Here is a 69,407-nt window from a genome sequence, read left to right as displayed (position 1 = left end):
CAAGGCCAGCTGGGAGCGGGGCTCTGAGCAACCTATTCTGGGCGAAGATTGCTCCGCTTGGAACAAGATGGTCTTTAGGGTCCCTTCCAAGCCCAAGCACCCAGGGATTCCGTCATTCATTCTACGGTCTCCGTTGTCCTCTTCAGCCTGGGCCTGAACTCCTGGCGGTGATGTCACAGTGCACGCTCCAGCTAGAACTTCCAGCATCCAGCAACGGCCACAACACAACCCTTGGCTCCTTGTGCCAGCACGCTCTTCATTCACCCTGCTCCAAGCCTACCCCTGTCACCTTGTTGCCACCTGCTCCCTGATTCCCCCAGCAGTCCCCAAAGCTCCCCATCGCTTGGATTTTGCTCTCCATCCCTGCAGGATGTCTGCATTTGTTCCAAAAGAGGTATGGTACTATTCCACGGAGGCGGACACCCCGCAGCTGCCTGGCTGGGCTGGAGCTCTGTGGGACAGGCTGGGAAATTTTGCTACCTCTGCAGGCTGGCACAGACGGAGAGGAGGAGACGGACGTCGATACACAGACTGATAGAGAAGAAGCCATGGAAGTGGACGGAGAGGATACTGGAGAGGAAGAGATGGATGTGGATATGTACGAGACAGAGGAACAGATGGAGGTGGAAACGAAAGATTATATTGAAGAGATGGATATTGATCTAAAAGACAAGGAGGAAGACATGGTCTTGGGATGAAGACCGATGCCAGCAGCAGAAAAGGCAGGTGCTCCCCACAGGCAGAGTGGGTCCCCTGCTGCCAGCCTGGGGCCGGGCTGGGCACTTCCTGCTCAGGGACACGCTAGCCCATGCACTGGATTCTGCTGGCCATCCCTGGCCTGGCCTGGGCTTGCTGTGGGCCACACAAGCCCTGTTCCAGTGCCTGGGCCACAGCCCCCAGCCAGGCTCCCTTCTGGCAGCAGAGTCCCACTGGGCCAGTGTCCCAGCCCGGCAGCACATGCAACACCCTTCCGTGCCTGACTGCACTGACCGTGCTACTTGTTTTTCTTCCAGGACTTAGGGACATCACAGACACAGATGCCACCCTGCTGTACATACGTTTTACAGTTGTTGTGTTCAGGATAGAGGTTTTAGAGTTTGTTTAAGTTGTCTGTAAATACGTTTCATAGAGTTTTGTTAGATCTCTTCTCAGGTAAATAGGTTCTATAGTTTGTTGTTGTTGTTGTTGTTGTTGTTGTTGTTGTTGTTGTTACCAATATTCTTACAGTGTAAATATGTGGTGTAGTTCATTCTTGTTCCTTTTCTTCTACAGATAAACAGTCTTTGATTTTCACACCCCAGTTCTCTTTGCATTCTCTTTGCATTTTCTTCGGGCACATTTGCAAAGCTGTGGGTTGTTTCGGGAACAATGTTTGCAGGACTCTAAAAAGAGTATCAAAACCGCTCTGCCACACTCTCAGCTGCTGCTGCTGCCCCAAAAAGCACTGGCTGGCTTTGCTCACACAATCACAGTTGTGGTGGCATTTCTACCACACCACAGGACAGCGATGTTTTCCCTCTTCTCCTGGAAATACCTACAGCACTTGTGGGTAGCAAGGCAAACATGAGCCTCTTTTAGTGGCCCTTGAAATTGGACATGTGAAATGAGGCACACAAAGCCACAGGCCAGCTGAACTTGGCATCTCTGAATGGGTCTTTACATTCTTCCCAGGAAGATGAATGGCAATCACTATTTTGGCAGGGAGGAAAGTGCATCAGCTAGCAATTTGCTGTAGAAAATGTGCTTTCTGCTCCTCTCACAGCCAAAACTCCTACCCATTTCTTGGAAGTCCTTCTTAGATAAGTACCGTGTTCAACTGAGTGACAGTGAAGCCAAATGGCAATGCCGCAATCAATTGTCCTGTACACAATCTCCTTCATCCACGTGGAAGGTTACTCACGGGCACACAAGAGGACGGAAGAAACCCAAATGCATCGTTGGACATAAAGTCAGACGTGTTGAGGGATGAAGAAATCTTGCAGAGATATGGAAAGCTGCCCTGAAAACCCAGTTCGGGGAGAGCCTGAGCTCTTTTGTGCTTCTAGGCCTGAAGATGCTCAGCACCTTTCCCAGATGCTCAGCAGGCAGTAGGATTGTGCCTGAATCTGGCTCTGGAAATGCCAGTGCCTCAACTGAGAGCTGTGGCAAGGATTTCCATTGCATGGAGAGGGGCCACAGTCCTGCAAGAGTCTTTCAGCAGAGCAAACAGCAGCCTGGAGGGTGGGCAATGCTGCATCTGGACCACTGCATGCTCATCCTTCACCACAATGCAGAGCTGCCATGGATCACTTTTTCCATTTGTCCTGTTGGATATGTTTTGGAGAAGTTGTTCTAGGTGGCTTTGGATGGTGATCCAAGTAGGAAGCAGCCATTCGCCTGCTGTGATATCCTTACAACCAGTCCTAACTTCTCATTGCCTTTGGTTTGGTTGGGGGTGTTTTATCTGTTTGTTTGATTGGTTTCTTTGGGTTGGTTTCTTTGTGTTTTTCTCTCTTTTGCTTGGAGTTTCTTTTCCTTTTTTAGAAATGACTGGTGAAGTTGGCACAACCAAACTCCAGAAAACGTAAAGCAGGCTTGACTTTCCAGAAATTGCTTTTGGCTGGCTTTAGCTGCATTCCCCAGGATCACGATCAGCAGTAGATATTTGCAGGTTTTGCTCTGCATCCTCAGCCTGCCCAAGTGTTGTTCAGTGTTTCAGCAGTGGAGAAGACGATGGATATTTTGCTAAACCTCCTTTCAAACAACAAAACTTGGGTTAGCACGACAGAAAAGAAGAAAAGAAAATCTTCGCCAGTTAGAAAAGAGCCAGAGTCCCACCATTTCCCCCTCCACTTCTCTTTTTTTTCTACATTTAGAGGTAAAGCTTCCATCTCCAAAAGCTTCCATCTCTCACTTCCTGATGTAGCCATTTGCTACCCTTTAGCCTTGACTGCCACGCATCGGACTGCTGTCCGTGTGGGGCTGGGGATGCTCAGCCTGGAAAGAGAAGGGGGCTGGCGAGGCCTCCCTGCAGCTCTAGGAAAGATGGGCACAGAGAGGAGAAGCCTTTCAACTGCAGGACTGAGCTTGAAGTTGGATCTAATGAAGCTGCTCTTTTCCACTCAGGCTGCTGGGCCACTGGCCCAGGCTGTGCACAGAGGTTGGGGATGCTCCATCCTTGGCAACATCCAAGGCCAGCTGGGAGCGGGGCTCTGAGCAACCTATTCTGGGCGAAGATTGCTCCGCTTGGAACAAGATGGTCTTTAGGGTCCCTTCCAAGCCCAAGCACCCAGGGATTCCGTCATTCATTCTACGGTCTCCGTTGTCCTCTTCAGCCTGGGCCTGAACTCCTGGCGGTGATGTCACAGTGCACGCTCCAGCTAGAACTTCCAGCATCCAGCAACGGCCACAACACAACCCTTGGCTCCTTGTGCCAGCACGCTCTTCATTCACCCTGCTCCAAGCCTACCCCTGTCACCTTGTTGCCACCTGCTCCCTGATTCCCCCAGCAGTCCCCAAAGCTCCCCATCGCTTGGATTTTGCTCTCCATCCCTGCAGGATGTCTGCATTTGTTCCAAAAGAGGTATGGTACTATTCCACGGAGGCGGACACCCCGCAGCTGCCTGGCTGGGCTGGAGCTCTGTGGGACAGGCTGGGAAATTTTGCTACCTCTGCAGGCTGGCACAGACGGAGAGGAGGAGACGGACGTCGATACACAGACTGATAGAGAAGAAGCCATGGAAGTGGACGGAGAGGATACTGGAGAGGAAGAGATGGATGTGGATATGTAGGAGACAGAGGAACAGATGGAGGTGGAAACGAAAGATTATATTGAAGAGATGGATATTGATCTAAAAGACAAGGAGGAAGACATGGTCTTGGGATGAAGACCGATGCCAGCAGCAGAAAAGGCAGGTGCTCCCCACAGGCAGAGTGGGTCCCCTGCTGCCAGCCTGGGGCCGGGCTGGGCACTTCCTGCTCAGGGACACGCTAGCCCATGCACTGGATTCTGCTGGCCATCCCTGGCCTGGCCTGGGCTTGCTGTGGGCCACACAAGCCCTGTTCCAGTGCCTGGGCCACAGCCCCCAGCCAGGCTCCCTTCTGGCAGCAGAGTCCCACTGGGCCAGTGTCCCAGCCCGGCAGCACATGGAACACCCTTCCGTGCCTGACTGCACTGACCGTGCTACTTGTTTTTCTTCCAGGACTTAGGGACATCACAGACACAGATGCCACCCTGCTGTACATACGTTTTACAGTTGTTGTGTTCAGGATAGAGGTTTTAGAGTTTGTTTAAGTTGCCTGTAAATACGTTTCATAGAGTTTTGTTAGATCTCTTCTCAGGTAAATAGGTTCTATAGTTTGTTGTTGTTGTTGTTGTTGTTGTTGTTGTTGTTGTTACCAATATTCTTACAGTGTAAATATGTGGTGTAGTTCATTCTTGTTCCTTTTCTTCTACAGATAAACAGTCTTTGATTTTCACACCCCAGTTCTCTTTGCATTCTCTTTGCATTTTCTTCGGGCACATTTGCAAAGCTGTGGGTTGTTTCGGGAACAATGTTTGCAGGACTCTAAAAAGAGTATCAAAACCGCTCTGCCACACTCTCAGCTGCTGCTGCTGCCCCAAAAAGCACTGGCTGGCTTTGCTCACACAATCACAGTTGTGCTGGCATTTCTACCACACCACAGGACAGCGATGTTTTCCCTCTTCTCCTGGAAATACCTACAGCACTTGTGGGTAGCAAGGCAAACATGAGCCTCTTTTAGTGGCCCTTGAAATTGGACATGTGAAATGAGGCACACAAAGCCACAGGCCAGCTGAACTTGGCATCTCTGAATGGGTCTTTACATTCTTCCCAGGAAGATGAATGGCAATCACTATTTTGGCAGGGAGGAAAGTGCATCAGCTAGCAATTTGCTGTAGAAAATGTGCTTTCTGCTCCTCTCACAGCCAAAACTCCTACCCATTTCTTGGAAGTCCTTCTTAGATAAGGACCGTGTTCAACTGAGTGACAGTGAAGCCAAATGGCAATGCCGCAATCAATTGTCCTGTACACAACCTCCTTCATCCACGTGGAAGGTTACTCACGGGCACACAAGAGGACGGAAGAAACCCAAATGCATCGTTGGACATCATAAAGTCAGACGTGTTGAGGGATGAAGAAATCTTGCAGAGATATGGAAAGCTGCCCTGAAAACCCAGTTCGGGGAGAGCCTGAGCTCTTTTGTGCTTCTAGGCCTGAAGATGCTCAGCACCTTTCCCAGATGCTCAGCAGGCAGTAGGATTGTGCCTGAATCTGGCTCTGGAAATGCCAGTGCCTCAACTGAGAGCTGTGGCAAGGATTTCCATTGCATGGAGAGGGGCCACAGTCCTGCAAGAGTCTTTCAGCAGAGCAAACAGCAGCCTGGAGGGTGGGCAATGCTGCATCTGGACCACTGCATGCTCATCCTTCACCACAATGCAGAGCTGCCATGGATCACTTTTTCCATTTCTCCTGTTGGATATGTTTTGGAGAAGTTGTTCTAGGTGGCTTTGGATGGTGATCCAAGTAGGAAGCAGCCATTCGCCTGCTGTGATATCCTTACAACTAGTCCTAACTTCTCATTGCCTTTGGTTTGATTGGGGGTGTTTCATCTGTTTGTTTGATTGGTTTCTTTGGGTTGGTTTCTTTGTGTTTTTCTCTCTTTTGCTTGGAGTTTCTTTTCCGTTTTTAGAAATGACTGGTGAAGTTGGCACAACCAAACTCCAGAAAACGTAAAGCAGGCTTGACTTTCCAGAAATTGCTTTTGGCTGGCTTTAGCTGCATTCCCCAGGATCACGATCAGCAGTAGATATTTGCAGGTTTTGCTCTGCATCCTCAGCCTGCCCAAGTGTTGTTCAGTGTTTCAGCAGTGGAGAAGACGATGGATATTTTGCTAAACCTCCTTTCAAACAACAAAACTTGGGTTAGCACGACAGAAAAGAAGAAAAGAAAATCTTCGCCAGTTAGAAAAGAGCCAGAGTCCCACCATTTCCCCCTCCACTTCTCTTTTTTTTCTACATTTAGAGGTAAAGCTTCCATCTCCAAAAGCTTCCATCTCTCACTTCCTGATGTAGCCATTTGCTACCCTTTAGCCTTGACTGCCACGCATCAGACTGCTGTCCGTGTGGGGCTGGGGATGCTCAGCCTGGAAAGAGAAGGGGGCTGGCGAGGCCTCCCTGCAGCTCTAGGAAAGATGGGCACAGAGAGGAGAAGCCTTTCAACTGCAGGACTGAGCTTGAAGTTGGATCTAATGAAGCTGCTCTTTTCCACTCAGGCTGCTGGGCCACTGGCCCAGGCTGTGCACAGAGGCTGGGGATGCTCCATCCTTGGCAACATCCAAGGCCAGCTGGGAGCGGGGCTCTGAGCAACCTATTCTGGGCGAAGATTGCTCCGCTTGGAACAAGATGGTCTTTAGGGTCCCTTCCAAGCCCAAGCACCCAGGGATTCCATCATTCATTCTACGGTCTCCGTTGTCCTCTTCAGCCTGGGCCTGAACTCCTGGCGGTGATGTCACAGTGCACGCTCCAGCTAGAACTTCCAGCATCCAGCAACGGCCACAACACAACCCTTGGCTCCTTGTGCCAGCACGCTCTTCATTCACCCTGCTCCAAGCCTACCCCTGTCACCTTGTTGCCACCTGCTCCCTGATTCCCCCAGCAGTCCCCAAAGCTCCCCATCGCTTGGATTTTGCTCTCCATCCCTGCAGGATGTCTGCATTTGTTCCAAAAGAGGTATGGTACTATTCCACGGAGGCGGACACCCCGCAGCTGCCTGGCTGGGCTGGAGCTCTGTGGGACAGGCTGGGAAATTTTGCTACCTCTGCAGGCTGGCACAGACGGAGAGGAGGAGACGGACGTCGATACACAGACTGATAGAGAAGAAGCCATGGAAGTGGACGGAGAGGATACTGGAGAGGAAGAGATGGATGTGGATATGTACGAGACAGAGGAAGAGATGGAGGTGGAAACGAAAGATTATATTGAAGAGATGGATATTGATCTAAAAGACAAGGAGGAAGACATGGTCTTGGGATGAAGACCGATGCCAGCAGCAGAACAGGCAGGTGCTCCCCACAGGCAGAGTGGGTCCCCTGCTGCCAGCCTGGGGCCGGGCTGGGCACTTCCTGCTCAGGGACACGCTAGCCCATGCACTGGATTCTGCTGGCCATCCCTGGCCTGGCCTGGGCTTGCTGTGGGCCACACAAGCCCTGTTCCAGTGCCTGGGCCACAGCCCCCAGCCAGGCTCCCTTCTGGCAGCAGAGTCCCACTGGGCCAGTGTCCCAGCCCGGCAGCACATGGAACACCCTTCCGTGCCTGACTGCACTGACCGTGCTACTTGTTTTTCTTCCAGGACTTAGGGACATCACAGACACAGATGCCACCCTGCTGTACATACGTTTTACAGTTGTTGTGTTCAGGATAGAGGTTTTAGAGTTTGTTTAAGTTGTCTGTAAATACGTTTCATAGAGTTTTGTTAGATCTCTTCTCAGGTAAATAGGTTCTATAGTTTGTTGTTGTTGTTGTTGTTGTTGTTGTTGTTGTTGTTACCAATATTCTTACAGTGTAAATATGTGGTGTAGTTCATTCTTGTTCCTTTTCTTCTACAGATAAACAGTCTTTGATTTTCACACCCCAGTTCTCTTTGCATTCTCTTTGCATTTTCTTCGGGCACATTTGCAAAGCTGTGGGTTGTTTCGGGAACAATGTTTGCAGGACTCTAAAAAGAGTATCAAAACCGCTCTGCCACACTCTCAGCTGCTGCTGCTGCCCCAAAAAGCACTGGCTGGCTTTGCTCACACAATCACAGTTGTGGTGGCATTTCTACCACACCACAGGACAGCGATGTTTTCCCTCTTCTCCTGGAAATACCTACAGCACTTGTGGGTAGCAAGGCAAACATGAGCCTCTTTTAGTGGCCCTTGAAATTGGACATGTGAAATGAGGCACACAAAGCCACAGGCCAGCTGAACTTGGCATCTCTGAATGGGTCTTTACATTCTTCCCAGGAAGATGAATGGCAATCACTATTTTGGCAGGGAGGAAAGTGCATCAGCTAGCAATTTGCTGTAGAAAATGTGCTTTCTGCTCCTCTCACAGCCAAAACTCCTACCCATTTCTTGGAAGTCCTTCTTAGATAAGGACCGTGTTCAACTGAGTGACAGTGAAGCCAAATGGCAATGCCGCAATCAATTGTCCTGTACACAACCTCCTTCATCCACGTGGAAGGTTACTCACGGGCACACAAGAGGACGGAAGAAACCCAAATGCATCGTTGGACATCATAAAGTCAGACGTGTTGAGGGATGAAGAAATCTTGCAGAGATATGGAAAGCTGCCCTGAAAACCCAGTTCGGGGAGAGCCTGAGCTCTTTTGTGCTTCTAGGCCTGAAGATGCTCAGCACCTTTCCCAGATGCTCAGCAGGCAGTAGGATTGTGCCTGAATCTGGCTCTGGAAATGCCAGTGCCTCAACTGAGAGCTGTGGCAAGGATTTCCATTGCATGGAGAGGGGCCACAGTCCTGCAAGAGTCTTTCAGCAGAGCAAACAGCAGCCTGGAGGGTGGGCAATGCTGCATCTGGACCACTGCATGCTCATCCTTCACCACAATGCAGAGCTGCCATGGATCACTTTTTCCATTTCTCCTGTTGGATATGTTTTGGAGAAGTTGTTCTAGGTGGCTTTGGATGGTGATCCAAGTAGGAAGCAGCCATTCGCCTGCTGTGATATCCTTACAACCAGTCCTAACTTCTCATTGCCTTTGGTTTGGTTGGGGGTGTTTTATCTGTTTGTTTGATTGGTTTCTTTGGGTTGGTTTCTTTGTGTTTTTCTCTCTTTTGCTTGGAGTTTCTTTTCCTTTTTTAGAAATGACTGGTGAAGTTGGCACAACCAAACTCCAGAAAACGTAAAGCAGGCTTGACTTTCCAGAAATTGCTTTTGGCTGGCTTTAGCTGCATTCCCCAGGATCACGATCAGCAGTAGATATTTGCAGGTTTTGCTCTGCATCCTCAGCCTGCCCAAGTGTTGTTCAGTGTTTCAGCAGTGGAGAAGACGATGGATATTTTGCTAAACCTCCTTTCAAACAACAAAACTTGGGTTAGCACGACAGAAAAGAAGAAAAGAAAATCTTCGCCAGTTAGAACAGAGCCAGAGTCCCACCATTTCCCCCTCCACTTCTCTTTCTTTTCTACATTTAGAGGTAAAGCTTCCATCTCCAAAAGCTTCCATCTCTCACTTCCTGATGTAGCCATTTGCTAGCCTTTAGCCTTGACTGCCACGCATCGGACTGCTGTCCGTGTGGGGCTGGGGATGCTCAGCCTGGAAAGAGAAGGGGGCTGGCGAGGCCTCCCTGCAGCTCTAGGAAAGATGGGCACAGAGAGGAGAAGCCTTTCAACTGCAGGAGTGAGCTTGAAGTTGGATCTAATGAAGCTGCTCTTTTCCACTCAGGCTGCTGGGCCACTGGCCCAGGCTGTGCACAGAGGCTGGGGATGCTCCATCCTTGGCAACATCCAAGGCCAGCTGGGAGCGGGGCTCTGAGCAACCTATTCTGGGCGAAGATTGCTCCGCTTGGAACAAGATGGTCTTTAGGGTCCCTTCCAAGCCCAAGCACCCAGGGATTCCGTCATTCATTCTACGGTCTCCGTTGTCCTCTTCAGCCTGGGCCTGAACTCCTGGCGGTGATGTCACAGTGCACGCTCCAGCTAGAACTTCCAGCATCCAGCAACGGCCACAACACAACCCTTGGCTCCTTGTGCCAGCACGCTCTTCATTCACCCTGCTCCAAGCCTACCCCTGTCACCTTGTTGCCACCTGCTCCCTGATTCCCCCAGCAGTCCCCAAAGCTCCCCATCGCTTGGATTTTGCTCTCCATCCCTGCAGGATGTCTGCATTTGTTCCAAAAGAGGTATGGTACTATTCCACGGAGGCGGACACCCCGCAGCTGCCTGGCTGGGCTGGAGCTCTGTGGGACAGGCTGGGAAATTTTGCTACCTCTGCAGGCTGGCACAGACGGAGAGGAGGAGACGGACGTCGATACACAGACTGATAGAGAAGAAGCCATGGAAGTGGACGGAGAGGATACTGGAGAGGAAGAGATGGATGTGGATATGTACGAGACAGAGGAAGAGATGGAGGTGGAAACGAAAGATTATATTGAAGAGATGGATATTGATCTAAAAGACAAGGAGGAAGACATGGTCTTGGGATGAAGACCGATGCCAGCAGCAGAACAGGCAGGTGCTCCCCACAGGCAGAGTGGGTCCCCTGCTGCCAGCCTGGGGCCGGGCTGGGCACTTCCTGCTCAGGGACACGCTAGCCCATGCACTGGATTCTGCTGGCCATCCCTGGCCTGGCCTGGGCTTGCTGTGGGCCACACAAGCCCTGTTCCAGTGCCTGGGCCACAGCCCCCAGCCAGGCTCCCTTCTGGCAGCAGAGTCCCACTGGGCCAGTGTCCCAGCCCGGCAGCACATGGAACACCCTTCCGTGCCTGACTGCACTGACCGTGCTACTTGTTTTTCTTCCAGGACTTAGGGACATCACAGACACAGATGCCACCCTGCTGTACATACGTTTTACAGTTGTTGTGTTCAGGATAGAGGTTTTAGAGTTTGTTTAAGTTGTCTGTAAATACGTTTCATAGAGTTTTGTTAGATCTCTTCTCAGGTAAATAGGTTCTATAGTTTGTTGTTGTTGTTGTTGTTGTTGTTGTTGTTGTTGTTGTTACCAATATTCTTACAGTGTAAATATGTGGTGTAGTTCATTCTTGTTCCTTTTCTTCTACAGATAAACAGTCTTTGATTTTCACACCCCAGTTCTCTTTGCATTCTCTTTGCATTTTCTTCGGGCACATTTGCAAAGCTGTGGGTTGTTTCGGGAACAATGTTTGCAGGACTCTAAAAAGAGTATCAAAACCGCTCTGCCACACTCTCAGCTGCTGCTGCTGCCCCAAAAAGCACTGGCTGGCTTTGCTCACACAATCACAGTTGTGGTGGCATTTCTACCACACCACAGGACAGCGATGTTTTCCCTCTTCTCCTGGAAATACCTACAGCACTTGTGGGTAGCAAGGCAAACATGAGCCTCTTTTAGTGGCCCTTGAAATTGGACATGTGAAATGAGGCACACAAAGCCACAGGCCAGCTGAACTTGGCATCTCTGAATGGGTCTTTACATTCTTCCCAGGAAGATGAATGGCAATCACTATTTTGGCAGGGAGGAAAGTGCATCAGCTAGCAATTTGCTGTAGAAAATGTGCTTTCTGCTCCTCTCACAGCCAAAACTCCTACCCATTTCTTGGAAGTCCTTCTTAGATAAGGACCGTGTTCAACTGAGTGACAGTGAAGCCAAATGGCAATGCCGCAATCAATTGTCCTGTACACAACCTCCTTCATCCACGTGGAAGGTTACTCACGGGCACACAAGAGGACGGAAGAAACCCAAATGCATCGTTGGACATCATAAAGTCAGACGTGTTGAGGGATGAAGAAATCTTGCAGAGATATGGAAAGCTGCCCTGAAAACCCAGTTCGGGGAGAGCCTGAGCTCTTTTGTGCTTCTAGGCCTGAAGATGCTCAGCACCTTTCCCAGATGCTCAGCAGGCAGTAGGATTGTGCCTGAATCTGGCTCTGGAAATGCCAGTGCCTCAACTGAGAGCTGTGGCAAGGATTTCCATTGCATGGAGAGGGGCCACAGTCCTGCAAGAGTCTTTCAGCAGAGCAAACAGCAGCCTGGAGGGTGGGCAATGCTGCATCTGGACCACTGCATGCTCATCCTTCACCACAATGCAGAGCTGCCATGGATCACTTTTTCCATTTCTCCTGTTGGATATGTTTTGGAGAAGTTGTTCTAGGTGGCTTTGGATGGTGATCCAAGTAGGAAGCAGCCATTCGCCTGCTGTGATATCCTTACAACCAGTCCTAACTTCTCATTGCCTTTGGTTTGGTTGGGGGTGTTTTATCTGTTTGTTTGATTGGTTTCTTTGGGTTGGTTTCTTTGTGTTTTTCTCTCTTTTGCTTGGAGTTTCTTTTCCTTTTTTAGAAATGACTGGTGAAGTTGGCACAACCAAACTCCAGAAAACGTAAAGCAGGCTTGACTTTCCAGAAATTGCTTTTGGCTGGCTTTAGCTGCATTCCCCAGGATCACGATCAGCAGTAGATATTTGCAGGTTTTGCTCTGCATCCTCAGCCTGCCCAAGTGTTGTTCAGTGTTTCAGCAGTGGAGAAGACGATGGATATTTTGCTAAACCTCCTTTCAAACAACAAAACTTGGGTTAGCACGACAGAAAAGAAGAAAAGAAAATCTTCGCCAGTTAGAACAGAGCCAGAGTCCCACCATTTCCCCCTCCACTTCTCTTTCTTTTCTACATTTAGAGGTAAAGCTTCCATCTCCAAAAGCTTCCATCTCTCACTTCCTGATGTAGCCATTTGCTAGCCTTTAGCCTTGACTGCCACGCATCGGACTGCTGTCCGTGTGGGGCTGGGGATGCTCAGCCTGGAAAGAGAAGGGGGCTGGCGAGGCCTCCCTGCAGCTCTAGGAAAGATGGGCACAGAGAGGAGAAGCCTTTCAACTGCAGGAGTGAGCTTGAAGTTGGATCTAATGAAGCTGCTCTTTTCCACTCAGGCTGCTGGGCCACTGGCCCAGGCTGTGCACAGAGGCTGGGGATGCTCCATCCTTGGCAACATCCAAGGCCAGCTGGGAGCGGGGCTCTGAGCAACCTATTCTGGGCGAAGATTGCTCCGCTTGGAACAAGATGGTCTTTAGGGTCCCTTCCAAGCCCAAGCACCCAGGGATTCCGTCATTCATTCTACGGTCTCCGTTGTCCTCTTCAGCCTGGGCCTGAACTCCTGGCGGTGATGTCACAGTGCACGCTCCAGCTAGAACTTCCAGCATCCAGCAACGGCCACAACACAACCCTTGGCTCCTTGTGCCAGCACGCTCTTCATTCACCCTGCTCCAAGCCTACCCCTGTCACCTTGTTGCCACCTGCTCCCTGATTCCCCCAGCAGTCCCCAAAGCTCCCCATCGCTTGGATTTTGCTCTCCATCCCTGCAGGATGTCTGCATTTGTTCCAAAAGAGCTATGGTACTATTCCACGGAGGCGGACACCCCGCAGCTGCCTGGCTGGGCTGGAGCTCTGTGGGACAGGCTGGGAAATTTTGCTACCTCTGCAGGCTGGCACAGACCGAGAGGAGGAGACGGACGTCGATACACAGACTGATAGAGAAGAAGCCATGGAAGTGGACGGAGAGGATACTGGAGAGGAAGAGATGGATGTGGATATGTACGAGACAGAGGAAGAGATGGAGGTGGAAACGAAAGATTATATTGAAGAGATGGATATTGATCTAAAAGACAAGGAGGAAGACATGGTCTTGGGATGAAGACCGATGCCAGCAGCAGAACAGGCAGGTGCTCCCCACAGGCAGAGTGGGTCCCCTGCTGCCAGCCTGGGGCCGGGCTGGGCACTTCCTGCTCAGGGACACGCTAGCCCATGCACTGGATTCTGCTGGCCATCCCTGGCCTGGCCTGGGCTTGCTGTGGGCCACACAAGCCCTGTTCCAGTGCCTGGGCCACAGCCCCCAGCCAGGCTCCCTTCTGGCAGCAGAGTCCCACTGGGCCAGTGTCCCAGCCCGGCAGCACATGGAACACCCTTCCGTGCCTGACTGCACTGACCGTGCTACTTGTTTTTCTTCCAGGACTTAGGGACATCACAGACACAGATGCCACCCTGCTGTACATACGTTTTACAGTTGTTGTGTTCAGGATAGAGGTTTTAGAGTTTGTTTAAGTTGTCTGTAAATACGTTTCATAGAGTTTTGTTAGATCTCTTCTCAGGTAAATAGGTTCTATAGTTTGTTGTTGTTGTTGTTGTTGTTGTTGTTGTTGTTGTTACCAATATTCTTACAGTGTAAATATGTGGTGTAGTTCATTCTTGTTCCTTTTCTTCTACAGATAAACAGTCTTTGATTTTCACACCCCAGTTCTCTTTGCATTCTCTTTGCATTTTCTTCGGGCACATTTGCAAAGCTGTGGGTTGTTTCGGGAACAATGTTTGCAGGACTCTAAAAAGAGTATCAAAACCGCTCTGCCACACTCTCAGCTGCTGCTGCTGCCCCAAAAAGCACTGGCTGGCTTTGCTCACACAATCACAGTTGTGGTGGCATTTCTACCACACCACAGGACAGCGATGTTTTCCCTCTTCTCCTGGAAATACCTACAGCACTTGTGGGTAGCAAGGCAAACATGAGCCTCTTTTAGTGGCCCTTGAAATTGGACATGTGAAATGAGGCACACAAAGCCACAGGCCAGCTGAACTTGGCATCTCTGAATGGGTCTTTACATTCTTCCCAGGAAGATGAATGGCAATCACTATTTTGGCAGGGAGGAAAGTGCATCAGCTAGCAATTTGCTGTAGAAAATGTGCTTTCTGCTCCTCTCACAGCCAAAACTCCTACCCATTTCTTGGAAGTCCTTCTTAGATAAGGACCGTGTTCAACTGAGTGACAGTGAAGCCAAATGGCAATGCCGCAATCAATTGTCCTGTACACAACCTCCTTCATCCACGTGGAAGGTTACTCACGGGCACACAAGAGGACGGAAGAAACCCAAATGCATCGTTGGACATCATAAAGTCAGACGTGTTGAGGGATGAAGAAATCTTGCAGAGATATGGAAAGCTGCCCTGAAAACCCAGTTCGGGGAGAGCCTGAGCTCTTTTGTGCTTCTAGGCCTGAAGATGCTCAGCACCTTTCCCAGATGCTCAGCAGGCAGTAGGATTGTGCCTGAATCTGGCTCTGGAAATGCCAGTGCCTCAACTGAGAGCTGTGGCAAGGATTTCCATTGCATGGAGAGGGGCCACAGTCCTGCAAGAGTCTTTCAGCAGAGCAAACAGCAGCCTGGAGGGTGGGCAATGCTGCATCTGGACCACTGCATGCTCATCCTTCACCACAATGCAGAGCTGCCATGGATCACTTTTTCCATTTCTCCTGTTGGATATGTTTTGGAGAAGTTGTTCTAGGTGGCTTTGGATGGTGATCCAAGTAGGAAGCAGCCATTCGCCTGCTGTGATATCCTTACAACCAGTCCTAACTTCTCATTGCCTTTGGTTTGGTTGGGGGTGTTTTATCTGTTTGTTTGATTGGTTTCTTTGGGTTGGTTTCTTTGTGTTTTTCTCTCTTTTGCTTGGAGTTTCTTTTCCTTTTTTAGAAATGACTGGTGAAGTTGGCACAACCAAACTCCAGAAAACGTAAAGCAGGCTTGACTTTCCAGAAATTGCTTTTGGCTGGCTTTAGCTGCATTCCCCAGGATCACGATCAGCAGTAGATATTTGCAGGTTTTGCTCTGCATCCTCAGCCTGCCCAAGTGTTGTTCAGTGTTTCAGCAGTGGAGAAGACGATGGATATTTTGCTAAACCTCCTTTCAAACAACAAAACTTGGGTTAGCACGACAGAAAAGAAGAAAAGAAAATCTTCGCCAGTTAGAACAGAGCCAGAGTCCCACCATTTCCCCCTCCACTTCTCTTTCTTTTCTACATTTAGAGGTAAAGCTTCCATCTCCAAAAGCTTCCATCTCTCACTTCCTGATGTAGCCATTTGCTAGCCTTTAGCCTTGACTGCCACGCATCGGACTGCTGTCCGTGTGGGGCTGGGGATGCTCAGCCTGGAAAGAGAAGGGGGCTGGCGAGGCCTCCCTGCAGCTCTAGGAAAGATGGGCACAGAGAGGAGAAGCCTTTCAACTGCAGGAGTGAGCTTGAAGTTGGATCTAATGAAGCTGCTCTTTTCCACTCAGGCTGCTGGGCCACTGGCCCAGGCTGTGCACAGAGGCTGGGGATGCTCCATCCTTGGCAACATCCAAGGCCAGCTGGGAGCGGGGCTCTGAGCAACCTATTCTGGGCGAAGATTGCTCCGCTTGGAACAAGATGGTCTTTAGGGTCCCTTCCAAGCCCAAGCACCCAGGGATTCCGTCATTCATTCTACGGTCTCCGTTGTCCTCTTCAGCCTGGGCCTGAACTCCTGGCGGTGATGTCACAGTGCACGCTCCAGCTAGAACTTCCAGCATCCAGCAACGGCCACAACACAACCCTTGGCTCCTTGTGCCAGCACGCTCTTCATTCACCCTGCTCCAAGCCTACCCCTGTCACCTTGTTGCCACCTGCTCCCTGATTCCCCCAGCAGTCCCCAAAGCTCCCCATCGCTTGGATTTTGCTCTCCATCCCTGCAGGATGTCTGCATTTGTTCCAAAAGAGGTATGGTACTATTCCACGGAGGCGGACACCCCGCAGCTGCCTGGCTGGGCTGGAGCTCTGTGGGACAGGCTGGGAAATTTTGCTACCTCTGCAGGCTGGCACAGACGGAGAGGAGGAGACGGACGTCGATACACAGACTGATAGAGAAGAAGCCATGGAAGTGGACGGAGAGGATACTGGAGAGGAAGAGATGGATGTGGATATGTACGAGACAGAGGAAGAGATGGAGGTGGAAACGAAAGATTATATTGAAGAGATGGATATTGATCTAAAAGACAAGGAGGAAGACATGGTCTTGGGATGAAGACCGATGCCAGCAGCAGAACAGGCAGGTGCTCCCCACAGGCAGAGTGGGTCCCCTGCTGCCAGCCTGGGGCCGGGCTGGGCACTTCCTGCTCAGGGACACGCTAGCCCATGCACTGGATTCTGCTGGCCATCCCTGGCCTGGCCTGGGCTTGCTGTGGGCCACACAAGCCCTGTTCCAGTGCCTGGGCCACAGCCCCCAGCCAGGCTCCCTTCTGGCAGCAGAGTCCCACTGGGCCAGTGTCCCAGCCCGGCAGCACATGGAACACCCTTCCGTGCCTGACTGCACTGACCGTGCTACTTGTTTTTCTTCCAGGACTTAGGGACATCACAGACACAGATGCCACCCTGCTGTACATACGTTTTACAGTTGTTGTGTTCAGGATAGAGGTTTTAGAGATTGTTTAAGTTGTCTGTAAATACGTTTCATAGAGTTTTGTTAGATCTCTTCTCAGGTAAATAGGTTCTATAGTTTGTTGTTGTTGTTGTTGTTGTTGTTGTTGTTGTTGTTGTTGTTACCAATATTCTTACAGTGTAAATATGTGGTGTAGTTCATTCTTGTTCCTTTTCTTCTACAGATAAACAGTCTTTGATTTTCACACCCCAGTTCTCTTTGCATTCTCTTTGCATTTTCTTCGGGCACATTTGCAAAGCTGTGGGTTGTTTCGGGAACAATGTTTGCAGGACTCTAAAAAGAGTATCAAAACCGCTCTGCCACACTCTCAGCTGCTGCTGCTGCCCCAAAAAGCACTGGCTGGCTTTGCTCACACAATCACAGTTGTGGTGGCATTTCTACCACACCACAGGACAGCGATGTTTTCCCTCTTCTCCTGGAAATACCTACAGCACTTGTGGGTAGCAAGGCAAACATGAGCCTCTTTTAGTGGCCCTTGAAATTGGACATGTGAAATGAGGCACACAAAGCCACAGGCCAGCTGAACTTGGCATCTCTGAATGGGTCTTTACATTCTTCCCAGGAAGATGAATGGCAATCACTATTTTGGCAGGGAGGAAAGTGCATCAGCTAGCAATTTGCTGTAGAAAATGTGCTTTCTGCTCCTCTCACAGCCAAAACTCCTACCCATTTCTTGGAAGTCCTTCTTAGATAAGGACCGTGTTCAACTGAGTGACAGTGAAGCCAAATGGCAATGCCGCAATCAATTGTCCTGTACACAACCTCCTTCATCCACGTGGAAGGTTACTCACGGGCACACAAGAGGACGGAAGAAACCCAAATGCATCGTTGGACATCATAAAGTCAGACGTGTTGAGGGATGAAGAAATCTTGCAGAGATATGGAAAGCTGCCCTGAAAACCCAGTTCGGGGAGAGCCTGAGCTCTTTTGTGCTTCTAGGCCTGAAGATGCTCAGCACCTTTCCCAGATGCTCAGCAGGCAGTAGGATTGTGCCTGAATCTGGCTCTGGAAATGCCAGTGCCTCAACTGAGAGCTGTGGCAAGGATTTCCATTGCATGGAGAGGGGCCACAGTCCTGCAAGAGTCTTTCAGCAGAGCAAACAGCAGCCTGGAGGGTGGGCAATGCTGCATCTGGACCACTGCATGCTCATCCTTCACCACAATGCAGAGCTGCCATGGATCACTTTTTCCATTTCTCCTGTTGGATATGTTTTGGAGAAGTTGTTCTAGGTGGCTTTGGATGGTGATCCAAGTAGGAAGCAGCCATTCGCCTGCTGTGATATCCTTACAACCAGTCCTAACTTCTCATTGCCTTTGGTTTGGTTGGGGGTGTTTTATCTGTTTGTTTGATTGGTTTCTTTGGGTTGGTTTCTTTGTGTTTTTCTCTCTTTTGCTTGGAGTTTCTTTTCCTTTTTTAGAAATGACTGGTGAAGTTGGCACAACCAAACTCCAGAAAACGTAAAGCAGGCTTGACTTTCCAGAAATTGCTTTTGGCTGGCTTTAGCTGCATTCCCCAGGATCACGATCAGCAGTAGATATTTGCAGGTTTTGCTCTGCATCCTCAGCCTGCCCAAGTGTTGTTCAGTGTTTCAGCAGTGGAGAAGACGATGGATATTTTGCTAAACCTCCTTTCAAACAACAAAACTTGGGTTAGCACGACAGAAAAGAAGAAAAGAAAATCTTCGCCAGTTAGAACAGAGCCAGAGTCCCACCATTTCCCCCTCCACTTCTCTTTCTTTTCTACATTTAGAGGTAAAGCTTCCATCTCCAAAAGCTTCCATCTCTCACTTCCTGATGTAGCCATTTGCTAGCCTTTAGCCTTGACTGCCACGCATCGGACTGCTGTCCGTGTGGGGCTGGGGATGCTCAGCCTGGAAAGAGAAGGGGGCTGGCGAGGCCTCCCTGCAGCTCTAGGAAAGATGGGCACAGAGAGGAGAAGCCTTTCAACTGCAGGAGTGAGCTTGAAGTTGGATCTAATGAAGCTGCTCTTTTCCACTCAGGCTGCTGGGCCACTGGCCCAGGCTGTGCACAGAGGCTGGGGATGCTCCATCCTTGGCAACATCCAAGGCCAGCTGGGAGCGGGGCTCTGAGCAACCTATTCTGGGCGAAGATTGCTCCGCTTGGAACAAGATGGTCTTTAGGGTCCCTTCCAAGCCCAAGCACCCAGGGATTCCGTCATTCATTCTACGGTCTCCGTTGTCCTCTTCAGCCTGGGCCTGAACTCCTGGCGGTGATGTCACAGTGCACGCTCCAGCTAGAACTTCCAGCATCCAGCAACGGCCACAACACAACCCTTGGCTCCTTGTGCCAGCACGCTCTTCATTCACCCTGCTCCAAGCCTACCCCTGTCACCTTGTTGCCACCTGCTCCCTGATTCCCCCAGCAGTCCCCAAAGCTCCCCATCGCTTGGATTTTGCTCTCCATCCCTGCAGGATGTCTGCATTTGTTCCAAAAGAGCTATGGTACTATTCCACGGAGGCGGACACCCCGCAGCTGCCTGGCTGGGCTGGAGCTCTGTGGGACAGGCTGGGAAATTTTGCTACCTCTGCAGGCTGGCACAGACCGAGAGGAGGAGACGGACGTCGATACACAGACTGATAGAGAAGAAGCCATGGAAGTGGACGGAGAGGATACTGGAGAGGAAGAGATGGATGTGGATATGTACGAGACAGAGGAAGAGATGGAGGTGGAAACGAAAGATTATATTGAAGAGATGGATATTGATCTAAAAGACAAGGAGGAAGACATGGTCTTGGGATGAAGACCGATGCCAGCAGCAGAACAGGCAGGTGCTCCCCACAGGCAGAGTGGGTCCCCTGCTGCCAGCCTGGGGCCGGGCTGGGCACTTCCTGCTCAGGGACACGCTAGCCCATGCACTGCATTCTGCTGGCCATCCCTGGCCTGGCCTGGGCTTGCTGTGGGCCACACAAGCCCTGTTCCAGTGCCTGGGCCACAGCCCCCAGCCAGGCTCCCTTCTGGCAGCAGAGTCCCACTGGGCCAGTGTCCCAGCCCGGCAGCACATGGAACACCCTTCCGTGCCTGACTGCACTGACCGTGCTACTTGTTTTTCTTCCAGGACTTAGGGACATCACAGACACAGATGCCACCCTGCTGTACATACGTTTTACAGTTGTTGTGTTCAGGATAGAGGTTTTAGAGTTTGTTTAAGTTGTCTGTAAATACGTTTCATAGAGTTTTGTTAGATCTCTTCTCAGGTAAATAGGTTCTATAGTTTGTTGTTGTTGTTGTTGTTGTTGTTGTTGTTGTTGTTGTTACCAATATTCTTACAGTGTAAATATGTGGTGTAGTTCATTCTTGTTCCTTTTCTTCTACAGATAAACAGTCTTTGATTTTCACACCCCAGTTCTCTTTGCATTCTCTTTGCATTTTCTTCGGGCACATTTGCAAAGCTGTGGGTTGTTTCGGGAACAATGTTTGCAGGACTCTAAAAAGAGTATCAAAACCGCTCTGCCACACTCTCAGCTGCTGCTGCTGCCCCAAAAAGCACTGGCTGGCTTTGCTCACACAATCACAGTTGTGGTGGCATTTCTACCACACCACAGGACAGCGATGTTTTCCCTCTTCTCCTGGAAATACCTACAGCACTTGTGGGTAGCAAGGCAAACATGAGCCTCTTTTAGTGGCCCTTGAAATTGGACATGTGAAATGAGGCACACAAAGCCACAGGCCAGCTGAACTTGGCATCTCTGAATGGGTCTTTACATTCTTCCCAGGAAGATGAATGGCAATCACTATTTTGGCAGGGAGGAAAGTGCATCAGCTAGCAATTTGCTGTAGAAAATGTGCTTTCTGCTCCTCTCACAGCCAAAACTCCTACCCATTTCTTGGAAGTCCTTCTTAGATAAGGACCGTGTTCAACTGAGTGACAGTGAAGCCAAATGGCAATGCCGCAATCAATTGTCCTGTACACAACCTCCTTCATCCACGTGGAAGGTTACTCACGGGCACACAAGAGGACGGAAGAAACCCAAATGCATCGTTGGACATCATAAAGTCAGACGTGTTGAGGGATGAAGAAATCTTGCAGAGATATGGAAAGCTGCCCTGAAAACCCAGTTCGGGGAGAGCCTGAGCTCTTTTGTGCTTCTAGGCCTGAAGATGCTCAGCACCTTTCCCAGATGCTCAGCAGGCAGTAGGATTGTGCCTGAATCTGGCTCTGGAAATGCCAGTGCCTCAACTGAGAGCTGTGGCAAGGATTTCCATTGCATGGAGAGGGGCCACAGTCCTGCAAGAGTCTTTCAGCAGAGCAAACAGCAGCCTGGAGGGTGGGCAATGCTGCATCTGGACCACTGCATGCTCATCCTTCACCACAATGCAGAGCTGCCATGGATCACTTTTTCCATTTCTCCTGTTGGATATGTTTTGGAGAAGTTGTTCTAGGTGGCTTTGGATGGTGATCCAAGTAGGAAGCAGCCATTCGCCTGCTGTGATATCCTTACAACCAGTCCTAACTTCTCATTGCCTTTGGTTTGGTTGGGGGTGTTTTATCTGTTTGTTTGATTGGTTTCTTTGGGTTGGTTTCTTTGTGTTTTTCTCTCTTTTGCTTGGAGTTTCTTTTCCTTTTTTAGAAATGACTGGTGAAGTTGGCACAACCAAACTCCAGAAAACGTAAAGCAGGCTTGACTTTCCAGAAATTGCTTTTGGCTGGCTTTAGCTGCATTCCCCAGGATCACGATCAGCAGTAGATATTTGCAGGTTTTGCTCTGCATCCTCAGCCTGCCCAAGTGTTGTTCAGTGTTTCAGCAGTGGAGAAGACGATGGATATTTTGCTAAACCTCCTTTCAAACAACAAAACTTGGGTTAGCACGACAGAAAAGAAGAAAAGAAAATCTTCGCCAGTTAGAACAGAGCCAGAGTCCCACCATTTCCCCCTCCACTTCTCTTTCTTTTCTACATTTAGAGGTAAAGCTTCCATCTCCAAAAGCTTCCATCTCTCACTTCCTGATGTAGCCATTTGCTAGCCTTTAGCCTTGACTGCCACGCATCGGACTGCTGTCCGTGTGGGGCTGGGGATGCTCAGCCTGGAAAGAGAAGGGGGCTGGCGAGGCCTCCCTGCAGCTCTAGGAAAGATGGGCACAGAGAGGAGAAGCCTTTCAACTGCAGGAGTGAGCTTGAAGTTGGATCTAATGAAGCTGCTCTTTTCCACTCAGGCTGCTGGGCCACTGGCCCAGGCTGTGCACAGAGGCTGGGGATGCTCCATCCTTGGCAACATCCAAGGCCAGCTGGGAGCGGGGCTCTGAGCAACCTATTCTGGGCGAAGATTGCTCCGCTTGGAACAAGATGGTCTTTAGGGTCCCTTCCAAGCCCAAGCACCCAGGGATTCCGTCATTCATTCTACGGTCTCCGTTGTCCTCTTCAGCCTGGGCCTGAACTCCTGGCGGTGATGTCACAGTGCACGCTCCAGCTAGAACTTCCAGCATCCAGCAACGGCCACAACACAACCCTTGGCTCCTTGTGCCAGCACGCTCTTCATTCACCCTGCTCCAAGCCTACCCCTGTCACCTTGTTGCCACCTGCTCCCTGATTCCCCCAGCAGTCCCCAAAGCTCCCCATCGCTTGGATTTTGCTCTCCATCCCTGCAGGATGTCTGCATTTGTTCCAAAAGAGCTATGGTACTATTCCACGGAGGCGGACACCCCGCAGCTGCCTGGCTGGGCTGGAGCTCTGTGGGACAGGCTGGGAAATTTTGCTACCTCTGCAGGCTGGCACAGACCGAGAGGAGGAGACGGACGTCGATACACAGACTGATAGAGAAGAAGCCATGGAAGTGGACGGAGAGGATACTGGAGAGGAAGAGATGGATGTGGATATGTACGAGACAGAGGAAGAGATGGAGGTGGAAACGAAAGATTATATTGAAGAGATGGATATTGATCTAAAAGACAAGGAGGAAGACATGGTCTTGGGATGAAGACCGATGCCAGCAGCAGAAAAGGCAGGTGCTCCCCACAGGCAGAGTGGGTCCCCTGCTGCCAGCCTGGGGCCGGGCTGGGCACTTCCTGCTCAGGGACACGCTAGCCCATGCACTGCATTCTGCTGGCCATCCCTGGCCTGGCCTGGGCTTGCTGTGGGCCACACAAGCCCTGTTCCAGTGCCTGGGCCACAGCCCCCAGCCAGGCTCCCTTCTGGCAGCAGAGTCCCACTGGGCCAGTGTCCCAGCCCGGCAGCACATGGAACACCCTTCCGTGCCTGACTGCACTGACCGTGCTACTTGTTTTTCTTCCAGGACTTAGGGACATCACAGACACAGATGCCACCCTGCTGTACATACGTTTTACAGTTGTTGTGTTCAGGATAGAGGTTTTAGAGTTTGTTTAAGTTGCCTGTAAATACGTTTCATAGAGTTTTGTTAGATCTCTTCTCAGGTAAATAGGTTCTATAGTTTGTTGTTGTTGTTGTTGTTGTTGTTGTTGTTGTTGTTACCAATATTCTTACAGTGTAAATATGTGGTGTAGTTCATTCTTGTTCCTTTTCTTCTACAGATAAACAGTCTTTGATTTTCACACCCCAGTTCTCTTTGCATTCTCTTTGCATTTTCTTCGGGCACATTTGCAAAGCTGTGGGTTGTTTCGGGAACAATGTTTGCAGGACTCTAAAAAGAGTATCAAAACCGCTCTGCCACACTCTCAGCTGCTGCTGCTGCCCCAAAAAGCACTGGCTGGCTTTGCTCACACAATCACAGTTGTGCTGGCATTTCTACCACACCACAGGACAGCGATGTTTTCCCTCTTCTCCTGGAAATACCTACAGCACTTGTGGGTAGCAAGGCAAACATGAGCCTCTTTTAGTGGCCCTTGAAATTGGACATGTGAAATGAGGCACACAAAGCCACAGGCCAGCTGAACTTGGCATCTCTGAATGGGTCTTTACATTCTTCCCAGGAAGATGAATGGCAATCACTATTTTGGCAGGGAGGAAAGTGCATCAGCTAGCAATTTGCTGTAGAAAATGTGCTTTCTGCTCCTCTCACAGCCAAAACTCCTACCCATTTCTTGGAAGTCCTTCTTAGATATGGACCGTGTTCAACTGAGTGACAGTGAAGCCAAATGGCAATGCCGCAATCAATTGTCCTGTACACAATCTCCTTCATCCACGTGGAAGGTTACTCACGGGCACACAAGAGGACGGAAGAAACCCAAATGCATCGTTGGACATCATAAAGTCAGACGTGTTGAGGGATGAAGAAATCTTGCAGAGATATGGAAAGCTGCCCTGAAAACCCAGTTCGGGGAGAGCCTGAGCTCTTTTGTGCTTCTAGGCCTGAAGATGCTCAGCAGCTTTCCCAGATGCTCAGCAGGCAGTAGGATTGTGCCTGAATCTGGCTCTGGAAATGCCAGTGCCTCAACTGAGAGCTGTGGCAATGATTTCCATTGCATGGAGAGGGGCCACAGTCCTGCAAGAGTCTTTCAGCAGAGCAAACAGCAGCCTGGAGGGTGGGCAATGCTGCATCTGGACCACTGCATGCTCATCCTTCACCACAATGCAGAGCTGCCATGGATCACTTTTTCCATTTCTCCTGTTGGATATGTTTTGGAGAAGTTGTTCTAGGTGGCTTTGGATGGTGATCCAAGTAGGAAGCAGCCATTCGCCTGCTGTGATATCCTTACAACCAGTCCTAACTTCTCATTGCCTTTGGTTTGGTTGGGGGTGTTTTATCTGTTTGTTTGATTGGTTTCTTTGGGTTGGTTTCTTTGTGTTTTTCTCTCTTTTGCTTGGAGTTTCTTTTCCTTTTTTAGAAATGACTGGTGAAGTTGGCACAACCAAACTCCAGAAAACGTAAAGCAGGCTTGACTTTCCAGAAATTGCTTTTGGCTGGCTTTAGCTGCATTCCCCAGGATCACGATCAGCAGTAGATATTTGCAGGTTTTGCTCTGCATCCTCAGCCTGCCCAAGTGTTGTTCAGTGTTTCAGCAGTGGAGAAGACGATGGATATTTTGCTAAACCTCCTTTCAAACAACAAAACTTGGGTTAGCACGACAGAAAAGAAGAAAAGAAAATCTTCGCCAGTTAGAAAAGAGCCAGAGTCCCACCATTTCCCCCTCCACTTCTCTTTCTTTTCTACATTTAGAGGTAAAGCTTCCATCTCCAAAAGCTTCCATCTCTCACTTCCTGATGTAGCCATTTGCTACCCTTTAGCCTTGACTGCCACGCATCGGACTGCTGTCTGTGTGGGGCTGGGGATGCTCAGCCTGGAAAGAGAAGGGGGCTGGCGAGGCCTCCCTGCAGCTCTAGGAAAGATGGGCACAGAGAGGAGAAGCCTTTCAACTGCAGGAGTGAGCTTGAAGTTGGATCTAATGAAGCTGCTCTTTTCCACTCAGGCTGCTGGGCCACTGGCCCAGGCTGTGCACAGAGGTTGGGGATGCTCCATCCTTGGCAACATCCAAGGCCAGCTGGGAGCGGGGCTCTGAGCAACCTATTCTGGGCGAAGATTGCTCCGCTTGGAACAAGATGGTCTTTAGGGTCCCTTCCAAGCCCAAGCACCCAGGGATTCCGTCATTCATTCTACGGTCTCCGTTGTCCTCTTCAGCCTGGGCCTGAACTCCTGGCGGTGATGTCACAGTGCACGCTCCAGCTAGAACTTCCAGCATCCAGCAACGGCCACAACACAACCCTTGGCTCCTTGTGCCAGCACGCTCTTCATTCACCCTGCTCCAAGCCTACCCCTGTCACCTTGTTGCCACCTGCTCCCTGATTCCCCCAGCAGTCCCCAAAGCTCCCCATCGCTTGGATTTTGCTCTCCATCCCTGCAGGATGTCTGCATTTGTTCCAAAAGAGCTATGGTACTATTCCACGGAGGCGGACACCCCGCAGCTGCCTGGCTGGGCTGGAGCTCTGTGGGACAGGGTGGGAAATTTTGCTACCTCTGCAGGCTGGCACAGACCGAGAGGAGGAGACAGACGTCGATACACAGACTGATAGAGAAGAAGCCATGGAAGTGGACGGAGAGCATACTGGAGAGGAAGAGATGGATGTGGATATGTACGAGACAGAGGAAGAGATGGAGGTGGAAACGAAAGATTATATTGAAGAGATGGATATTGATCTAAAAGACAAGGAGGAAGACATGGTCTTGGGATGAAGACCGATGCCAGCAGCAGAACAGGCAGGTGCTCCCCACAGGCAGAGTGGGGCCCCTGCTGCCAGCCTGGGGCCGGGCTGGGCACTTCCTGCTCAGGGACACGCTAGCCCATGCACTGGATTCTGCTGGCCATCCCTGGCCTGGCCTGGGCTTGCTGTGGGCCACACAAGCCCTGTTCCAGTGCCTGGGCCACAGCCCCCAGCCAGGCTCCCTTCTGGCAGCAGAGTCCCACTGGGCCAGTGTCCCAGCCCGGCAGCACATGGAACACCCTTCCGTGCCTGACTGCACTGACCGTGCTACTTGTTTTTCTTGCAGGACTTAGGGATATCACAGACACAGATGCCACCCTGCTGTACATACGTTTTACAGTTGTTGTGTTCAGGATAGAGGTTTTAGAGTTTGTTTAAGTTGTCTGTAAATACGTTTCATAGAGTTTTGTTAGATCTCTTCTCAGGTAAATAGGTTCTATAGTTTGTTGTTGTTGTTGTGGTTGTTGTTGTTGTTGTTACCAATATTCTTACAGTGTAAATATGTGGTGTAGTTCATTCTTGTTCCTTTTCTTCTACAGATAAACAGTCTTTGATTTTCACACCCCAGTTCTCTTTGCATTCTCTTTGCATTTTCTTCGGGCACATTTGCAAAGCTGTGGGTTGTTTCGGGAACAATGTTTGCAGGACTCTAAAAAGAGTATCAAAACCGCTCTGCCACACTCTCAGCTGCTGCTGCTGCCCCAAAAAGCACTGGCTGGCTTTGCTCACACAATCACAGTTGTGCTGGCATTTCTACCACACCACAGGACAGTGATGTTTTCCCTCTTCTCCTGCAAATACCTACAGCACTTGTGGGTAGCAAGGCAAACATGAGCCTCTTTTAGTGGCCCTTGAAATTGGACATGTGAAATGAGGCACACAAAGCCACAGGCCAGCTGAACTTGGCATCTCTGAATGGGTCTTTACATTCTTCCCAGGAAGATGAATGGCAATCACTATTTTGGCAGGGAGGAAAGTGCATCAGCTAGCAATTTGCTGTAGAAAATGTGCTTTCTGCTCCTCTCACAGCCAAAACTCCTACCCATTTCTTGGAAGTCCTTCTTAGATATGGACCGTGTTCAACTGAGTGACAGTGAAGCCAAATGGCAATGTCGCAATCAATTGTCCTGTACACAATCTCCTTCATCCACGTGGAAGGTTACTCACGGGCACACAAGAGGACGGAAGAAACCCAAATGCATCGTTGGACATCATAAAGTCAGACGTGTTGAGGGATGAAGAAATCTTGCAGAGATATGGAAAGCTGCCCTGAAAACCCAGTTCGGGGAGAGCCTGAGCTCTTTTGTGCTTCTAGGCCTGAAGATGCTCAGCACCTTTCCCAGATGCTCAGCAGGCAGTAGGATTGTGCCTGAATCTGGCTCTGGAAATGCCAGTGCCTCAACTGAGAGCTGTGGCAATGATTTCCATTGCATGGAGAGGGGCCACAGTCCTGCAAGAGTCTTTCAGCAGAGCAAACAGCAGCCTGGAGGGTGGGCAATGCTGCATCTGGACCACTGCATGCTCATCCTTCACCACAATGCAGAGCTGCCATGGATCACTTTTTCCATTTCTCCTGTTGGATATGTTTTGGAGAAGTTGTTCTAGGTGGCTTTGGATGGTGATCCAAGTAGGAAGCAGCCATTCGCCTGCTGTGATATCCTTACAACTAGTCCTAACTTCTCATTGCCTTTGGTTTGATTGGGGGTGTTTTATCTGTTTGTTGGATTGGTTTCTTTGGGTTGGTTTCTTTGTGTTTTTCTCTGTTTTGCTTGGAGTTTCTTTTCCTTTTTTAGAAATGACTGGTGAAGTTGGCACAACCAAACTCCAGAAAACGTAAAGCAGGCTTGACTTTCCAGAAATTGCTTTTGGCTGGCTTTAGCTGCATTCCCCAGGATCACGATCAGCAGTAGATATTTGCAGGTTTTGCTCTGCATCCTCAGCCTGCCCAGATGTTGTTCAGTGTTTCAGCAGTGGAGAAGACAATGGATATTTTGCTAAACCTCCTTTCAAACAACAAAACTTGGGTTAGCACGACAGAAAAGAAGAGAAGAAAATCTTCGCCAGTTAGAACAGAGCCAGAGTCCCACCATTTCCCCCTCCACTTCTCTTTCTTTTCTACATTTAGAGGTAAAGCTTCCATCTGCAAAAGCTTCCATCTCTCACTTCCTGATGTAGCCATTTGCTAGCCTTTAGCCTTGACTGCCACGCATCGGACTGCTGTCCGTGTGGGGCTGGGGATGCTCAGCCTGGAAAGAGAAGGGGGCTGGCGAGGCCTCCCTGCAGCTCTAGGAAAGATGGGCACAGAGAGGAGAAGCCTTTCAACTGCAGGAGTGAGCTTGAAGTTGGATCTAATGAAGCTGCTCTTTTCCACTCCGGCTGCTGGGCCACTGGCCCAGGCTGTGCACAGAGGCTGGGGATGCTCCATCCTTGGCAACATCCAAGGCCAGCTGGGAGCGGGGCTCTGAGCAACCTATTCTGGGCGAAGATTGCTCCGCTTGGAACAAGATGGTCTTTAGGGTCCCTTCCAAGCCCAAGCACCCAGGGATTCCGTCATTCATTCTACGGTCTCCGTTGTCCTCTTCAGCCTGGGCCTGAACTCCTGGCGGTGATGTCACAGTGCACGCTCCAGCTAGAACTTCCAGCATCCAGCAACGGCCACAACACAACCCTTGGCTCCTTGTGCCAGCACGCTCTTCATTCACCCTGCTCCAAGCCTACCCCTGTCACCTTGTTGCCACCTGCTCCCTGATTCCCCCAGCAGTCCCCAAAGCTCCCCATCGCTTGGATTTTGCTCTCCATCCCTGCAGGATGTCTGCATTTGTTCCAAAAGAGCTATGGTACTATTCCACGGAGGCGGACACCCCGCAGCTGCCTGGCTGGGCTGGAGCTCTGTGGGACAGGCTGGGAAATTTTGCTACCTCTGCAGGCTGGCACAGACCGAGAGGAGGAGACGGACGTCGATACACAGACTGATAGAGAAGAAGCCATGGAAGTGGACGGAGAGCATACTGGAGAGGAAGAGATGGATGTGGATATGTACGAGACAGAGGAAGAGATGGAGGTGGAAACGAAAGATTATATTGAAGAGATGGATATTGATCTAAAAGACAAGGAGGAAGACATGGTCTTGGGATGAAGACCGATGCCAGCAGCAGAACAGGCAGGTGCTCCCCACAGGCAGAGTGGGGCCCCTGCTGCCAGCCTGGGGCCGGGCTGGGCACTTCCTGCTCAGGGACACGCTAGCCCATGCACTGGATTCTGCTGGCCATCCCTGGCCTGGCCTGGGCTTGCTGTGGGCCACACAAGCCCTGTTCCAGTGCCTGGGCCACAGCCCCCAGCCAGGCTCCCTTCTGGCAGCAGAGTCCCACTGGGCCAGTGTCCCAGCCCGGCAGCACATGGAACACCCTTCCGTGCCTGACTGCACTGACCGTGCTACTTGTTTTTCTTGCAGGACTTAGGGATATCACAGACACAGATGCCACCCTGCTGTACATACGTTTTACAGTTGTTGTGTTCAGGATAGAGGTTTTAGAGTTTGTTTAAGTTGTCTGTAAATACGTTTCATAGAGTTTTGTTAGATCTCTTCTCAGGTAAATAGGTTCTATAGTTTGTTGTTGTTGTTGTGGTTGTTGTTGTTGTTGTTACCAATATTCTTACAGTGTAAATATGTGGTGTAGTTCATTCTTGTTCCTTTTCTTCTACAGATAAACAGTCTTTGATTTTCACACCCCAGTTCTCTTTGCATTCTCTTTGCATTTTCTTCGGGCACATTTGCAAAGCTGTGGGTTGTTTCGGGAACAATGTTTGCAGGACTCTAAAAAGAGTATCAAAACCGCTCTGCCACACTCTCAGCTGCTGCTGCTGCCCCAAAAAGCACTGGCTGGCTTTGCTCACACAATCACAGTTGTGGTGGCATTTCTACCACACCACAGGACAGTGATGTTTTCCCTCTTCTCCTGCAAATACCTACAGCACTTGTGGGTAGCAAGGCAAACATGAGCCTCTTTTAGTGGCCCTTGAAATTGGACATGTGAAATGAGGCACACAAAGCCACAGGCCAGCTGAACTTGGCATCTCTGAATGGGTCTTTACATTCTTCCCAGGAAGATGAATGGCAATCACTATTTTGGCAGGGAGGAAAGTGCATCAGCTAGCAATTTGCTGTAGAAAATGTGCTTTCTGCTCCTCTCACAGCCAAAACTCCTAGCCATTTCTTGGAAGTCCTTCTTAGATAAGGACCGTGTTCAACTGAGTGACAGTGAAGCCAAATGGCAATGCCGCAATCAATTGTCCTGTACACAACCTCCTTCATCCACGTGGAAGGTTACTCACGGGCACACAAGAGGACGGAAGAAACCCAAATGCATCGTTGGACATAAAGTCAGACGTGTTGAGGGATGAAGAAATCTTGCAGAGATATGGAAAGCTGCCCTGAAAACCCAGTTCGGGGAGAGCCTGAGCTCTTTTGTGCTTCTAGGCCTGAAGATGCTCAGCACCTTTCCCAGATGCTCAGCAGGCAGTAGGATTGTGCCTGAATCTGGCTCTGGAAATGCCAGTGCCTCAACTGAGAGCTGTGGCAAGGATTTCCATTGCATGGAGAGGGGCCACAGTCCTGCAAGAGTCTTTCAGCAGAGCAAACAGCAGCCTGGAGGGTGGGCAATGCTGCATCTGGACCACTGCATGCTCATCCTTCACCACAATGCAGAGCTGCCATGGATCACTTTTTCCATTTCTCCTGTTGGATATGTTTTGGAGAAGTTGTTCTAGGTGGCTTTGGATGGTGATCCAAGTAGGAAGCAGCCATTCGCCTGCTGTGATATCCTTACAACTAGTCCTAACTTCTCATTGCCTTTGGTTTGGTTGGGGGTGTTTTATCTGTTTGTTTGATTGGTTTCTTTGGGTTGGTTTCTTTGTGTTTTTCTCTCTTTTGCTTGGAGTTTCTTTTCCTTTTTTAGAAATGACTGGTGAAGTTGGCACAACCAAACTCCAGAAAACGTAAAGCAGGCTTGACTTTCCAGAAATTGCTTTTGGCTGGCTTTAGCTGCATTCCCCAGGATCACGATCAGCAGTAGATATTTGCAGGTTTTGCTCTGCATCCTCAGCCTGCCCAAGTGTTGTTCAGTGTTTCAGCAGTGGAGAAGACGATGGATATTTTGCTAAACCTCCTTTCAAACAACAAAACTTGGGTTAGCACGACAGAAAAGAAGAAAAGAAAATCTTCGCCAGTTAGAAAAGAGCCAGAGTCCCACCATTTCCCCCTCCACTTCTCTTTCTTTTCTACATTTAGAGGTAAAGCTTCCATCTCCAAAAGCTTCCATCTCTCACTTCCTGATGTAGCCATTTGCTACCCTTTAGCCTTGACTGCCACGCATCGGACTGCTGTCCGTGTGGGGCTGGGGATGCTCAGCCTGGAAAGAGAAGGGGGCTGACGAGGCCTCCCTGCAGCTCTAGGAAAGATGGGCACAGAGAGGAGAAGCCTTTCAACTGCAGGAGTGAGCTTGAAGTTGGATCTAATGAAGCTGCTCTTTTCCACTCAGGCTGCTGGGCCACTGGCCCAGGCTGTGCACAGAGGCTGGGGATGCTCCATCCTTGACAACATCCAAGGCCAGCTGGGAGCGGGGCTCTGAGCAACCTATTCTGGGCGAAGATTGCTCCGCTTGGAACAAGATGGTCTTTAGGGTCCCTTCCAAGCCCAAGCACCCAGGGATTCCGTCATTCATTCTACGGTCTCCGTTGTCCTCTTCAGCCTGGGCCTGAACTCCTGGCGGTGATGTCACAGTGCACGCTCCAGCTAGAACTTCCAGCATCCAGCAACGGCCACAACACAACCCTTGGCTCCTTGTGCCAGCACGCTCTTCATTCACCCTGCTCCAAGCCTACCCCTGTCACCTTGTTGCCACCTGCTCCCTGATTCCCCCAGCAGTCCCCAAAGCTCCCCATCGCTTGGATTTTGCTCTCCATCCCTGCAGGATGTCTGCATTTGTTCCAAAAGAGGTATGGTACTATTCCACGGAGGCGGACACCCCGCAGCTGCCTGGCTGGGCTGGAGCTCTGTGGGACAGGCTGGGAAATTTTGCTACCTCTGCAGGCTGGCACAGACGGAGAGGAGGAGACGGACGTCGATACACAGACTGATAGAGAAGAATCCATGGAAGTGGACGGAGAGCATACTGGAGAGGAAGAGATGGATGTGGATATGTACGAGACAGAGGAAGAGATGGAGGTGGAAACGAAAGATTATATTGAAGAGATGGATATTGATCTAAAAGACAAGTAGGAAGACATGGTCTTGGGATGAAGACCGATGCCAGCAGCAGAACAGGCAGGTGCTCCCCACAGGCAGAGTGGGTCCCCTGCTGCCAGCCTGGGGCCGGGCTGGGCACTTCCTGCTCAGGGACACGCTAGCCCATGCACTGCATTCTGCTGGCCATCCCTGGCCTGGCCTGGGCTTGCTGTGGGCCACACAAGCCCTGTTCCAGTGCCTGGGCCACAGCTCCCAGCCAGGCTCCCTTCTGGCAGCAAAGTCCCACTGGGCCAGTGTCCCAGCCCGGCAGCACATGGAACACCCTTCCGTGCCTGACTGCACTGACCGTGCTACTTGTTTTTCTTCCAGGACTTAGGGACATCACAGACACAGATGCCACCCTGCTGTATATACGTTTTACAGTTGTTGTGTTCAGGATAGAGGTTTTAGAGTTTGTTTAAGTTGTCTGTAAATACGTTTCATAGAGTTTTGTTAGATCTCTTCTCAGGTAAATAGGTTCTATAGTTTGTTGTTGTTGTTGTTGTTGTTGTTGTTGTTGTTACCAATATTCTTACAGTGTAAATATGTGGTGTAGTTCATTCTTGTTCCTTTTCTTCTACAGATAAACAGTCTTTGATTTTCACACCCCAGTTCTCTTTGCATTCTCTTTGCATTTTCTTCGGGCACATTTGCAAAGCTGTGGGTTGTTTCGGGAACAATGTTTGCAGGACTCTAAAAAGAGTATCAAAACCGCTCTGCCACACTCTCAGCTGCTGCTGCTGCCCCAAAAAGCACTGGCTGGCTTTGCTCACACAATCACAGTTGTGCTGGCATTTCTACCACACCACAGGACAGCGATGTTTTCCCTCTTCTCCTGGAAATACCTACAGCACTTGTGGGTAGCAAGGCAAACATGAGCCTCTTTTAGTGGCCCTTGAAATTGGACATGTGAAATGAGGCACACAAAGCCACAGGCCAGCTGAACTTGGCATCTCTGAATGGGTCTTTACATTCTTCCCAGGAAGATGAATGGCAATCACTATTTTGGCAGGGAGGAAAGTGCATCAGCTAGCAATTTGCTGTAGAAAATGTGCTTTCTGCTCCTCTCACAGCCAAAACTCCTACCCATTTCTTGGAAGTCCTTCTTAGATAAGGACCGTGTTCAACTGAGTGACAGTGAAGCCAAATGGCAATGCCGCAATCAATTGTCCTGTACACAATCTCCTTCATCCACGTGGAAGGTTACTCACGGGCACACAAGAGGACGGAAGAAACCCAAATGCATCGTTGGACATCATAAAGTCAGACGTGTTGAGGGATGAAGAAATCTTGCAGAGATATGGAAAGCTGCCCTGAAAACCCAGTTCGGGGAGAGCCTGAGCTCTTTTGTGCTTCTAGGCCTGAAGATGCTCAGCAGCTTTCCCAGATGCTCAGCAGGCAGTAGGATTGTGCCTGAATCTGGCTCTGGAAATGCCAGTGCCTCAACTGAGAGCTGTGGCAATGATTTCCATTGCATGGAGAGGGGCCACAGTCCTGCAAGAGTCTTTCAGCAGAGCAAACAGCAGCCTGGAGGGTGGGCAATGCTGCATCTGGACCACTGCATGCTCATCCTTCACCACAATGCAGAGCTGCCATGGATCACTTTTTCCATTTCTGCTGTTGGATATGTTTTGGAGAAGTTGTTCTAGGTGGCTTTGGATGGTGATCCAAGTAGGAAGCAGCCATTCGCCTGCTGTGATATCCTTACAACTAGTCCTAACTTCTCATTGCCTTTGGTTTGGTTGGGGGTGTTTTATCTGTTTGTTTGATTGGTTTCTTTGGGTTGGTTTCTTTGTGTTTTTCTCTCTTTTGCTTGGAGTTTCTTTTCCTTTTTTAGAAATGACTGGTGAAGTTGGCACAACCAAACTCCAGAAAACGTAAAGCAGGCTTGACTTTCCAGAAATTGCTTTTGGCTGGCTTTAGCTGCATTCCCCAGGATCACGATCAGCAGTAGATATTTGCAGGTTTTGCTCTGCATCCTCAGCCTGCCCAGATGTTGTTCAGTGTTTCAGCAGTGGAGAAGACGATGGATATTTTGCTAAACCTCCTTTCAAACAACAAAACTTGGGTTAGCACGACAGAAAAGAAGAAAAGAAAATCTTCGCCAGTTAGAACAGAGCCAGAGTCCCACCATTTCTCCCTCCACTTTGCTTTCTTTTCTACATTTAGAGGTAAAGCTTCCATCTCCAAAAGCTTCCATCTCTCACTTCCTGATGTAGCCATTTGCTACCCTTTAGCCTTGACTGCCACGCATCGGACTGCTGTCCGTGTGGGGCTGGGGATGCTCAGCCTGGAAAGAGAAGGGGGCTGACGAGGCCTCCCTGCAGCTCTAGGAAAGATGGGCACAGACAGGAGAAGCCTTTCAACTGCAGGAGTGAGCTTGAAGTTGGATCTAATGAAGCTGCTCTTTTCCACTCCGGCTGCTGGGCCACTGGCCCAGGCTGTGCACAGAGGCTGGGGATGCTCCATCCTTGGCAACATCCAAGGCCAGCTGGGAGCGGGGCTCTGAGCAACCTATTCTGGGCGAAGATTGCTCCGCTTGGAACAAGATGGTCTTTAGGGTCCCTTCCAAGCCCAAGCACCCAGGGATTCCGTCATTCATTCTACGGTCTCCGTTGTCCTCTTCAGCCTGGGCCTGAACTCCTGGCGGTGATGTCACAGTGCACGCTCCAGCTAGAACTTCCAGCATCCAGCAACGGCCACAACACAACCCTTGGCTCCTTGTGCCAGCACGCTCTTCATTCACCCTGCTCCAAGCCTACCCCTGTCACCTTGTTGCCACCTGCTCCCTGATTCCCCCAGCAGTCCCCAAAGCTCCCCATCGCTTGGATTTTGCTCTCCATCCCTGCAGGATGTCTGCATTTGTTCCAAAAGAGGTATGGTACTATTCCACGGAGGCGGACACCCCGCAGCTGCCTGGCTGGGCTGGAGCTCTGTGGGACAGGCTGGGAAATTTTGCTACCTCTGCAGGCTGGCACAGACCGAGAGGAGGAGACGGACGTCGATACACAGACTGATAGAGAAGAAGCCATGGAAGTGGACGGAGAGGATACTGGAGAGGAAGAGATGGATGTGGATATGTACGAGACAGAGGAAGAGATGGAGGTGGAAACGAAAGATTATATTGAAGAGATGGATATTGATCTAAAAGACAAGGAGGAAGACATGGTCTTGGGGATGAAGACCGATGCCAGCAGCAGAACAGGCAGGTGCTCCCCACAGGCAGAGTGGGTCCCCTGCTGCCAGCCTGGGGCCGGGCTGGGCACTTCCTGCTCAGGGACACGCTAGCCCATGCACTGGATTCTGCTGGCCATCCCTGGCCTGGCCTGGGCTTGCTGTGGGCCACACAAGCCCTGTTCCAGTGCCTGGGCCACAGCCCGCAGCCAGGCTCCCTTCTGGCAGCAGAGCCCCACTGGGCCAGTGTCCCAGCCCGGCAGCACATGCAACACCCTTCCGTGCCTGACTGCACTGACCGTGCTACTTGTTTTTCTTCCAGGACTTAGGGACATCACAGACACAGATGCCACCCTGCTGTACATACGTTTTACAGTTGTTGTGTTCAGGATAGAGGTTTTAGAGTTTGTTTAAGTTGCCTGTAAATACGTTTCATAGAGTTTTGTTAGATCTCTTCTCAGGTAAATAGGTTCTATAGTTTGTTGTTGTTGTTGTTGTTGTTGTTTTTGTTACCAATATTCTTACAGTGTAAATATGTGGTGTAGTTCATTCTTGTTCCTTTTCTTCTACAGATAAACAGTCTTTGATTTTCACACCCCAGTTCTCTTTGCATTTTCTTCGGGCACATTTGCAAAGCTGCGGGTTGTTTCGGGAACAATGTTTGCAGGACTCTAAAAAGAGTATCAAAACCGCTCTGCCACACTCTCAGCTGCTGCTGCTGCCCCAAAAAGCACTGGCTGGCTTTGCTCACACAATCACAGTTGTGCTGGCATTTCTACCACACCACAGGACAGCGATGTTTTCCCTCTTCTCCTGGAAATACCTACAGCACTTGTGGGTAGCAAGGCAAACATGAGCCTCTTTTAGTGGCCCTTGAAATTGGACATGTGAAATGAGGCACACAAAGCCACAGGCCAGCTGAACCTGGCATCTCTGAATGGGTCTTTACATTCTTCCCAGGAAGATGAATGGCAATCACTATTTTGGCAGGGAGGAAAGTGCATCAGCTAGCAATTTGCTGTAGAAAATGTGCTTTCTGCTCCTCTCACAGCCAAAACTCCTACCCATTTCTTGGAAGTCCTTCTTAGATAAGGACCGTGTTCAACTGAGTGACAGTGAAGCCAAATGGCAATGCCGCAATCAATTGTCCTGTACACAATCTCCTTCATCCACGTGGAAGGTTACTCACGGGCACACAAGAGGACGGAAGAAACCCAAATGCATCGTTGGACATCATAAAGTCAGACGTGTTGAGGGATGAAGAAATCTTGCAGAGATATGGAAAGCTGCCCTGAAAACCCAGTTCGGGGAGAGCCTGAGTTCTTTTGTGCTTCTAGGCCTGAAGATGCTCAGCACCTTTCCCAGATGCTCAGCAGGCAGTAGGATTGTGCCTGAATCTGGCTCTGGAAATGCCAGTGCCTCAACTGAGAGCTGTGGCAATGATTTCCATTGCATGGAGAGGGGCCACAGTCCTGCAAGAGTCTTTCAGCAGAGCAAACAGCAGCCTGGAGGGTGGGCAATGCTGCATCTGGACCACTGCATGCTCATCCTTCACCACAATGCAGAGCTGCCATGGATCACTTTTTCCATTTCTCCTGTTGGATATGTTTTGGAGAAGTTGTTCTAGGTGGCTTTGGATGGTGATCCAAGTAGGAAGCAGCCATTCGCCTGCTGTGATATCCTTACAACTAGTCCTAACTTCTCATTGCCTTTGGTTTGATTGGGGGTGTTTTATCTGTTTGTTTGATTGGTTTCTTTGGGTTGGTTTCTTTGTGTTTTTCTCTCTTTTGCTTGGAGTTTCTTTTCCTTTTTTAGAAATGACTCGTGAAGTTGGCACAACTAAACTCCAGAAAACGTAAAGCAGGCTTGACTTTCCAGAAATTGCTTTTGGCTGGCTTTAGCTGCATTCCCCAGGATCACGATCAGCAGTAGATATTTGCAGGTTTTGCTCTGCATCCTCAGCCTGCCCAGATGTTGTTGAGTGTTTCAGCAGTGGAGAAGACGATGGATATTTTGCTAAACCTCCTTTCAAACAACAAAACTTGGGTTAGCATGACAGAAAAGAAGAGAAGAAAATCTTCGCCAGTTAGAACAGAGCCAGAGTCCCACCATTTCCCCCTCTACTTTTCTTTCTTTTCTACATTTAGAGGTAAAGCTTCCATCTGCAAAAGCTTCCATCTCTCACTTCCTGATGTAGCCATTTGCTACCCTTTAGCCTTGACTGCCACGCATCGGACTGCTGTCCGTGTGGGGCTGGGGATGCTCAGCCTGGAAAGAGAAGGGGGCTGGCGAGGCCTCCCTGCAGCTCTAGGAAAGATGGGCACAGAGAGGAGAAGCCTTTCAACTGCAGGAGTGAGCTTGAAGTTGGATCTAATGAAGCTGCTCTTTTCCACTCCGGCTGCTGGGGCACTGGCCCAGGCTGTGCACAGAGGCTAGGGATGCTCCATCCTTGGCAACATCCAAGGCCAGCTGGGAGCGGGGCTCTGAGCAACCTATTCTGGGCGAAGATTGCTCCGCTTGGAACAAGATGGTCTTTAGGGTCCCTTCCAAGCCCAAGCACCCAGGGATTCCGTCATTCATTCTACGGTCTCCGTTGTCCTCTTCAGCCTGGGCCTGAACTCCTGGCGGTGATGTCACAGTGCACGCTCCAGCTAGAACTTCCAGCATCCAGCAACGGCCACAACACAACCCTTGGCTCTTTGTGCCAGCACGCTCTTCATTCACCCTGCTCCAAGCCTACCCCTGTCACCTTGTTGCCACCTGCTCCCTGATTCCCCCAGCAGTCCCCAAAGCTCCCCATCGCTTGGATTTTGCTCTCCATCCCTGCAGGATGTGTGCATTTGTTCCAAAAGAGGTATGGTACTATTCCATGGAGGCGGACACCCTGCAGCTGCCTGGCTGGGCTGGAGCTCTGTGGGACAGGCTGGGAAAGGGAGCCCACGCTGAAATTTTGCTACCTCTGCAGGCTGGCACAGACGGAGAGGAGGAGACGGACGTCGATACACAGACTGATAGAGAAGAATCCATGGAAGTGGACGGAGAGCATACTGGAGAGGAAGAGATGGATGTGGATATGTACGAGACAGAGGAAGAGATGGAGGTGGAAACGAAAGATTATATTGAAGAGATGGATATTGATCTAAAAGACAAGGAGGAAGACATGGTCTTGGGATGAAGACCGATGCCAGCAGCAGAACAGGCAGGTGCTCCCCACAGGCAGAGTGGGTCCCCTGCTGCCAGCCTGGGGCCGGGCTGGGCACTTCCTGCTCAGGGACACGCTAGCCCATGCACTGCATTCTGCTGGCCATCCCTGGCCTGGCCTGGGCTTGCTGTGGGCCACACAAGCCCTGTTCCAGTGCCTGGGCCACAGCTCCCAGCCAGGCTCCCTTCTGGCAGCAAAGTCCCACTGGGCCAGTGTCCCAGCCCGGCAGCACATGGAACACCCTTCCGTGCCTGACTGCACTGACCGTGCTACTTGTTTTTCTTCCAGGACTTAGGGACATCACAGACACAGATGCCACCCTGCTGTATATACGTTTTACAGTTGTTGTGTTCAGGATAGAGGTTTTAGAGTTTGTTTAAGTTGTCTGTAAATACGTTTCATAGAGTTTTGTTAGATCTGTTCTCAGGTAAATAGGTTCTATAGTTTGTTGTTGTTGTTGTTGTTGTTGTTGTTGTTGTTACCAATATTCTTACAGTGTAAATATGTGGTGTAGTTCATTCTTGTTCCTTTTCTTCTACAGATAAACAGTCTTTGATTTTCACACCCCAGTTCTCTTTGCATTCTCTTTGCATTTTCTTCGGGCACATTTGCAAAGCTGTGGGTTGTTTCGGGAACAATGTTTGCAGGACTCTAAAAAGAGTATCAAAACCGCTCTGCCACACTCTCAGCTGCTGCTGCTGCCCCAAAAAGCACTGGCTGGCTTTGCTCACACAATCACAGTTGTGCTGGCATTTCTACCACACCACAGGACAGCGATGTTTTCCCTCTTCTCCTGGAAATACCTACAGCACTTGTGGGTAGCAAGGCAAACATGAGCCTCTTTTAGTGGCCCTTGAAATTGGACATGTGAAATGAGGCACACAAAGCCACAGGCCAGCTGAACTTGGCATCTCTGAATGGGTCTTTACATTCTTCCCAGGAAGATGAATGGCAATCACTATTTTGGCAGGGAGGAAAGTGCATCAGCTAGCAATTTGCTGTAGAAAATGTGCTTTCTGCTCCTCTCACAGCCAAAACTCCTACCCATTTCTTGGAAGTCCTTCTTAGATAAGGACCGTGTTCAACTGAGTGACAGTGAAGCCAAATGGCAATGCCGCAATCAATTGTCCTGTACACAATCTCCTTCATCCACGTGGAAGGTTACTCACGGGCACACAAGAGGACGGAAGAAACCCAAATGCATCGTTGGACATCATAAAGTCAGACGTGTTGAGGGATGAAGAAATCTTGCAGAGATATGGAAAGCTGCCCTGAAAACCCAGTTCGGGGAGAGCCTGAGCTCTTTTGTGCTTCTAGGCCTGAAGATGCTCAGCAGCTTTCCCAGATGCTCAGCAGGCAGTAGGATTGTGCCTGAATCTGGCTCTGGAAATGCCAGTGCCTCAACTGAGAGCTGTGGCAATGATTTCCATTGCATGGAGAGGGGCCACAGTCCTGCAAGAGTCTTTCAGCAGAGCAAACAGCAGCCTGGAGGGTGGGCAATGCTGCATCTGGACCACTGCATGCTCATCCTTCACCACAATGCAGAGCTGCCATGGATCACTTTTTCCATTTCTCCTGTTGGATATGTTTTGGAGAAGTTGTTCTAGGTGGCTTTGGATGGTGATCCAAGTAGGAAGCAGCCATTCGCCTGTTGTGATATCCTTACAACTAGTCCTAACTTCTCATTGCCTTTGGTTTGATTGGGGGTGTTTCATCTGTTTGTTTGATTGGTTTCTTTGGGTTGGTTTCTTTGTGTTTTTCTCTCTTTTGCTTGGAGTTTCTTTTCCTTTTTTAGAAATGACTGGTGAAGTTGGCACAAGCAAACTCCAGAAAACGTAAAGCAGGCTTGACTTTCCAGAAATTGCTTTTGGCTGGCTTTAGCTGCATTCCCCAGGATCACGATCAGCAGTAGATATTTGCAGGTTTTGCTCTGCATCCTCAGCCTGCCCAGATGTTGTTCAGTGTTTCAGCAGTGGAGAAGACGATGGATATTTTGCTAAACCTCCTTTCAAACAACAAAACTTGGGTTAGCACGACAGAAAAGAAGAAAAGAAAATCTTCGCCAGTTAGAACAGAGCCAGAGTCCCACCATTTCTCCCTCCACTTTGCTTTCTTTTCTACATTTAGAGGTAAAGCTTCCATCTCCAAAAGCTTCCATCTCTCACTTCCTGATGTAGCCATTTGCTACCCTTTAGCCTTGACTGCCACGCATCGGACTGCTGTCCGTGTGGGGCTGGGGATGCTCAGCCTGGAAAGAGAAGGGGGCTGACGAGGCCTCCCTGCAGCTCTAGGAAAGATGGGCACAGACAGGAGAAGCCTTTCAACTGCAGGAGTGAGCTTGAAGTTGGATCTAATGAAGCTGCTCTTTTCCACTCAGGCTGCTGGGCCACTGGCCCAGGCTGTGCACAGAGGCTGGGGATGCTCCATCCTTGGCAACATCCAAGGCCAGCTGGGAGCGGGGCTCTGAGCAACCTATTCTGGGCGAAGATTGCTCCGCTTGGAACAAGATGGTCTTTAGGGTCCCTTCCAAGCCCAAGCACCCAGGGATTCCGTCATTCATTCTACGGTCTCCGTTGTCCTCTTCAGCCTGGGCCTGAACTCCTGGCGGTGATGTCACAGTGCACGCTCCAGCTAGAACTTCCAGCATCCAGCAACGGCCACAACACAACCCTTGGCTCCTTGTGCCAGCACGCTCTTCATTCACCCTGCTCCAAGCCTACCCCTGTCACCTTGTTGCCACCTGCTCCCTGATTCCCCCAGCAGTCCCCAAAGCTCCCCATCGCTTGGATTTTGCTCTCCATCCCTGCAGGATGTCTGCATTTGTTCCAAAAGAGGTATGGTACTATTCCACGGAGGCGGACACCCCGCAGCTGCCTGGCTGGGCTGGAGCTCTGTGGGACAGGCTGGGAAATTTTGCTACCTCTGCAGGCTGGCACAGACCGAGAGGAGGAGACGGACGTCGATACACAGACTGATAGAGAAGAAGCCATGGAAGTGGACGGAGAGGATACTGGAGAGGAAGAGATGGATGTGGATATGTACGAGACAGAGGAAGAGATGGAGGTGGAAACGAAAGATTATATTGAAGAGATGGATATTGATCTAAAAGACAAGGAGGAAGACATGGTCTTGGGGATGAAGACCGATGCCAGCAGCAGAACAGGCAGGTGCTCCCCACAGGCAGAGTGGGTCCCCTGCTGCCAGCCTGGGGCCGGGCTGGGCACTTCCTGCTCAGGGACACGCTAGCCCATGCACTGGATTCTGCTGGCCATCCCTGGCCTGGCCTGGGTTGCTGTGGGCCACACAAGCCCTGTTCCAGTGCCTGGGCCACAGCCCCCAGCCAGGCTCCCTTCTGGCAGCAGAGCCCCACTGGGCCAGTGTCCCAGCCCGGCAGCACATGCAACACCCTTCCGTGCCTGACTGCACTGACCGTGCTACTTGTTTTTCTTCCAGGACTTAGGGACATCACAGACACAGATGCCACCCTGCTGTACATACGTTTTACAGTTGTTGTGTTCAGGATAGAGGTTTTAGAGTTTGTTTAAGTTGCCTGTAAATACGTTTCATAGAGTTTTGTTAGATCTCTTCTCAGGTAAATAGGTTCTATAGTTTGTTGTTGTTGTTGTTGTTGTTGTTTTTGTTACCAATATTCTTACAGTGTAAATATGTGGTGTAGTTCATTCTTGTTCCTTTTCTTCTACAGATAAACAGTCTTTGATTTTCACACCCCAGTTCTCTTTGCATTTTCTTCGGGCACATTTGCAAAGCTGCGGGTTGTTTCGGGAACAATGTTTGCAGGACTCTAAAAAGAGTATCAAAACCGCTCTGCCACACTCTCAGCTGCTGCTGCTGCCCCAAAAAGCACTGGCTGGCTTTGCTCACACAATCACAGTTGTGCTGGCATTTCTACCACACCACAGGACAGCGATGTTTTCCCTCTTCTCCTGGAAATACCTACAGCACTTGTGGGTAGCAAGGCAAACATGAGCCTCTTTTAGTGGCCCTTGAAATTGGACATGTGAAATGAGGCACACAAAGCCACAGGCCAGCTGAACCTGGCATCTCTGAATGGGTCTTTACATTCTTCCCAGGAAGATGAATGGCAATCACTATTTTGGCAGGGAGGAAAGTGCATCAGCTAGCAATTTGCTGTAGAAAATGTGCTTTCTGCTCCTCTCACAGCCAAAACTCCTACCCATTTCTTGGAAGTCCTTCTTAGATAAGGACCGTGTTCAACTGAGTGACAGTGAAGCCAAATGGCAATGCCGCAATCAATTGTCCTGTACACAATCTCCTTCATCCACGTGGAAGGTTACTCACGGGCACACAAGAGGACGGAAGAAACCCAAATGCATCGTTGGACATCATAAAGTCAGACGTGTTGAGGGATGAAGAAATCTTGCAGAGATATGGAAAGCTGCCCTGAAAACCCAGTTCGGGGAGAGCCTGAGTTCTTTTGTGCTTCTAGGCCTGAAGATGCTCAGCACCTTTCCCAGATGCTCAGCAGGCAGTAGGATTGTGCCTGAATCTGGCTCTGGAAATGCCAGTGCCTCAACTGAGAGCTGTGGCAATGATTTCCATTGCATGGAGAGGGGCCACAGTCCTGCAAGAGTCTTTCAGCAGAGCAAACAGCAGCCTGGAGGGTGGGCAATGCTGCATCTGGACCACTGCATGCTCATCCTTCACCACAATGCAGAGCTGCCATGGATCACTTTTTCCATTTCTCCTGTTGGATATGTTTTGGAGAAGTTGTTCTAGGTGGCTTTGGATGGTGATCCAAGTAGGAAGCAGCCATTCGCCTGCTGTGATATCCTTACAACTAGTCCTAACTTCTCATTGCCTTTGGTTTGATTGGGGGTGTTTTATCTGTTTGTTTGATTGGTTTCTTTGGGTTGGTTTCTTTGTGTTTTTCTCTCTTTTGCTTGGAGTTTCTTTTCCTTTTTTAGAAATGACTGGTGAAGTTGGCACAACTAAACTCCAGAAAACGTAAAGCAGGCTTGACTTTCCAGAAATTGCTTTTGGCTGGCTTTAGCTGCATTCCCCAGGATCACGATCAGCAGTAGATATTTGCAGGTTTTGCTCTGCATCCTCAGCCTGCCCAGATGTTGTTCAGTGTTTCAGCAGTGGAGAAGACGATGGATATTTTGCTAAACCTCCTTTCAAACAACAAAACTTGGGTTAGCATGACAGAAAAGAAGAGAAGAAAATCTTCGCCAGTTAGAACAGAGCCAGAGTCCCACCATTTCCCCCTCTACTTTTCTTTCTTTTCTACATTTAGAGGTAAAGCTTCCATCTGCAAAAGCTTCCATCTCTCACTTCCTGATGTAGCCATTTGCTACCCTTTAGCCTTGACTGCCACGCATCGGACTGCTGTCCGTGTGGGGCTGGGGATGCTCAGCCTGGAAAGAGAAGGGGGCTGGCGAGGCCTCCCTGCAGCTCTAGGAAAGATGGGCACAGAGAGGAGAAGCCTTTCAACTGCAGGAGTGAGCTTGAAGTTGGATCTAATGAAGCTGCTCTTTTCCACTCCGGCTGCTGGGGCACTGGCCCAGGCTGTGCACAGAGGCTAGGGATGCTCCATCCTTGGCAACATCCAAGGCCAGCTGGGAGCGGGGCTCTGAGCAACCTATTCTGGGCGAAGATTGCTCCGCTTGGAACAAGATGGTCTTTAGGGTCCCTTCCAAGCCCAAGCACCCAGGGATTCCGTCATTCATTCTACGGTCTCCGTTGTCCTCTTCAGCCTGGGCCTGAACTCCTGGCGGTGATGTCACAGTGCACGCTCCAGCTAGAACTTCCAGCATCCAGCAACGGCCACAACACAACCCTTGGCTCTTTGTGCCAGCACGCTCTTCATTCACCCTGCTCCAAGCCTACCCCTGTCACCTTGTTGCCACCTGCTCCCTGATTCCCCCAGCAGTCCCCAAAGCTCCCCATCGCTTGGATTTTGCTCTCCATCCCTGCAGGATGTGTGCATTTGTTCCAAAAGAGGTATGGTACTATTCCATGGAGGCGGACACCCTGCAGCTGACTGGCTGGGCTGGAGCTCTGTGGGACAGGCTGGGAAAGGGAGCCCACGCTGAAATTTTGCTACCTCTGCAGGCTGGCACAGACGGAGAGGAGGAGACGGACGTCGATACACAGACTGATAGAGAAGAATCCATGGAAGTGGACGGAGAGCATACTGGAGAGGAAGAGATGGATGTGGATATGTACGAGACAGAGGAAGAGATGGAGGTGGAAACGAAAGATTATATTGAAGAGATGGATATTGATCTAAAAGACAAGGAGGAAGACATGGTCTTGGGATGAAGACCGATGCCAGCAGCAGAACAGGCAGGTGCTCCCCACAGGCAGAGTGGGTCCCCTGCTGCCAGCCTGGGGCCGGGCTGGGCACTTCCTGCTCAGGGACACGCTAGCCCATGCACTGCATTCTGCTGGCCATCCCTGGCCTGGCCTGGGCTTGCTGTGGGCCACACAAGCCCTGTTCCAGTGCCTGGGCCACAGCTCCCAGCCAGGCTCCCTTCTGGCAGCAAAGTCCCACTGGGCCAGTGTCCCAGCCCGGCAGCACATGGAACACCCTTCCGTGCCTGACTGCACTGACCGTGCTACTTGTTTTTCTTCCAGGACTTAGGGACATCACAGACACAGATGCCACCCTGCTGTATATACATTTTACAGTTGTTGTGTTCAGGATAGAGGTTTTAGAGTTTGTTTAAGTTGTCTGTAAATACGTTTCATAGAGTTTTGTTAGATCTCTTCTCAGGTAAATAGGTTCTATAGTTTGTTGTTGTTGTTGTTGTTGTTGTTGTTGTTGTTACCAATATTCTTACAGTGTAAATATGTGGTGTAGTTCATTCTTGTTCCTTTTCTTCTACAGATAAACAGTCTTTGATTTTCACACCCCAGTTCTCTTTGCATTCTCTTTGCATTTTCTTCGGGCACATTTGCAAAGCTGTGGGTTGTTTCGGGAACAATGTTTGCAGGACTCTAAAAAGAGTATCAAAACCGCTCTGCCACACTCTCAGCTGCTGCTGCTGCCCCAAAAAGCACTGGCTGGCTTTGCTCACACAATCACAGTTGTGGTGGCATTTCTACCACACCACAGGACAGCGATGTTTTCCCTCTTCTCCTGGAAATACCTACAGCACTTGTGGGTAGCAAGGCAAACATGAGCCTCTTTTAGTGGCCCTTGAAATTGGACATGTGAAATGAGGCACACAAAGCCACAGGCCAGCTGAACTTGGCATCTCTGAATGGGTCTTTACATTCTTCCCAGGAAGATGAATGGCAATCACTATTTTGGCAGGGAGGAAAGTGCATCAGCTAGCAATTTGCTGTAGAAAATGTGCTTTCTGCTCCTCTCACAGCCAAAACTCCTACCCATTTCTTGGAAGTCCTTCTTAGATAAGGACCGTGTTCAACTGAGTGACAGTGAAGCCAAATGGCAATGCCGCAATCAATTGTCCTGTACACAATCTCCTTCATCCACGTGGAAGGTTACTCACGGGCACACAAGAGGACGGAAGAAACCCAAATGCATCGTTGGACATCATAAAGTCAGACGTGTTGAGGGATGAAGAAATCTTGCAGAGATATGGAAAGCTGCCCTGAAAACCCAGTTCGGGGAGAGCCTGAGCTCTTTTGTGCTTCTAGGCCTGAAGATGCTCAGCACCTTTCCCAGATGCTCAGCAGGCAGTAGGATTGTGCCTGAATCTGGCTCTGGAAATGCCAGTGCCTCAACTGAGAGCTGTGGCAATGATTTCCATTGCATGGAGAGGGGCCACAGTCCTGCAAGAGTCTTTCAGCAGAGCAAACAGCAGCCTGGAGGGTGGGCAATGCTGCATCTGGACCACTGCATGCTCATCCTTCACCACAATGCAGAGCTGCCATGGATCACTTTTTCCATTTCTGCTGTTGGATATGTTTTGGAGAAGTTGTTCTAGGTGGCTTTGGATGGTGATCCAAGTAGGAAGCAGCCATTCGCCTGCTGTGATATCCTTACAACTAGTCCTAACTTCTCATTGCCTTTGGTTTGGTTGGGGGTGTTTTATCTGTTTGTTTGATTGGTTTCTTTGGGTTGGTTTCTTTGTGTTTTTCTCTGTTTTGCTTGGAGTTTCTTTTCCTTTTTTAGAAATGACTGGTGAAGTTGGCACAACCAAACTCCAGAAAACGTAAAGCAGGCTTGACTTTCCAGAAATTGCTTTTGGCTGGCTTTAGCTGCATTCCCCAGGATCACGATCAGCAGTAGATATTTGCAGGTTTTGCTCTGCATCCTCAGCCTGCCCAGATGTTGTTCAGTGTTTCAGCAGTGGAGAAGACGATGGATATTTTGCTAAACCTCCTTTCAAACAACAAAACTTGGGTTAGCACGACAGAAAAGAAGAAAAGAAAATCTTCGCCAGTTAGAACAGAGCCAGAGTCCCACCATTTCTCCCTCCACTTTGCTTTCTTTTCTACATTTAGAGGTAAAGCTTCCATCTCCAAAAGCTTCCATCTCTCACTTCCTGATGTAGCCATTTGCTACCCTTTAGCCTTGACTGCCACGCATCGGACTGCTGTCCGTGTGGGGCTGGGGATGCTCAGCCTGGAAAGAGAAGGGGGCTGACGAGGCCTCCCTGCAGCTCTAGGAAAGATGGGCACAGACAGGAGAAGCCTTTCAACTGCAGGAGTGAGCTTGAAGTTGGATCTAATGAAGCTGCTCTTTTCCACTCAGGCTGCTGGGCCACTGGCCCAGGCTGTGCACAGAGGCTGGGGATGCTCCATCCTTGGCAACATCCAAGGCCAGCTGGGAGCGGGGCTCTGAGCAACCTATTCTGGGCGAAGATTGCTCCGCTTGGAACAAGATGGTCTTTAGGGTCCCTTCCAAGCCCAAGCACCCAGGGATTCCGTCATTCATTCTACGGTCTCCGTTGTCCTCTTCAGCCTGGGCCTGAACTCCTGGCGGTGATGTCACAGTGCACGCTCCAGCTAGAACTTCCAGCATCCAGCAACGGCCACAACACAACCCTTGGCTCCTTGTGCCAGCACGCTCTTCATTCACCCTGCTCCAAGCCTACCCCTGTCACCTTGTTGCCACCTGCTCCCTGATTCCCCCAGCAGTCCCCAAAGCTCCCCATCGCTTGGATTTTGCTCTCCATCCCTGCAGGATGTCTGCATTTGTTCCAAAAGAGGTATGGTACTATTCCACGGAGGCGGACACCCCGCAGCTGCCTGGCTGGGCTGGAGCTCTGTGGGACAGGCTGGGAAATTTTGCTACCTCTGCAGGCTGGCACAGACCGAGAGGAGGAGACGGACGTCGATACACAGACTGATAGAGAAGAAGCCATGGAAGTGGACGGAGAGGATACTGGAGAGGAAGAGATGGATGTGGATATGTACGAGACAGAGGAAGAGATGGAGGTGGAAACGAAAGATTATATTGAAGAGATGGATATTGATCTAAAAGACAAGGAGGAAGACATGGTCTTGGGATGAAGACCGATGCCAGCAGCAGAACAGGCAGGTGCTCCCCACAGGCAGAGTGGGTCCCCTGCTGCCAGCCTGGGGCCGGGCTGGGCACTTCCTGCTCAGGGACACGCTAGCCCATGCACTGGATTCTGCTGGCCATCCCTGGCCTGGCCTGGGCTTGCTGTGGGCCACACAAGCCCTGTTCCAGTGCCTGGGCCACAGCCCGCAGCCAGGCTCCCTTCTGGCAGCAGAGCCCCACTGGGCCAGTGTCCCAGCCCGGCAGCACATGCAACACCCTTCCGTGCCTGACTGCACTGACCGTGCTACTTGTTTTTCTTCCAGGACTTAGGGACATCACAGACACAGATGCCACCCTGCTGTACATACGTTTTACAGTTGTTGTGTTCAGGATAGAGGTTTTAGAGTTTGTTTAAGTTGCCTGTAAATACGTTTCATAGAGTTTTGTTAGATCTCTTCTCAGGTAAATAGGTTCTATAGTTTGTTGTTGTTGTTGTTGTTGTTGTTTTTGTTACCAATATTCTTACAGTGTAAATATGTGGTGTAGTTCATTCTTGTTCCTTTTCTTCTACAGATAAACAGTCTTTGATTTTCACACCCCAGTTCTCTTTGCATTTTCTTCGGGCACATTTGCAAAGCTGCGGGTTGTTTCGGGAACAATGTTTGCAGGACTCTAAAAAGAGTATCAAAACCGCTCTGCCACACTCTCAGCTGCTGCTGCTGCCCCAAAAAGCACTGGCTGGCTTTGCTCACACAATCACAGTTGTGCTGGCATTTCTACCACACCACAGGACAGCGATGTTTTCCCTCTTCTCCTGGAAATACCTACAGCACTTGTGGGTAGCAAGGCAAACATGAGCCTCTTTTAGTGGCCCTTGAAATTGGACATGTGAAATGAGGCACACAAAGCCACAGGCCAGCTGAACCTGGCATCTCTGAATGGGTCTTTACATTCTTCCCAGGAAGATGAATGGCAATCACTATTTTGGCAGGGAGGAAAGTGCATCAGCTAGCAATTTGCTGTAGAAAATGTGCTTTCTGCTCCTCTCACAGCCAAAACTCCTACCCATTTCTTGGAAGTCCTTCTTAGATAAGGACCGTGTTCAACTGAGTGACAGTGAAGCCAAATGGCAATGCCGCAATCAATTGTCCTGTACACAATCTCCTTCATCCACGTGGAAGGTTACTCACGGGCACACAAGAGGACGGAAGAAACCCAAATGCATCGTTGGACATCATAAAGTCAGACGTGTTGAGGGATGAAGAAATCTTGCAGAGATATGGAAAGCTGCCCTGAAAACCCAGTTCGGGGAGAGCCTGAGTTCTTTTGTGCTTCTAGGCCTGAAGATGCTCAGCACCTTTCCCAGATGCTCAGCAGGCAGTAGGATTGTGCCTGAATCTGGCTCTGGAAATGCCAGTGCCTCAACTGAGAGCTGTGGCAATGATTTCCATTGCATGGAGAGGGGCCACAGTCCTGCAAGAGTCTTTCAGCAGAGCAAACAGCAGCCTGGAGGGTGGGCAATGCTGCATCTGGACCACTGCATGCTCATCCTTCACCACAATGCAGAGCTGCCATGGATCACTTTTTCCATTTCTCCTGTTGGATATGTTTTGGAGAAGTTGTTCTAGGTGGCTTTGGATGGTGATCCAAGTAGGAAGCAGCCATTCGCCTGCTGTGATATCCTTACAACTAGTCCTAACTTCTCATTGCCTTTGGTTTGATTGGGGGTGTTTTATCTGTTTGTTTGATTGGTTTCTTTGGGTTGGTTTCTTTGTGTTTTTCTCTCTTTTGCTTGGAGTTTCTTTTCCTTTTTTAGAAATGACTGGTGAAGTTGGCACAACTAAACTCCAGAAAACGTAAAGCAGGCTTGACTTTCCAGAAATTGCTTTTGGCTGGCTTTAGCTGCATTCCCCAGGATCACGATCAGCAGTAGATATTTGCAGGTTTTGCTCTGCATCCTCAGCCTGCCCAGATGTTGTTCAGTGTTTCAGCAGTGGAGAAGACGATGGATATTTTGCTAAACCTCCTTTCAAACAACAAAACTTGGGTTAGCATGACAGAAAAGAAGAGAAGAAAATCTTCGCCAGTTAGAACAGAGCCAGAGTCCCACCATTTCCCCCTCTACTTTTCTTTCTTTTCTACATTTAGAGGTAAAGCTTCCATCTGCAAAAGCTTCCATCTCTCACTTCCTGATGTAGCCATTTGCTACCCTTTAGCCTTGACTGCCACGCATCGGACTGCTGTCCGTGTGGGGCTGGGGATGCTCAGCCTGGAAAGAGAAGGGGGCTGGCGAGGCCTCCCTGCAGCTCTAGGAAAGATGGGCACAGAGAGGAGAAGCCTTTCAACTGCAGGAGTGAGCTTGAAGTTGGATCTAATGAAGCTGCTCTTTTCCACTCCGGCTGCTGGGGCACTGGCCCAGGCTGTGCACAGAGGCTAGGGATGCTCCATCCTTGGCAACATCCAAGGCCAGCTGGGAGCGGGGCTCTGAGCAACCTATTCTGGGCGAAGATTGCTCCGCTTGGAACAAGATGGTCTTTAGGGTCCCTTCCAAGCCCAAGCACCCAGGGATTCCGTCATTCATTCTACGGTCTCCGTTGTCCTCTTCAGCCTGGGCCTGAACTCCTGGCGGTGATGTCACAGTGCACGCTCCAGCTAGAACTTCCAGCATCCAGCAACGGCCACAACACAACCCTTGGCTCTTTGTGCCAGCACGCTCTTCATTCACCCTGCTCCAAGCCTACCCCTGTCACCTTGTTGCCACCTGCTCCCTGATTCCCCCAGCAGTCCCCAAAGCTCCCCATCGCTTGGATTTTGCTCTCCATCCCTGCAGGATGTGTGCATTTGTTCCAAAAGAGGTATGGTACTATTCCATGGAGGCGGACACCCTGCAGCTGCCTGGCTGGGCTGGAGCTCTGTGGGACAGGCTGGGAAAGGGAGCCCACGCTGAAATTTTGCTACCTCTGCAGGCTGGCACAGACGGAGAGGAGGAGACGGACGTCGATACACAGACTGATAGAGAAGAAGCCATGGAAGTGGACGGAGAGGATACTGGAGAGCAAGAGATGGATGTGGATATGTACGAGACAGAGGAAGAGATGGAGGTGGAAACGTAAGATTATATTGAAGAGATGGATATTGATCTAAAAGACAAGGAGGAAGACATGGTCTTGGGATGAAGACCGATGCCAGCAGCAGAACAGGCAGGTGCTCCCCACAGGCAGAGTGGGTCCCCTGCTGCCAGCCTGGGGCCGGGCTGGGCACTTCCTGCTCAGGGACACGCTAGCCCATGCACTGGATTCTGCTGGCCATCCCTGGCCTGGCCTGGGCTTGCTGTGGGCCACACAAGCCCTGTTCCAGTGCCTGGGCCACAGCCCCCAGCCAGGCTCCCTTCTGGCAGCAGAGTCCCACTGGGCCAGTGTCCCAGCCCGGCAGCACATGGAACACCCTTCCGTGCCTGACTGCACTGACCGTGCTACTTGTTTTTCTTCCAGGACTTAGGGACATCACAGACACAGATGCCACCCTGCTGTACATACGTTTTACAGTTGTTGTGTTCAGGAGAGAGGTTTTAGAGTTTGTTTAAGTTGCCTGTAAATACGTTTCATAGAGTTTTGTTAGATCTGTTCTCAGGTAAATAGGTTCTATAGTTTGTTGTTGTTGTTACCAATATTCTTACAGTGTAAATATGTGGTGTAGTTCATTCTTGTTCCTTTTCTTCTACAGATAAACAGTCTTTGATTTTCACACCCCAGTTCTCTTTGCATTTTCTTCGGGCACATTTGCAAAGCTGTGGGTTGTTTCGGGAACAATGCTTGCAGGACTCTAAAAAGAGTATCAAAACCGCTCTGCCACACTCTCAGCTGCTGCTGCTGCCCCAAAAAGCGCTGGCTGTCTTTGCTCACACAATCACAGTTGTGGTGGCATTTCTACCACACCACAGGACAGCGATGTTTTCCCTCTTCTCCTGGAAATACCTACAGCACTTGTGGGTAGCAAGGCAAACATGAGCCTCTTTTAGTGGCCCTTGAAACTGGACATGTGAAATGAGGTACACAAAGCCACAGGCCAGCTGAACCTGGCATCTCTGAATGGGTCTTTACATTCTTCCCAGGAAGATGAATGGCAATCACTATTTTGGCAGGGAGGAAAGTGCATCAGCTAGCAATTTGCTGTAGAAAATGTGCTTTCTGCTCCTCTCACAGCCAAAACTCCTACCCATTTCTTGGAAGTCCTTCTTAGATAAGGACCGTGTTCAACTGAGTGACAGTGAAGCCAAATGGCAATGCCGCAATCAATTGTCCTGTACACAATCTCCTTCATCCACGTGGAAGGTTACTCACGGGCACACAAGAGGACGGAAGAAACCCAAATGCATCGTTGGACATCATAAAGTCAGACGTGTTGAGGGATGAAGAAATCTTGCAGAGATATGGAAAGCTGCCCTGAAAACCCAGTTCGGGGAGAGCCTGAGCTCTTTTGTGCTTCTAGGCCTGAAGATGCTCAGCACCTTTCCCAGATGCTCAGCAGGCAGTAGGATTGTGCCTGAATCTGGCTCTGGAAATGCCAGTGCCTCAACTGAGAGCTGTGGCAATGATTTCCATTGCATGGAGAGGGGCCACAGTCCTGCAAGAGTCTTTCAGCAGAGCAAACAGCAGCCTGGAGGGTGGGCAATGCTGCATCTGGACCACTGCATGCTCATCCTTCACCACAATGCAGAGCTGCCATGGATCACTTTTTCCATTTCTGCTGTTGGATATGTTTTGGAGAAGTTGTTCTAGGTGGCTTTGGATGGTGATCCAAGTAGGAAGCAGCCATTCGCCTGCTGTGATATCCTTACAACTAGTCCTAACTTCTCATTGCCTTTGGTTTGATTGGGGGTGTTTTATCTGTTTGTTGGATTGGTTTCTTTGGGTTGGTTTCTTTGTGTTTTTCTCTGTTTTGCTTGGAGTTTCTTTTCCTTTTTTAGAAATGACTGGTGAAGTTGGCACAAGCAAACTCCAGAAAACGTAAAGCAGGCTTGACTTTCCAGAAATTGCTTTTGGCTGGCTTTAGCTGCATTCCCCAGGATCACGATCAGCAGTAGATATTTGCAGGTTTTGCTCTGCATCCTCAGCCTGCCCAGATGTTGTTCAGTGTTTCAGCAGTGGAGAAGACGATGGATATTTTGCTAAACCTCCTTTCAAACAACAAAACTTGGGTTAGCACGACAGAAAAGAAGAAAAGAAAATCTTCGCCAGTTAGAACAGAGCCAGAGTCCCACCATTTCCCCCTCCACTTTTCTTTCTTTTCTACATTTAGAGGTAAAGCTTCCATCTCCAAAAGCTTCCATCTCTCACTTCCTGATGTAGCCATTTGCTACCCTTTAGCCTTGACTGCCACGCATCGGACTGCTGTCCGTGTGGGGCTGGGGATGCTCAGCCTGGAAAGAGAAGGGGGCTGGCGAGGCCTCCCTGCAGCTCTAGGAAAGATGGGCACAGAGAGGAGAAGCCTTTCAACTGCAGGAGTGAGCTTGAAGTTGGATCTAATGAAGCTGCTCTTTTCCACTCCGGCTGCTGGGCCACTGGCCCAGGCTGTGCACAGAGGCTGGGGATGCTCCATCCTTGGCAACATCCAAGGCCAGCTGGGAGCGGGGCTCTGAGCAACCTATTCTGGGCGAAGATTGCTCCGCTTGGAACAAGATGGTCTTTAGGGTCCCTTCCAAGCCCAAGCACCCAGGGATTCCATCATTCATTCTACCGTCTCCGTTGTCCACTTCAGCCTGGGCCTGAACTCCTGGCGGTGATGTCACATTGCACGCTCCAGCTAGAACTTCCAGCATCCAGCAACGGCCACAACACAACCCTTGGCTCCTTGTGCCAGCACGCTCTTCATTCACCCTGCTCCAAGCCTACCCCTGTCACCTTGTTGCCACCTGCTCCCTGATTCCCCCAGCAGTCCCCAAAGCTCCCCATCGCTTGGATTTTGCTCTCCATCCCTGCAGGATGTCTGCATTTGTTCCAAAAGAGGTATGGTACTATTCCACGGAGACGGACACCTAGCAGCTGCCTGGCTGGGCTGGAGCTCTGTGGGACAGGCTGGGAAATTTTGCTACCTCTGCAGGCTGGCACAGACGGAGAGGAGGAGACGGACGTCGATACACAGACTGATAGAGAAGAAGCCATGGAAGTGGATGGAGAGGATACTGGAGAGGAAGAGATGGATGTGGATATGTAGGAGACAGAGGAAGAGATGGAGGTGGAAACGAAAGATTATATTGAAGAGATGGATATTGATCTAAAAGACAAGGAGGAAGACATGGTCTTGGGATGAAGACCGATGCCAGCAGCAGAACAGGCAGGTGCTCCCCACAGGCAGAGTGGGTCCCCTGCTGCCAGCCTGGGGCCGGGCTGGGCACTTCCTGCTCAGGGACACGCTAGCCCATGCACTGGATTCTGCTGGCCATCCCTGGCCTGGCCTGGGCTTGCTGTGGGCCACACAAGCCCTGTTCCAGTGCCTGGGCCACAGCCCCCAGCCAGGCTCCCTTCTGGCAGCAGAGTCCCACTGGGCCAGTGTCCCAGCCCGGCAGCACATGGAACACCCTTCCGTGCCTGACTGCACTGACCGTGCTACTTGTTTTTCTTCCAGGACTTAGGGACATCACAGACACAGATGCCACCCTGCTGTACATACGTTTTACAGTTGTTGTGTTCAGGATAGAGGTTTTAGAGTTTGTTTAAGTTGCCTGTAAATACGTTTCATAGAGTTTTGTTAGATCTGTTCTCAGGTAAATAGGTTCTATAGTTTGTTGTTGTTGTTGTTGTTGTTGTTGTTACCAATATTCTTACAGTGTAAATATGTGGTGTAGTTCATTCTTGTTCCTTTTCTTCTACAGATAAACAGTCTTTGATTTTCACACCCCAGTTCTCTTTGCATTTTCTTCGGGCACATTTGCAAAGCTGTGGGTTGTTTCGGGAACAATGCTTGCAGGACTCTAAAAAGAGTATCAAAACCGCTCTGCCACACTCTCAGCTGCTGCTGCTGCCCCAAAAAGCGCTGGCTGTCTTTGCTCACACAATCACAGTTGTGGTGGCATTTCTACCACACCACAGGACAGCGATGTTTTCCCTCTTCTCCTGGAAATACCTACAGCACTTGTGGGTAGCAAGGCAAACATGAGCCTCTTTTAGTGGCCCTTGAAACTGGACATGTGAAATGAGGTACACAAATCCACAGGCCAGCTGAACCTGGCATCTCTGAATGGGTCTTTACATTCTTCCCAGGAAGATGAATGGCAATCACTATTTTGGCAGGGAGGAAAGTGCATCAGCTAGCAATTTGCTGTAGAAAATGTGCTTTCTGCTCCTCTCACAGCCAAAACTCCTACCCATTTCTTGGAAGTCCTTCTTAGATAAGGACCGTGTTCAACTGAGTGACAGTGAAGCCAAATGGCAATGCCGCAATCAATTGTCCTGTACACAATCTCCTTCATCCACGTGGAAGGTTACTCACGGGCACACAAGAGGACGGAAGAAACCCAAATGCATCGTTGGACATAATAAAGTCAGACGTGTTGAGGGATGAAGAAATCTTGCAGAGATATGGAAAGCTGCCCTGAAAACCCAGTTCGGGGAGAGCCTGAGCTCTTTTGTGCTTCTAGGCCTGAAGATGCTCAGCACCTTTCCCAGATGCTCAGCAGGCAGTAGGATTGTGCCTGAATCTGGCTCTGGAAATGCCAGTGCCTCAACTGAGAGCTGTGGCAATGATTTCCATTGCATGGAGAGGGGCCACAGTCCTGCAAGAGTCTTTCAGCAGAGCAAACAGCAGCCTGGAGGGTGGGCAATGCTGCATCTGGACCACTGCATGCTCATCCTTCACCACAATGCAGAGCTGCCATGGATCACTTTTTCCATTTCTGCTGTTGGATATGTTTTGGAGAAGTTGTTCTAGGTGGCTTTGGATGGTGATCCAAGTAGGAAGCAGCCATTCGCCTGCTGTGATATCCTTACAACTAGTCCTAACTTCTCATTGCCTTTGGTTTGATTGGGGGTGTTTTATCTGTTTGTTGGATTGGTTTCTTTGGGTTGGTTTCTTTGTGTTTTTCTCTCTTTTGCTTGGAGTTTCTTTTCCTTTTTTAGAAATGACTGGTGAAGTTGGCACAACCAAACTCCAGAAAACGTAAAGCAGGCTTGACTTTCCAGAAATTGCTTTTGGCTGGCTTTAGCTGCATTCCCCAGGATCACGATCAGCAGTAGATATTTGCAGGTTTTGCTCTGCATCCTCAGCCTGCCCAGATGTTGTTCAGTGTTTCAGCAGTGGAGAAGACGATGGATATTTTGCTAAACCTCCTTTCAAACAACAAAACTTGGGTTAGCACGACAGAAAAGAAGAAAAGAAAATCTTCGCCAGTTAGAACAGAGCCAGAGTCCCACCATTTCCCCCTCCACTTTTCTTTCTTTTCTACATTTAGAGGTAAAGCTTCCATCTCCAAAAGCTTCCATCTCTCACTTCCTGATGTAGCCATTTGCTACCCTTTAGCCTTGACTGCCACGCATCGGACTGCTGTCCGTGTGGGGCTGGGGATGCTCAGCCTGGAAAGAGAAGGGGGCTGGCGAGGCCTCCCTGCAGCTCTAGGAAAGATGGGCACAGAGAGGAGAAGCCTTTCAACTGCAGGAGTGAGCTTGAAGTTGGATCTAATGAAGCTGCTCTTTTCCACTCCGGCTGCTGGGCCACTGGCCCAGGCTGTGCACAGAGGCTGGGGATGCTCCATCCTTGGCAACATCCAAGGCCAGCTGGGAGCGGGGCTCTGAGCAACCTATTCTGGGCGAAGATTGCTCCGCTTGGAACAAGATGGTCTTTAGGGTCCCTTCCAAGCCCAAGCACCCAGGGATTCCATCATTCATTCTACCGTCTCCGTTGTCCACTTCAGCCTGGGCCTGAACTCCTGGCGGTGATGTCACATTGCACGCTCCAGCTAGAACTTCCAGCATCCAGCAACGGCCACAACACAACCCTTGGCTCCTTGTGCCAGCACGCTCTTCATTCACCCTGCTCCAAGCCTACCCCTGTCACCTTGTTGCCACCTGCTCCCTGATTCCCCCAGCAGTCCCCAAAGCTCCCCATCGCTTGGATTTTGCTCTCCATCCCTGCAGGATGTCTGCATTTGTTCCAAAAGAGGTATGGTACTATTCCACGGAGACGGACACCTAGCAGCTGCCTGGCTGGGCTGGAGCTCTGTGGGACAGGCTGGGAAATTTTGCTACCTCTGCAGGCTGGCACAGACGGAGAGGAGGAGACGGACGTCGATACACAGACTGATAGAGAAGAAGCCATGGAAGTGGATGGAGAGGATACTGGAGAGGAAGAGATGGATGTGGATATGTAGGAGACAGAGGAAGAGATGGAGGTGGAAACGAAAGATTATATTGAAGAGATGGATATTGATCTAAAAGACAAGGAGGAAGACATGGTCTTGGGATGAAGACCGATGCCAGCAGCAGAACAGGCAGGTGCTCCCCACAGGCAGAGTGGGTCCCCTGCTGCCAGCCTGGGGCCGGGCTGGGCACTTCCTGCTCAGGGACACGCTAGCCCATGCACTGGATTCTGCTGGCCATCCCTGGCCTGGCCTGGGCTTGCTGTGGGCCACACAAGCCCTGTTCCAGTGCCTGGGCCACAGCCCCCAGCCAGGCTCCCTTCTGGCAGCAGAGTCCCACTGGGCCAGTGTCCCAGCCCGGCAGCACATGGAACACCCTTCCGTGCCTGACTGCACTGACCGTGCTACTTGTTTTTCTTCCAGGACTTAGGGACATCACAGACACAGATGCCACCCTGCTGTACATACGTTTTACAGTTGTTGTGTTCAGGATAGAGGTTTTAGAGTTTGTTTAAGTTGCCTGTAAATACGTTTCATAGAGTTTTGTTAGATCTGTTCTCAGGTAAATAGGTTCTATAGTTTGTTGTTGTTGTTGTTGTTGTTGTTGTTACCAATATTCTTACAGTGTAAATATGTGGTGTAGTTCATTCTTGTTCCTTTTCTTCTACAGATAAACAGTCTTTGATTTTCACACCCCAGTTCTCTTTGCATTTTCTTCGGGCACATTTGCAAAGCTGTGGGTTGTTTCGGGAACAATGTTTGCAGGACTCTAAAAAGAGTATCAAAACCGCTCTGCCACACTCTCAGCTGCTGCTGCTGCCCCAAAAAGCACTGGCTGGCTTTGCTCACACAATCACAGTTGTGGTGGCATTTCTACCACACCACAGGACAGCGATGTTTTCCCTCTTCTCCTGGAAATACCTACAGCACTTGTGGGTAGCAAGGCAAACATGAGCCTCTTTTAGTGGCCCTTGAAATTGGACATGTGAAATGAGGCACACAAAGCCACAGGCCAGCTGAACCTGGCATCTCTGAATGGGTCTTTACATTCTTCCCAGGAAGATGAATGGCAATCACTATTTTGGCAGGGAGGAAAGTGCATCAGCTAGCAATTTGCTGTAGAAAATGTGCTTTCTGCTCCTCTCACAGCCAAAACTCCTACCCATTTCTTGGAAGTCCTTCTTAGATAAAGACCGTGTTCAACTGAGTGACAGTGAAGCCAAATGGCAATGCCGCAATCAATTGTCCTGTACACAATCTCCTTCATCCACGTGGAAGGTTACTCACGGGCACACAAGAGGACGGAAGAAACCCAAATGCATCGTTGGACATCATAAAGTCAGACGTGTTGAGGGATGAAGAAATCTTGCAGAGATATGGAAAGCTGCCCTGAAAACCCAGTTCGGGGAGAGCCTGAGCTCTTTTGTGCTTCTAGGCCTGAAGATGCTCAGCACCTTTCCCAGATGCTCAGCAGGCAGTAGGATTGTGCCTGAATCTGGCTCTGGAAATGCCAGTGCCTCAACTGAGAGCTGTGGCAATGATTTCCATTGCATGGAGAGGGGCCACAGTCCTGCAAGAGTCTTTCAGCAGAGCAAACAGCAGCCTGGAGGGTGGGCAATGCTGCATCTGGACCACTGCATGCTCATCCTTCACCACAATGCAGAGCTGCCATGGATCACTTTTTCCATTTCTGCTGTTGGATATGTTTTGGAGAAGTTGTTCTAGGTGGCTTTGGATGGTGATCCAAGTAGGAAGCAGCCATTCGCCTGCTGTGATATCCTTACAACTAGTCCTAACTTCTCATTGCCTTTGGTTTGATTGGGGGTGTTTTATCTGTTTGTTGGATTGGTTTCTTTGGGTTGGTTTCTTTGTGTTTTTCTCTCTTTTGCTTGGAGTTTCTTTTCCTTTTTTAGAAATGACTGGTGAAGTTGGCACAAGCAAACTCCAGAAAACGTAAAGCAGGCTTGACTTTCCAGAAATTGCTTTTGGCTGGCTTTAGCTGCATTCCCCAGGATCACGATCAGCAGTAGATATTTGCAGGTTTTGCTCTGCATCCTCAGCCTGCCCAGATGTTGTTCAGTGTTTCAGCAGTGGAGAAGACGATGGATATTTTGCTAAACCTCCTTTCAAACAAGAAAACTTGGGTTAGCACGACAGAAAAGAAGAGAAGAAAATCTTCGCCAGTTAGAACAGAGCCAGAGTCCCACCATTTCCCCCTCCACTTTTCTTTCTTTTCTACATTTAGAGGTAAAGCTTCCATCTGCAAAAGCTTCCATCTCTCACTTCCTGATGTAGCCATTTGCTAGCCTTTAGCCTTGACTGCCACGCATCGGACTGCTGTCCGTGTGGGGCTGGGGATGCTCAGCCTGGAAAGAGAAGGGGGCTGGCGAGGCCTCCCTGCAGCTCTAGGAAAGATGGGCACAGAGAGGAGAAGCCTTTCAACTGCAGGAGTGAGCTTGAAGTTGGATCTAATGAAGCTGCTCTTTTCCACTCCGGCTGCTGGGCCACTGGCCCAGGCTGTGCACAGAGGCTGGGGATGCTCCATCCTTGGCAACATCCAAGGCCAGCTGGGAGCGGGGCTCTGAGCAACCTATTCTGGGCGAAGATTGCTCCGCTTGGAACAAGATGGTCTTTAGGGTCCCTTCCAAGCCCAAGCACCCAGGGATTCCATCATTCATTCTACCGTCTCCGTTGTCCACTTCAGCCTGGGCCTGAACTCCTGGCGGTGATGTCACAGTGCACGCTCCAGCTAGAACTTCCAGCATCCAGCAACGGCCACAACACAACCCTTGGCTCCTTGTGCCAGCACGCTCTTCATTCACCCTGCTCCAAGCCTACCCCTGTCACCTTGTTGCCACCTGCTCCCTGATTCCCCCAGCAGTCCCCAAAGCTCCCCATCGCTTGGATTTTGCTCTCCATCCCTGCAGGATGTCTGCATTTGTTCCAAAAGAGCTATGGTACTATTCCACGGAGGCGGACACCCCGCAGCTGCCTGGCTGGGCTGGAGCTCTGTGGGACAGGCTGGGAAATTTTGCTACCTCTGCAGGCTGGCACAGACGGAGAGGAGGAGACGGACATCGATACACAGACTGATAGAGAAGAAGCCATGGAAGTGGATGGAGAGGATACTGGAGAGGAAGAGATGGATGTGGATATGTAGGAGACAGAGGAAGAGATGGAGGTGGAAACGAAAGATTATATTGAAGAGATGGATATTGATCTAAAAGACAAGGAGGAAGACATGGTCTTGGGATGAAGACCGATGCCAGCAGCAGAACAGGCAGGTGCTCCCCACAGGCAGAGTGGGTCCCCTGCTGCCAGCCTGGGGCCGGGCTGGGCACTTCCTGCTCAGGGACACGCTAGCCCATGCACTGGATTCTGCTGGCCATCCCTGGCCTGGCCTGGGCTTGCTGTGGGCCACACAAGCCCTGTTCCAGTGCCTGGGCCACAGCCCCCAGCCAGGCTCCCTTCTGGCAGCAGAGTCCCACTGGGCCAGTGTCCCAGCCCGGCAGCACATGCAACACCCTTCCGTGCCTGACTGCACTGACCGTGCTACTTGTTTTTCTTCCAGGACTTAGGGACATCACAGACACAGATGCCACCCTGCTGTACATACGTTTTACAGTTGTTGTGTTCAGGAGAGAGGTTTTAGAGTTTGTTTAAGTTGTCTGTAAATACGTTTCATAGAGTTTTGTTAGATCTGTTCTCAGGTAAATAGGTTCTATAGTTTGTTGTTGTTGTTGTTGTTGTTGTTGTTACCAATATTCTTACAGTGTAAATATGTGGTGTAGTTCATTCTTGTTCCTTTTCTTCTACAGATAAACAGTCTTTGATTTTCACACCCCAGTTCTCTTTGCATTTCTTCGGGCACATTTGCAAAGCTGTGGGTTGTTTCGGGAACAATGTTTGCAGGACTCTAAAAAGAGTATCAAAACCGCTCTGCCACACTCTCAGCTGCTGCTGCTGCCCCAAAAAGCACTGGCTGGCTTTGCTCACACAATCACAGTTGTGGTGGCATTTCTACCACACCACAGGACAGCGATGTTTTCCCTCTTCTCCTGGAAATACCTACAGCACTTGTGGGTAGCAAGGCAAACATGAGCCTCTTTTAGTGGCCCTTGAAATTGGACATGTGAAATGAGGCACACAAAGCCACAGGCCAGCTGAACCTGGCATCTCTGAATGGGTCTTTACATTCTTCCCAGGAAGATGAATGGCAATCACTATTTTGGCAGGGAGGAAAGTGCATCAGCTAGCAATTTGCTGTAGAAAATGTGCTTTCTGCTCCTCTCACAGCCAAAACTCCTACCCATTTCTTGGAAGTCCTTCTTAGATAAAGACCGTGTTCAACTGAGTGACAGTGAAGCCAAATGGCAATGCCGCAATCAATTGTCCTGTACACAATCTCCTTCATCCACGTGGAAGGTTACTCACGGGCACACAAGAGGACGGAAGAAACCCAAATGCATCGTTGGCCATAATAAAATCAGACGTGTTGAGGGATGAAGAAATCTTGCAGAGATATGGAAAGCTGCCCTGAAAACCCAGTTCGGGGAGAGCCTGAGCTCTTTTGTGCTTCTAGGCCTGAAGATGCTCAGCAGCTTTCCCAGATGCTCAGCAGGCAGTAGGATTGTGCCTGAATCTGGCTCTGGAAATGCCAGTGCCTCAACTGAGAGCTGTGGCAATGATTTCCATTGCATGGAGAGGGGCCACAGTCCTGCAAGAGTCTTTCAGCAGAGCAAACAGCAGCCTGGAGGGTGGGCAATGCTGCATCTGGACCACTGCATGCTCATCCTTCACCACAATGCAGAGCTGCCATGGATCACTTTTTCCATTTCTGCTGTTGGATATGTTTTGGAGAAGTTGTTCTAGGTGGCTTTGGATGGTGATCCAAGTAGGAAGCAGCCATTCGCCTGCTGTGATATCCTTACAACTAGTCCTAACTTCTCATTGCCTTTGGTTTGATTGGGGGTGTTTCATCTGTTTGTTTGATTGGTTTCTTTGGGTTGGTTTCTTTGTGTTTTTCTCTGTTTTGCTTGGAGTTTCTTTTCCTTTTTTAGAAATGACTGGTGAAGTTGGCACAAGCAAACTCCAGAAAACGTAAAGCAGGCTTGACTTTCCAGAAATTGCTTTTGGCTGGCTTTAGCTGCATTCCCCAGGATCACGATCAGCAGTAGATATTTGCAGGTTTTGCTCTGCATCCTCAGCCTGCCCAGATGTTGTTCAGTGTTTCAGCAGTGGAGAAGACGATGGATATTTTGCTAAACCTCCTTTCAAACAACAAAACTTGGGTTAGCACGACAGAAAAGAAGAAAAGAAAATCTTTGCCAGTTAGAACAGAGCCAGAGTCCCACCATTTCCCCCTCCACTTTGCTTTCTTTTCTACATTTAGAGGTAAAGCTTCCATCTCCAAAAGCTTCCATCTCTCACTTCCTGATGTAGCCATTTGCTAGCCTTTAGCCTTGACTGCCACGCATCGGACTGCTGTCCGTGTGGGGCTGGGGATGCTCAGCCTGGAAAGAGAAGGGGGCTGGCGAGGCCTCCCTGCAGCTCTAGGAAAGATGGGCACAGAGAGGAGAAGCCTTTCAACTGCAGGAGTGAGCTTGAAGTTGGATCTAATGAAGCTGCTCTTTTCCACTCCGGCTGCTGGGCCACTGGCCCAGGCTGTGCACAGAGGCTGGGGATGCTCCATCCTTGGCAACATCCAAGGCCAGCTGGGAGCGGGGCTCTGAGCAACCTATTCTGGGCGAAGATTGCTCCGCTTGGAACAAGATGGTCTTTAGGGTCCCTTCCAAGCCCAAGCACCCAGGGATTCCATCATTCATTCTACGGTCTCCGTTGTCCACTTCAGCCTGGGCCTCAACTCCTGGCGGTGATGTCACAGTGCACGCTCCAGCTAGAACTTCCAGCATCCAGCAACGGCCACAACACAACCCTTGGCTCCTTGTGCCAGCACGCTCTTCATTCACCCTGCTCCAAGCCTACCCCTGTCACCTTGTTGCCACCTGCTCCCTGATTCCCCCAGCAGTCCCCAAAGCTCCCCATCGCTTGGATTTTACTCTCCATCCCTGCAGGATGTCTGCATTTGTTCCAAAAGAGGTATGGTACTATTCCACGGAGGCGGACACCCCGCAGCTGCCTGGCTGGGCTGCAGCTCTGTGGGACAGGGTGGGAAATTTTGCTACCTCTGCAGGCTGGCACAGACGGAGAGGAAGAGACGGACGTCGATACACAGACTGATAGAGAAGAAGCCATGGAAGTGGACGGAGAGGATACTGGAGAGGAAGAGATGGATGTGGATATGTAGGAGACAGAGGAAGAGATGGAGGTGGAAACGAAAGATTATATTGAAGAGATGGATATTGATCTAAAAGACAAGGAGGAAGACATGGTCTTGGGATGAAGACCGATGCCAGCAGCAGAACAGGCAGGTGCTCCCCACAGGCAGAGTGGGTCCCCTGCTGCCAGCCTGGGGCCGGGCTGGGCACTTCCTGCTCAGGGACACGCTAGCCCATGCACTGGATTCTGCTGGCCATCCCTGGCCTGGCCTGGGCTTGCTGTGGGCCACACAAGCCCTGTTCCAGTGCCTGGGCCACAGCCCCCAGCCAGGCTCCCTTCTGGCAGCAGAGTCCCACTGGGCCAGTGTCCCAGCTCGGCAGCACATGGAACACCCTTCCGTGCCTGACTGCACTGACCGTGCTACTTGTTTTTCTTCCAGGACTTAGGGACATCACAGACACAGATGCCACCCTGCTGTACATACGTTTTACAGTTGTTGTGTTCAGGATAGAAGTTTTAGAGTTTGTTTAAGTTGCCTGTAAATACGTTTCATAGAGTTTTGTAAGATCTGTTCTCAGGTAAATAGGTTCTATAGTTTGTTGTTGTTGTTGTTACCAATATTCTTACAGTGTATATATGTGGTGTAGTTCATTCTTGTTCCTTTTCTTCTACAGATAAACAGTCTTTGATTTTCACACCCCAGTTCTCTTTGCATTTTCTTCGGGCACATTTGCAAAGCTGTGGGTTGTTTCGGGAACAATGTTTGCAGGACTCTAAAAAGAGTATCAAAACCGCTCTGCCACACTCTCAGCTGCTGCTGCTGCCCCAAAAAGCACTGGCTGGCTTTGCTCACACAGTCACAGTTGTGGTGGCATTTCTACCACACCACAGGACAGCGATGTTTTCCCTCTTCTCCTGGAAATACCTACAGCACTTGTGGGTAGCAAGGCAAACATGAGCCTCTTTTAGTGGCCCTTGAAATTGGACATGTGAAATGAGGCACACAAAGCCACAGGCCAGCTGAACCTGGCATCTCTGAATGGGTCTTTACATTCTTCCCAGGAAGATGAATGGCAATCACTATTTTGGCAGGGAGGAAAGTGCATCAGCTAGCAATTTGCTGTAGAAAATGTGCTTTCTGCTCCTCTCACAGCCAAAACTCCTACCCATTTCTTGGAAGTCCTTCTTAGATAAGGACCGTGTTCAACTGAGTGACAGTGAAGCCAAATGGCAATGCCGCAATCAATTGTCCTGTACACAATCTCCTTCATCCACGTGGAAGGTTACTCACGGGCACACAAGAGGACGGAAGAAACCCAAATGCATCGTTGGCCATAATAAAATCAGACGTGTTGAGGGATGAAGAAATCTTGCAGAGATATGGAAAGCTGCCCTGAAAACCCAGTTCGGGGAGAGCCTGAGCTCTTTTGTGCTTCTAGGCCTGAAGATGCTCAGCAGCTTTCCCAGATGCTCAGCAGGCAGTAGGATTGTGCCTGAATCTGGCTCTGGAAATGCCAGTGCCTCAACTGAGAGCTGTGGCAATGATTTCCATTGCATGGAGAGGGGCCACAGTCCTGCAAGAGTCTTTCAGCAGAGCAAACAGCAGCCTGGAGGGTGGGCAATGCTGCATCTGGACCACTGCATGCTCATCCTTCACCACAATGCAGAGCTGCCATGGATCACTTTTTCCATTTCTCCTGTTGGATATGTTTTGGAGAAGTTGTTCTAGGTGGCTTTGGATGGTGATCCAAGTAGGAAGCAGCCATTCGCCTGTTGTGATATCCTTACAACTAGTCCTAACTTCTCATTGCCTTTGGTTTGATTGGGGGTGTTTCATCTGTTTGTTTGATTGGTTTCTTTGGGTTGGTTTCTTTGTGTTTTTCTCTCTTTTGCTTGGAGTTACTTTTCCTTTTTTAGAAATGACTGGTGAAGTTGGCACAACCAAACTCCAGAAAACGTAAAGCAGGCTTGACTTTCCAGAAATTGCTTTTGGCTGGCTTTAGCTGCATTCCCCAGGATCACGATCAGCAGTAGATATTTGCGCAGGTTTTGCTCTGCATCCTCAGCCTGCCCAGATGTTGTTCAGTGTTTCAGCAGTGGAGAAGACGATGGATATTTTGCTAAACCTCCTTTCAAACAACAAAACTTGGGTTAGCACGACAGAAAAGAAGAAAAGAAAATCTTTGCCAGTTAGAACAGAGCCAGAGTCCCACCATTTCCCCCTCCACTTTTCTTTCTTTTCTACATTTAGAGGTAAAGCTTCCATCTGCAAAAGCTTCCATCTCTCACTTCCTGATGTAGCCATTTGCTACCCTTTAGCCTTGACTGCCACGCATCGGACTGCTGTCCGTGTGGGGTTGGGGATGCTCAGCCTGGAAAGAGAAGGGGGCTGGCGAGGCCTCCCTGCAGCTCTAGGAAAGATGGGCACAGAGAGGAGAAGCCTTTCAACTGCAGGAGTGAGCTTGAAGTTGGATCTAATGAAGCTGCTCTTTTCCACTCAGGCTGCTGGGCCACTGGCCCAGGCTGTGCACAGAGGCTGGGGATGCTCCATCCTTGGCAACATCCAAGGCCAGCTGGGAGCGGGGCTCTGAGCAACCTATTCTGGGCGAAGATTGCTCCGCTTGGAACAAGATGGTCTTTAGGGTCCCTTCCAAGCCCAAGCACCCAGGGATTCCATCATTCATTCTACGGTCTCCGTTGTCCACTTCAGCCTGGGCCTGAAATCCTGGCGGTGATGTCACAGTGCACGCTCCAGCTAGAACTTCCAGCATCCAGCAACGGCCACAACACAACCCTTGGCTCCTTGTGCCAGCACGCTCTTCATTCACCCTGCTCCAAGCCTACCCCTGTCACCTTGTTGCCACCTGCTCCCTGATTCCCCCAGCAGTCCCCAAAGCTCCCCATCGCTTGGATTTTACTCTCCATCTCTGCAGGATGTCTGCATTTGTTCCAAAAGAGGTATGGTACTATTCCACGGAGGCAGACACCCCGCAGCTGCCTGGCTGGGCTGGAGCTCTGTGGGACAGGCTGGGAAAGGGACCCCACGCTGAAATTTTGCTACCTCTGCAGGCTGGCACAGACGGAGAGGAGGAGACGGACGTCGATACACAGACTGATAGAGAAGAAGCCATGGAAGTGGACGGAGAGGATACTGGAGAGGAAGAGATGGATGTGGATACGTAGGAGACAGAGGAAGAGATGGAGGTGGAAACGAAAGATTATATTGAAGAGATGGATATTGATCTAAAAGACAAGGAGGAAGACATGGTCTTGGGATGAAGACCGATGCCAGCAGCAGAACAGGCAGGTGCTCCCCACAGGCAGAGTGGGTCCCCTGCTGCCAGCCTGGGGCCGGGCTGGGTACTTCCTGCTCAGGGACACGCTAGCCCATGCACTGGATTCTGCTGGCCATCCCTGGCCTGGCCTGGGCTTGCTGTTGGCCATACAAGCCCTGTTCCAGTGCCTGGGCCACAGCCCCCAGCCAGGCTCCCTTCTGGCAGCAGAGTCCCACTGGGCCAGTGTCCCAGCCCGGCAGCACATGCAACACCCTTCCGTGCCTGACTGCACTGACCGTGCTACTTGTTTTTCTTCCAGGACTTAGGGACATCACAGACACAGATGCCACCCTGCTGTACATACGTTTTACAGTTGTTGTGTTCAGGATAGAAGTTTTAGAGTTTGTTTAAGTTGCCTGTAAATACGTTTCATAGAGTTTTGTTAGATCTCTTCTCAGGTAAATAGGTTCTATAGTTTGTTGTTGTTGTTGTTACCAATATTCTTACAGTGTAAATATGTGGTGTAGTTCATTCTTGTTCCTTTTCTTCTACAGATAAACAGTCTTTGATTTTCACACCCCAGTTCTCTTTGCATTTTCTTCGGGCACATTTGCAAAGCTGTGGGTTGTTTCGGGAACAATGCTTGCAGGACTCTAAAAAGAGTATCAAAACCGCTCTGCCACACTCTCAGCTGCTGCTGCTGCCCCAAAAAGCACTGGCTGGCTTTGCTCACACAGTCACAGTTGTGGTGGCATTTCTACCACACCACAGGACAGCGATGTTTTCCCTCTTCTCCTGGAAATACCTACAGCACTTGTGGGTAGCAAGGCAAACATGAGCCTCTTTTAGTGGCCCTTGAAATTGGACATGTGAAATGAGGCACACAAAGCCACAGGCCAGCTGAACCTGGCATCTCTGAATGGGTCTTTACATTCTTCCCAGGAAGATGAATGGCAATCACTATTTTGGCAGGGAGGAAAGTGCATCAGCTAGCAATTTGCTGTAGAAAATGTGCTTTCTGCTCCTCTCACAGCCAAAACTCCTAGCCATTTCTTGGAAGTCCTTCTTAGATAAGGACCGTGTTCAACTGAGTGACAGTGAAGCCAAATGGCAATGCCGCAATCAATTGTCCTGTACACAATCTCCTTCATCCACGTGGAAGGTTACTCACGGGCACACAAGAGGACGGAAGAAACCCAAATGCATCGTTGGCCATAATAAAATCAGACGTGTTGAGGGATGAAGAAATCTTGCAGAGATATGGAAAGCTGCCCTGAAAACCCAGTTCGGGGAGAGCCTGAGCTCTTTTGTGCTTCTAGGCCTGAAGATGCTCAGCAGCTTTCCCAGATGCTCAGCAGGCAGTAGGATTGTGCCTGAATCTGGCTCTGGAAATGCCAGTGCCTCAACTGAGAGCTGTGGCAATGATTTCCATTGCATGGAGAGGGGCCACAGTCCTGCAAGAGTCTTTCAGCAGAGCAAACAGCAGCCTGGAGGGTGGGCAATGCTGCATCTGGACCACTGCATGCTCATCCTTCACCACAATGCAGAGCTGCCATGGATCACTTTTTCCATTTCTCCTGTTGGATATGTTTTGGAGAAGTTGTTCTAGGTGGCTTTGGATGGTGATCCAAGTAGGAAGCAGCCATTCGCCTGTTGTGATATCCTTACAACTAGTCCTAACTTCTCATTGCCTTTGGTTTGATTGGGGGTGTTTCATCTGTTTGTTTGATTGGTTTCTTTGGGTTGGTTTCTTTGTGTTTTTCTCTGTTTTGCTTGGAGTTTCTTTTCCTTTTTTAGAAATGACTGGTGAAGTTGGCACAAGCAAACTCCAGAAAACGTAAAGCAGGCTTGACTTTCCAGAAATTGCTTTTGGCTGGCTTTAGCTGCATTCCCCAGGATCACGATCAGCAGTAGATATTTGCGCAGGTTTTGCTCTGCATCCTCAGCCTGCCCAGATGTTGTTCAGTGTTTCAGCAGTGGAGAAGACGATGGATATTTTGCTAAACCTCCTTTCAAACAACAAAACTTGGGTTAGCACGACAGAAAAGAAGAAAAGAAAATCTTTGCCAGTTAGAACAGAGCCAGAGTCCCACCATTTCCCCCTCCACTTTTCTTTCTTTTCTACATTTAGAGGTAAAGCTTCCATCTGCAAAAGCTTCCATCTCTCACTTCCTGATGTAGCCATTTGCTACCCTTTAGCCTTGACTGCCACGCATCGGACTGCTGTCCGTGTGGGGTTGGGGATGCTCAGCCTGGAAAGAGAAGGGGGCTGGCGAGGCCTCCCTGCAGCTCTAGGAAA

General features: G+C 50.1%; 2 protein-coding genes and 1 long non-coding RNA gene across 6 annotated transcripts; all 3 read left to right on the top strand.

Annotated features, from left to right (window-relative positions):
* The first annotated feature begins 22,409 nt into the window (after positions 1–22,409).
* On the top strand, positions 22,410–36,141 carry LOC147645847 (uncharacterized). Of its 2 annotated transcripts, XM_086874190.1 has the most exons (5): positions 31,903–32,082; positions 32,172–32,405; positions 32,697–35,242; positions 35,337–35,571; positions 35,863–36,141. In XM_086874190.1, exons 3-5 carry the CDS (start codon positions 35,219–35,221, stop codon positions 35,952–35,954), a joined length of 351 nt encoding a protein of 116 aa, XP_086730316.1. In that variant the 5' UTR covers positions 31,903–32,082; positions 32,172–32,405; positions 32,697–35,218; the 3' UTR covers positions 35,955–36,141. The 2 variants fall into 2 exon arrangements, with proteins under 2 accessions (XP_086730317.1, XP_086730316.1); XM_086874191.1 differs by lacking the exons at positions 31,903–32,082; positions 32,172–32,405 and adding an exon at positions 22,410–22,910.
* A 2,078-nt stretch (positions 36,142–38,219) lies between these two features.
* On the top strand, positions 38,220–48,801 carry LOC147645846 (uncharacterized). 3 transcript variants are annotated; one of them, XM_086874188.1, is made up of 5 exons: positions 38,220–38,399; positions 38,506–38,739; positions 39,031–41,576; positions 41,671–41,905; positions 42,196–42,474. In XM_086874188.1, exons 3-5 carry the CDS (start codon positions 41,553–41,555, stop codon positions 42,285–42,287), a joined length of 351 nt encoding a protein of 116 aa, XP_086730314.1. In that variant the 5' UTR covers positions 38,220–38,399; positions 38,506–38,739; positions 39,031–41,552; the 3' UTR covers positions 42,288–42,474. The 3 variants fall into 3 exon arrangements, 2 of the variants coding, with proteins under 2 accessions (XP_086730314.1, XP_086730315.1); XM_086874189.1 differs by having other exon boundaries at positions 38,222–38,394; XR_015282111.1 differs by lacking the exons at positions 38,220–38,399; positions 38,506–38,739; positions 42,196–42,474 and adding exons at positions 45,364–47,909; positions 48,004–48,237; positions 48,529–48,801 and having other exon boundaries at positions 39,732–41,576.
* A 5,234-nt stretch (positions 48,802–54,035) lies between these two features.
* LOC147645845 (uncharacterized) lies at positions 54,036–63,985 on the top strand. The gene is made up of 5 exons (XR_015282110.1): positions 54,036–54,210; positions 54,305–54,542; positions 54,830–56,856; positions 63,150–63,653; positions 63,748–63,985. It is a non-coding gene; the product is annotated as an uncharacterized LOC147645845 (long non-coding RNA).
* The last annotated feature ends 5,422 nt before the right edge of the window (positions 63,986–69,407 follow it).

The sequence above is a fragment of the Cyanistes caeruleus genome, unplaced genomic scaffold, assembly GCF_971803275.1.
Source record: "Cyanistes caeruleus unplaced genomic scaffold, bCyaCae1.hap1.1 HAP1_SCAFFOLD_158, whole genome shotgun sequence".
NCBI classification, from domain to species: domain Eukaryota; kingdom Metazoa; phylum Chordata; class Aves; order Passeriformes; family Paridae; genus Cyanistes; species Cyanistes caeruleus.
Note: the sequence above shows the minus strand (reverse complement) of the source record. Positions and strands in the feature narration are given on the sequence as shown.

Excerpts from the sequence above, each read along its gene's own strand:
- LOC147645847 (XM_086874191.1), top strand. The coding sequence starts at position 35,219 with ATGTCTGCATTTGTTCCAAAAGAG. Across the intron at positions 35,243-35,336 it reads CTGCATTTGTTCCAAAAGAG|GCTGGCACAGACCGAGAGGA; the intron begins GTATGGTACTAT and ends CTACCTCTGCAG. Across the intron at positions 35,572-35,862 it reads CGATGCCAGCAGCAGAACAG|GACTTAGGGACATCACAGAC; the intron begins GCAGGTGCTCCC and ends TTTTTCTTCCAG.
- LOC147645846 (XM_086874188.1), top strand. The coding sequence starts at position 41,553 with ATGTCTGCATTTGTTCCAAAAGAG. Across the intron at positions 41,577-41,670 it reads CTGCATTTGTTCCAAAAGAG|GCTGGCACAGACCGAGAGGA; the intron begins GTATGGTACTAT and ends CTACCTCTGCAG. Across the intron at positions 41,906-42,195 it reads CGATGCCAGCAGCAGAACAG|GACTTAGGGACATCACAGAC; the intron begins GCAGGTGCTCCC and ends TTTTTCTTCCAG.